This window comes from Nicotiana tabacum, chromosome 22 (genome assembly GCF_000715075.1).
Source record: "Nicotiana tabacum cultivar K326 chromosome 22, ASM71507v2, whole genome shotgun sequence".
In the NCBI taxonomy this organism is placed as follows: domain Eukaryota; kingdom Viridiplantae; phylum Streptophyta; class Magnoliopsida; order Solanales; family Solanaceae; genus Nicotiana; species Nicotiana tabacum.
The window spans coordinates 17,826,575-17,897,807 of record NC_134101.1 but is presented as its reverse complement, the minus strand read 5'-3'; the positions used below and the strand labels follow the sequence as shown (position 1 = coordinate 17,897,807).

Sequence of the window (71,233 nt, the reverse complement as noted above, 5' to 3'; positions counted from 1 at the left end):
TTAGGTCCTTATATTCACTGAGTATGAAGTTATTCTTGATATGATTAAGTGTCTATTTACTAATTTCACCTCTAAATGCTTTAATTAAAATTAATCGCTTCAGGATTCACTCTTACTGCCTATTTGACTCTTATTTGACTTAACTGAAGATTTACCTCCTCTATTGTCCTGCTATATTTTCATAACTTCTTATCTTTATTTGGAATTAATATTATTTCATCCTATAATTGTTCGGTCTTAATTGAGGATATGATTATTTTTCTGCTACTTATCCTTAATTAAATTGTTGAATATCCTTCAAATTTTCCTCAACCTTAAAAGACGTTTAGATATCCTATATCTTAGCCGACTTGTTTTATTTGGAATTATTTGACTCGCGTTAGCTTCCCTGTTGTTGAAGTGTATATTATGGGATCGTTGCTACACATTAGTTTTCACTTGTTGAGCTATTCTCTTTACGCCTAGCATTCCAAACTGTGGTTATTCCTTGTGAATTGGTTCTAATTTTCTTGTGATTTAAAAGTTCTTGAGTTGATTTACTTGTCGTACTTTGTATTATTGCCATTGTTGTTGTTGTATTTGTGGTGGTGATGCACGAGGTTTCTGCCGTGCGGTTGTTATTATGGGGTTGCACTAGGTTTCTGCCGTGCTATTTTTACTATTGATATTTGCACATGCGGCGTGACAATGTGGGATATATATGTGTGGGTTGCGCATGTGGAGAGACAAGGTGGGAACATTGTTATGCATGTGTGGAGAGACAAAGCGGACACTTACTTTATTATTGCACACATGGCGAGACAAGGTGGGCTGTGTCAGGGATTGATTTGTGATGATTTGTGGCCTGGGGCATTCTTGTTGTTGATATTTGTGAAGTGGTATACATACCTGTGTGAGCTTTATCTTATGAAAGCTGTGAGAAAATATTCTACGTGTTGTACATTTTTTTTCCTTATCCTCATTTGCTGATATGGACTATAGTAGGACACTTGCACAAGCATACACGTAGTTAAGCACTCTTATCGGATAAGAGGTGTTCTTGATATTGTTGAGAATAGATGCTCGCCCTTGTTTACTTGCCTTCTATTTGAGAATGGCTCTACTGGAACGTGAGTCGTCATTGCGGTTATGAGGTGCTATTAGGGCACAGGATGCCAAGTGTTAGGATTCAGGTATTGAGACACGTGAGTCGTGATTTGTCCGAGGTTCGGTACCTCGTGGAGTTGTTTGCTAAAACCTGATGTAAAAGCGGTTGTAGTTTCTGAGTTATTACTTGTTCTTGCTGTATTTGTGATTCCGGATTTAGGTTGTATTCCATTCACTTTGTCTGTGTCATTTTCATGATATTCCATTGATACTGGTTGTTTTCTTTCTTACTGCCATTACTGTATTGTGAGCCATATTGCATTGTATTTATGTAGATATCATATTTGTGCTGTTCATATACTTATACTTGTTCAGTTTATTAGACCAATGGGTGTCTTGACTGTTCCTCGTCACTACTCCACCGAGGTTAGTCTTGATACTTACTGGACACCGCTACGGTGTGCTCATGCTACTCTTCTGCACATTTTTTGTACAGATCCGAATATTTGTTCGTTACTTAGTTGTGTGGACTGTTGCTACGGAGACTCAAGGTAAACCTGCCACTGCGTTCGCAGGCTTCGGAGTCACCTTCAAGTTTTTGTTTTGAAGTGTTTATTCTTATTTCTGGACAATTATATTTAAAAGTTTTCTAGCAAACTCTCTGTAGAGCTTATGACTTGTACTACCGGTTTTGGGGATTGTAAATATTAAGAGATTCTATTTCAAATTATTAGATGTTATTTAAATAATGTTGTTTCAATTATTATTAGGCTTACCTAGTCCCTAAGAGTAGGTGCCATCACGATACCAAGCGGAGGGAAAAATTAGGTTGTGACAAGTTCGTATCAGAGCTCTAGGTTCATAGGTGCTATGAGTCATAAGCGAGTTTAGTATATCTTGTCGTTCAGTACGGAGACATATGTCCTTATCTTTGAGAGGCTACAGAACTATTAGGACAATCTCACTTCTTTCATTTCTATCGTGCGAGTTCATTGATCTCGAAGTTTAAACTTTTATCATTCCATTCTCTCACAGATAGTGAAGACACGAGCTGCAGTAGTTGATAACGTTACCCCTGGAGAAGATGTCGCTAGAGGTAGAGGCAGAGGACGATGAGGAGTGCGTGCCGCAGCTAGAGCACCTACCAGAGTAGCAGTTGAGGAGGTGCCAGTAGTTCCAGTTGGGGAGCCGGTACCGGAGGCGCCTATTGTTACCCCTAGAGCTTATGAGACCTTAGCGCAATTCCTGAACATGTTTGGTATATTGGCTCAGGCGGGGTTGATTCCGGTCGCACTAGCTATTTCACAGACCAGGGGAGGAACTCAGACTCTCGCCGCCAATACCCCATAGCAGCGAGTTCATGTTAGTTAGGTTCCAGGTGTCATGGCGACACAACATGTGGTTCTAGTTCAGCCCGTGGTCAAGGCAGCAGTATCTGAGGAAGAGCAACTTAGACTTGCAAGGTTCAAGAAATATGACCCTCATACATTCAGTGGTTTGACTTCAGAGAGTGCATAGGGTTTTCGGGAGGAGTGTCACCGCATTCTCCATACTATGGGTATTGTGGAGACGAGTAGGATTGCTTTTACTACATTCCAGCTTAGGGGAGCAGGGTATCAGTAGTGGCGGGCATATGAGTTGGGTAGCCCAGCCAAGTTAGCTTCACTTACATGGGTTCAGTTTTCAGAGATGTTCCTGAGAGAGTTTGTACCTCAGTCCCTTCGAGATGCATGGCGCGCGGAGTTTGAGCAACTGCGCCAGGGTACTATGTCAGTGTTAGAGTATGCCGTGAGATTCAGTGATTTGTCCAGGCATGCACCTGCTTTGGTCGCCACAGTTAAATGGCATGTGCATAGATTCATTGAGGGACTCAAGTATGATATTCGGTTCAGCATGTCTCGAGAGTTAGAGTCAGATGTTTCGTTTCAGCAGGTGGTAGGGATCGCTCTCCGTGTAGACGGCATGTGGGATCAGGAGAGAGAGGGCATGCGGGGCCATGAAAGAGAGTATAGGCAAAATCAGGAGAGAGAGGAAAGGGAGGTGAGGAGGCCTCATAGACCGAAGAGATCTACTGGTCCTTATTTTGGAGGCAGGGTACGACATGGTAGAGGTTTTGTGGGTCAGCTAGTTCAGTTTTGCACTTCAGGCTTCACACAGTGTTTTAGGTTCTCATGGGTCTCAGAGTACCCGCACTGCATAGTTCCCACAGCCACGTTAGTAGAGAGGTTGCTTCGAGTGTGGAGATACCAGCCACAAGGTGAGAGATTGTCCTAGACTCCGGACATGTGTGTCACAGCGGAGTATTCAGGCAAGTAGAGAGCGCCCAAGAGGGGAAGGCCCGGCCCGTTGATATGTTTCATATAGTAGTTTTGAGTTCACTGCGCCATATGATGTCATACAGGTATGCTTTTGATTTGTTACAGAGGGGCACCATTCATATTTTGATTCGGTTCTGCTTATCTGGGCGAGTTCCCCTATTTGTTGTCCCACCTATGGTGAGTTCATGACTTAGTATCATGTTTATGTGTTTGCCCCTGTTGGGAGATTCTATGAGTGATAGCCGTGTCTATCGTTGTTTTAATTCATTTTTGAAAGTTACGAGACTAGAAGTGAATTCATGTTGTCCATTATGGCAGGTTTGATGTGATTCTTGAGTAATTTGGTTACGATTTGTGATTTGATACTCTACCAGGGTGAGAGTTTAGTAAGTGTTGTGATTTTATTGGCGGAATTGAGTTAGTGGAAGATTTCCATTGGTATGATGTGTATTCGACTTGTGATTCAGAGTTGAGGGTGAGGCCTTCGCGATTCCATGTGATTTGATATGTTGAGCAGGGCTGAGTACCGCGGTGGAAGTTATATCAGGATGAGATCCTTGTGATTTATTCATATACTTTAATTTTTCCTTTTAAATTGATTCGAAGTAGGATACTGTTAGAGAGTTGTGCCTGTCGGGCTTGTTTGATATTTCTCCTATGTGTTTCTCTTTACATATTCAATCATTTTTATTATGTGCTTCTTAAGTTTTGGCTTGCGGGGTGTGTGCCCGGTGGTGTTAGTTGTGAATTATTGATTCGGTGTATAGTTATGAGGTCTTCATGTTTCTTGCATCATTGTCAGCGTTGTGGAGGTTTGAAACGGGTTTCTAACGGATATGGGTCTAATTATCGGTGTTGGTTTTGATTTAGGGCAGCTATTATGATCAGAAATGTTATTATGGGCCTATATGTAGTGTGTCTTGTTGTGTGGTCATACCTTGTGGGTGTAGGCATGAGTTTTTACAGTTGGTTAAGACTTATATCGGTTATGGATTTAGAATCGGGTCTTTTGAAGATAAATGGAAGGTGAGAATTTTGACTCTAAGGCTTATCGATGTTGATAGAAAGGATAAATTACAGTTGGGATGGTGTCGTTAGGCTTATGTGGATTGGGGTGACATGGGGTCCCCCGCGGGTGTATGTTGAATATGTGCTTTCAGTGATTTGAAGACTTCGAGGCGATTCTTAGCACGTTCGAGTAGGTTCGTTTGTTTAAGAAGGGAAGGATGTAACGACCCGGTCGGTTGTTTTGAGAATTTAAATCCCATCCGGTGGCATAAGGCCCTGAGCAGCTTCTTATTATGTGGCTTGACTTGCGTGCGTGGTCGAATTCAATTACCGGGTAATTCGGAATGATTTAGGACACTTAGTCCCTAAAACATAAGCTTAAATCTTAGGATTTTGACCGTAGTCAGAACTGTGTGAAGATGACTCTAGAATGGAATTTCGGAGGTTCCGTTAGCTCCGTTATGTGATTTTGGACTTAGGGGCATGTCCGGATTGTGTTTTGGAGGTCAGTAGCTCATTTAGGCTCGAAATGGTGGAAGTCGAATTTTTGGAGATTTTGAGCGGTAGTGGCCTTTTTGATATCGGGGTCGGAATACGATTCCGGATGTTGGAGTAGGTCTGAAATGTTGAATATGACTTGTGTGCAAAATTTGAGGTCATTCTGACGTGGTTCGATAGGTTTCGGCATCGGTTGTAGGAATTTGAAGTTTCAAGTTCTTTAAGTTTGAATTGGAGGGTGATTCGTGATTTTAGCGTTAGTTGATGTGATTTGAGGGCTCAACTAAGTTTGTATGGTGTTTTGGGATTGGTTGGTATGTTTGGTTGAGGTCCTGAGGGCCTCAGGTAAGTTTCGGATGCTTAACAGATTAAAAGTTGGATTTGTGTTGCTGCTGAAGTCTTCAGACATCTGGTATTTTCGCACTTGCGGTGGAGAGACCGCAGGTGCGGGATCGCACATGCAGAGAGGCAAGCGTAGAAGGACAAAAGTGGAGGAGTGCCAGGGGTCGTAGGTGCGAGGTAAATTCCGCATATGTGATGCCTGCAGATGCGATAGAGCAATCGCATGAGCGGTGAAAGACAGCAGAAGCGGACATGGGTCCGCAGGTGCGACCCTTGGATCGCAGAAGCGAACGCTGAGTTTTGAGTGGAATTTGCACCTGCGATGGAAATTCTGCAGGTGCGGTGACGCATGTTCGAAGGCGGGTCCGCAGGTGCGGTCACGCCTGGGCAAAAAAGAGAAATTCGAGGGTTTGATTTCATTCTTCGCTTTTGGACTTGAGAGCTTGGAATTTGGCGATTCTTCGAGGGATTTTAAGAGGAAGCCTTGGGGTAATGATTCCTAACACATTTTTGGTTGTATTCCATTAATCTATAGTTGTTTTCTCCATTTAGTTTCGGATTTTTGGGGCTGAAATTGGGAAAAGTTGGAAGAACTTCTTCAATAAAGATTTCGTGTTTTGGAAGGGGATTTGAAGTCAGATTTGAGTAATTCTTATATGGTTGGACTCGTGAGTAAATGGGTGTTCGTATTTTGTGACTTTTATCTGATTCCGAGACGTGGGCCTGGGTCAACTTTTTAGGACGGAATTCGGAATTCTTATTAAAAATCTTGTTTTCATTAATTAGATTAGCCTATTATAGTTCTATTTATGATATGTAATTGTTTTGGCTAGATTTGGGCCATTCAGAGTCGGATATTCGTGGGAAAGGCATTGTGACCGATTGATTGAGCTTGGTTCGAGGTAAGTATCTTGCCTAACCTTGTGTGGGGGATTTCCCCTTAGGATTTGAGTCTTCTATGCTGATTGTAGACCAAATACGCGAGGTGACAAGTACGTGCTCAGATTTATTTGTGGAAAGTTGGCCTTTTAGGGTCTTAGGTCCTTATATTCACTGAGTATGAATTTATTCTTGATATGATTAAGTTCCTATTTACTAATTTCACCTCTACATGCTTTAATTAGAATTAATCGCTTCAGGATTCACTCTTACTGCCTATTTGACTCTTATTTGACTAAACTGAAGATTTTACCTCCTCTATTGTCCTGCTATCTTTTCATAACTGCTTATCTTTATTTGGAATTAATATTATTTCATCCTATAATTGTTCAGTCTTAATTGAGGTTTTGATTATTTTTCCGCTGCTTATCCTTAATTGAATTGTTGAATATCCTTCGTAATTTCTTCAACCTTAAAAGAAGTTTAGATATCATATATCTTAGTCGACTTGTTTTATTTGGAATTATTTGACTCGTGTTAGCTTCCCTGTTGTTGAAGTGTAAATTGTGGGATCGTTGCTACACATTAGTTTTCCCTTGTTGAGTTGTTCTCTTTACGCCTAGCATTCCAAACTGTGGCTATTCCTTGTGAATTGGTTCTATATTTTCTTATGATTTAAAAGTTCTTGAGTTGATTTACTTGTCGTACTTTGTATTATTGCCATTGTTGTTGTTGTATTTGTGGTGGCGATGCACGAGGTTTCTGCCGTGCGGTTGTTATCATTGTGATGCACGAGGTTTCTGCCGTGCGGTTGTTGTTATGGGGTTGCACTAGGTTTCTGCCGTGCGGTTGTTGTTATGGGGTTGCACTAGGTTTCTACCGTGCTATGTTTACTATTTATATTTGCACATGCAACATGACAATGTGGGATATATATGTGTGGGTTGCGCATGTGGCGAGACAAGGTAGGAACATTGTTATGTTCGTGTGGCGAGACAAAGCGGACACTTACTTTATTATTGCACACATGGCGAGACAAGGTGGGGTGTGTCAGGGATTGATTTGTGATGATTTGTGGCCTGGGGGCATTCTTGTTGTTGATATTTGTGAAGTAGTATACGTACTTGTGTGAGCTTTATCTTGTGAAAGCTGTGAGAAAATATTCTACGTGTTGTTCGTTCTTTTTCCTTATGCTTATTTGCTGATATGGACTATAGTAGGACACTTGCATAAGCATACACATAGTTAAGCACTCTGATCGGATAAAATGTGTTCTTGATATTGTTGAGCATAGATGCTCACCTTTGTTTACTTGCCTTCTATGTAAGAATGGATCTATTGGCACGTGAATCGCCAGTGCGGTTATAAGGTGTTATGAGGGCACAGGATGCCAAGTGTTAGGGTTCAAGTATTGAGACTCGTGAGTTGTGATTTGTCCGAGGTTCGGTACCTCGTGGAGTTGTTGGCTAAAACCTGATGTAAAAGCGGTTGTAGTTGCTGAGTTATTACTTGTCCTTGCTGTATTTGTGATTCCGGATTTAGGTTGTGTTCCATTCACTTTGTCTGTGTCATTTTCATGATATTCCACTTATACTGGTTGTTTCCTTCCTTAATGCCATTACTGAATTGTGAGCCATATTGCATAGTTCTTATGTAGACATCATACTCATGTTGTTCATATACGTGTACCCATTTAGTTTATTAGACCAGTGGGTGTCTTGACTGTTCCTCGTCACTACTCCACCGAGGTTAGTCTTGATACTTATTGGGCACCGTTGTGCTGTGCTCATGCTACTCTTCTGCACATTTTTGTGCAGATCCAGGTATTTGTTTATTAGCTAGCGAAGACTCAAGGTAAACCTGCACTGGGTTCGCAGGCTTCGGAGTCACCTTCAAGTTTTCATTTTGCACTATTTATTCTTATTTCTAGACAGTTGTATTTAGAAGTTTTCTAGCAAACTCTCTGTAGAGCTTATGACTTGTACTACCGGTTTTGAGAATTGTAAATATTAAGAGATTCTATTTCATATTAGATATTATTTAAATAATGTTGTTTTAATTATTGCTAGGCTTACCTAGTCCCTAAGACTAGGTGCCATCACGATACCAAACGGAGGGAAACATTGGGTCATGACAAGTTCGTATGGGAAGAATTCAAATGGTTAAAATCAGCTGGTATTATCTTTAGCATCACTTAAGATCGGTGTCCTGTATAAGAGGCTTTGTGTACTGATTTGCGGCTTCTTGATTTGCTTTACATCATTTGTGTGGCCGGTTGTATGGATGTGCAGACTTGTTACCTGGTGCGGATGGTCGTGGGAGTGTATCCCAAGGGAAGACAGTATAAGTATGACTTGTAGTCACTTGATTGATTAAAGATTTAAAACCAAGTATGGAGATTGTGGTACTATAGCTAATATGAGAATTTATACCTGAAGGGTGCTCAGTTTATTTGGTTATGGACTATGGAAGTTAATTCCGGATTTGACAGTTGTTCTTGTGTGTCGGGGGAAAAAGGGTTATTGTGGATCCTTGAAAGGTTATTAGCTTGGTACGGTACGATCAGAATTGTCTTGAGGTCCGTGGATGGATCTAAATGTGAATGTGGGCTCTATATCATGCCAGATGTGTTCATTTCAGCAAAGTGTTGTTTTCGGAGGGGTCTTCGGGCCTTGGATGATAATTCTGTTGTCGGACTTTCTGTGTAGTCTCTATTGTGCCATGTAGGTTGTGAGGAAGTTTGATTATTCGCACTCGTATTGAGATCCTATATAGTTTGTGGTATTATATGAGCAGGATGGCTCCCGAGATGCAGGACATTTATTGCACCTTAGTCGTGCTCGAGTTTTGTAGCGTATGGTGCCATCTGTCTCCCCGGGGATGGTATTGTGCACTTGGCATGCTTGTGGTTGACATTCGGATATTTCGTAGGTATAAGCATTTTGGATTGATGGGTACTTCCCTATTTATTATCATGTGTGGATCGGGTGGCACGCCGCCACCGGTATACGGTTGGATCAGGTGCCACGTCGCCACGGGTACGTTGTTTGGATCGGGTGGCACGCCGCCACGTGTATCATGGTTGGATTGGGTTGCACGCCGCAACAGTGTGATGTTGAGTACAGTTCCCTATACCTATTTTTGTGTGTTTTGCTTCTCATTTTCTAAGGAAGGTTCATAACATCATTTCGGTTGTTTAATTAGTCACGTGGGTTGATCAGTTCTTTTCGGAGTTTATTTTTCCTTATGTATCACATGCGAGTTTGTGGATTGTTGGTACATGGTGGCATCATATGAGACCTTTGGTAGTGTTTGTGGTGTCTTATTGCCGGAATAATTTATACTGGGTGAGACGAGATTATTGGACCTGGGATCAGCGATCGGATTATATGAGGCATATTAAAAAAAGCAAATATCGTTATTTGGTTCATAATGGGGTAATGGTCCTTGTCAGGAGGAGGGACTTAATGATTTGTCGACTCGAAAGTTGGTTATGAATTTCTACACATCCCTTCTATTGTGGCAGTATTGCGAGAGTTGAAACTGGACTTATATGCTTCGTGAGGTGTGTTGTGAGCATCGAATTCGTGGGATTTCGGCTGTTGTTATCAGGGGATGTTATTATGGTCAAGTGAATTATACGGTGCATGGTGTGGATTCTGCGAAGGTATGCAAACATGTATCGGTGCATCATGTAGTGATTAATACGACGTTCGTATGTTGGAAACAGGCCTGGCAAAGAATTTCAGATGTTAGAATTTGGCTCTAAAGATAATTTGACTAAATAAAAGGGAGAATCTTCATATTTTCTCCAGCTAATTTGCACAACTGAATTGTTGTAGTACGGGTAGGTGCACGAGGTGGTAAACAATGATTTCTGACAACTCCAGAGCAGTTCTTAGCACGTTCGAGGACAAACGTATGTTTAAGTGGGAGAGAATGTAACGACCCGACCGGTCGTTTTGAGCTCTAGCGCATCATTCAGCGGTTTGAGACCCCGAGCAGCTTCACTTCAGGTATTATGACTTGTACGCATGGTCAGAATTGAATTTCGGGAAGTTCGGAGTTAATTTAGAAAAGGAAATTCTAATTTCGAAAGCTTTAAGTTAGAGGAATTGACTAAAGGGTGATTTTTGAGTAAACGACCTCGGAATAGGGATTTGAAGGTTCCAACAGGTTCGTATGATGATTTTGGACTTGGGCGTATGTTCGGATCGAGTTTTGGATGAACCAGGAGTGTTTCAGCGCCTATTGTAGAAGTTGGCATTTTGGAAGAATTCCATAAATTTGGGTTGAAGTGTATCTCAATGTTATCGCTGTCCGTTTGGGATTTCAAATCTGGGAATAGCTCTGTATGGTGATCCTGGCATTGGGAGCGCATCCGGATGTGGATTTGGAGGTCCGTAGGTCATTTTGGAGTCGTTTGGCGAAAGTTAGAAATTTGAAGGTTTTTGAGAAGTTTGACCGGAAGTGGACCTTTTGATATCAGGATTGGATTTCGATTTTCGAAAGTTGGAGTAGGTTCGTAATGTCGAATGTGATTTGTGCGCAAAATTTGAGGTCAATCGGACGTGATTTAATAGGTTTCGGCACGGAATGTAGAAGTTTGAAGTTCTAAAGTTCATTAAGCCTGAATTGGGATGTGATTCGTATTTTTAGTATTGTGTGATGTGATTTGAAAGCTCGACTAAGTCCGTATGGTGTTTTAGGACTTGTTGTTTGGTTTGAGTGAGGTCACGGGGGCCTCGGGGTGGTTTCGGATGGTTAACGGATCAAGTTGAAGCTTCAAGGATGGTTGAAGTGCACCGGTTCTAATGTAATCGCACTTGCGCAAATTTGACCACAGGTGCGTGACCACAGAACCGAGGAAATGGTCGCAGGTGTGGTTTGGGCGAAGCTGGGAAGTGACCGCAGGTGCGAAGGGTCGTCCGCACCTGCGAGGTCGCAGATGCGGAGGTGAATCGCAAGTGCGAGATTGAGAGAAAGCCTGGGGGCGCAGGTGCGAAAGCATATCCGCATATGCAGATGCGCATGGGAGACCGCATATGCGGAAATAGGCTGGAAGCACTAGATCGCAGAAGTGGTTGGAGATCCGCAGAAGCGGGACCGCAAATGCGGTCAAGTAATCCGCAGAAGCGAAAACTGGCAGAACATAAGGGATCGAACTTGGTCATTTCTCCATTTTCATTTGGGATTTTTGGAGCTCAGTTCTTGGGCAATTTTGAGGAGTCTTCACCGTGTAACACAAGGAAAGTAGTTTCTTACTTGTTGTGAGCTAAATGTAAAGTTTATATGTGGATTTAAGGAGGGAAATTAGGGAAAATTGTGGGATTTTTGAAAGAAACCTAGAAATATATTTTTTTTGGATTTTGACCATGAAATTGGACATGGAATTTGGAATAAATTATATATTTGAGTTTGTGGTGTCATGGGTAAAGTTTATCTTCGAATATTTTCGGAATTCGGGCACGTGGGCCCGAGGGTGATGTTTATCGACTTTTCGAGCAGAGTTAGAAATTGTCGTAAATTGAATTATAATGAGTATTAGAGTATATATTTATGGATTTTCACCTTTATTGACTAGTTTTGGAGCGTTGGGCACCGAATTAAGTCGTTTGAAAGGCTTAGGTGCCGTCTATGGAACTTCGAAGCGAGGTAAGCCTCCTTTCTAACCTTGTAAGAGAGAATTAACCCCATAAGTGAAATAATTCAATATGTGCTTCTATTTATGGGGGCTACATACGCACGAGGTGACGAGAGTCCGTGCGTAGCTACTAATATGCTTATGTCCGGGTAGTCTAGGACCCAGATCATGTTATAATTGTGATGCTTGCATCCTACTTGTTAATTTAAATTACTTAAATCATATCGAAACTTGTTAAAGGAACTTTAAAAGGTTAAACTCCATTCTTCTTGACCCTAAATGAGAATTTGTATTTTTTGAATAGTTGCCTTAATAAATCTTGAATTTGGTTGTTTTAAATTGTATTTTCTCTTTTGTGGAGCGGGCCAAACGCCTCGGCAGGTTAAATAGATGCATCTATGATTCGCGTTGTTCGATCCTCGGCAGTGCACAGTTTAAATATTTATGTTGGAGCGGGCCGTACAACCTCGGCATGATTTGCGCATGATATATCTTTGGAATTGATAATAATTGATATTGCCTTCATTGGCCAAAGGTCCAAAAATGTTAAATGACGAAAATAAATTTGGAAATTTCTTATTAACAAAAGAATTGTTTACTTATTTCATGATATTGAGCTTACAGACATTCCATGTAATCCATGCTTAATTATATCATTGATATTTTATTTATAGCCCATAGTAAGTGTAGAAGTCGACCCCGCGTCACTACTTCTTCGAGATTAGGCGGGATACTTACTAGGTATGCGTTGATTTACGTACTCATACTACACTTGCTGTAAATTTTTATGGTGGTGCATATATGTCTAGTGGCCGTGTGGGCGCAGAGGCGCGGTTAATGTGGGGATTTAGGTGAGCTGCATTCCACATTATGAGTCCGCAGCCAGCAGAGTCTCCTTCAGAGTATTTATATTTTTCATGTACGAATTTGTATTCCGGACAGATGTTGTATTTTATTTTACATTCCTAGTTGAGGCTCATGCACTTGTGCCACCAGAGTTTTGGGTAGTTTTGGGTTGTCCTGTATTGAAATTGTTAAAAATATTATTATTTATTTTGTAAATTTCATCTTTTACTATTTAATTGAAAGAAATATGATTTCAGAAATATTAAAATGAGAACCAAATTAAGTATTTATTTTTGTCTTGCCTAACAGTGGTGTCCGGCGCCATCACGACCTTTAATAGATTTTGGGTCGTGACACATTCAAATTGGGGAGTAGTTTCAAGTTGAAGTTTTAAAATTATTTTAAAATAAAAAATGAAAATAAATAAATAAAATAACTTTTAATTCAAATGAAAAATATAAAAAGTCAAGTGGAATTGTTAAGACAAAATATTTTTCAAGTGGCATTCAAACGGGGGAGTAGTTTCAAGTCGAAGTTTTAAAATTATTTTAAAATTAAAAAAACAAAAATAAGAAAAAATTAAATTAGCTACGGTAAAAAAAAAACTAAAATATTAAAAAAAAAAAAAAAAACTACATATTCAAGTTGGGGAGTAGTTTTGGTTATTCAAAGTACTGACTAATTCAATAATAAAAATAAAAAGGATCAAACAATTTATTTGATTGCTACATGATGTGTATCCTTTAATTTTGTATAGATTGTGTTATATTTCTGCACACTATATTAAATAGTAAAATATAACTAATATTTATAAGATTAATATTCTGTCAAATTATCCGTGCATCGCGCAGGTTCTTATACTAGTATAATAAATAAAGCATAAGGACAAACATCCTAAATATTGAACTATATTTGCCGCAATATATTTTCTTGCACGAACAATTGTATATTGCACGTTCAAAAGGATATCAAGATCGACAAAAAGAGTTGTGGTTAAGGCAGAGCAACCAAAGCATTATGAGGAAACATACACAAAAAAATAATTGTCCACAAAGAAGTGTTTGTTAAGATACCATCACATTAAATATTTTTAAACTATAATACATAATTATCTAACTAACATGATAAAATTGATCATTTGTGTAAGTTTTAATGATGTTATTTTATATTAAATTCATGTATTATGCTAATTTAATAATATTTTTTGGCATTTAGATGATTGTTGTGTTATTAAATATAAAATTTCTCTCATTAATTAAATTTTATTGTTCCTTCATATAAATAAATGTTTAAATGTTTAGACAAGATGGGTTGCTCTGATGGTAAGCACCCTCCACTTCCAACCAAGAGGTTATGAATTTGAGTCACCCCAAGAGCAAGGTGGGGAGTTCTTGGAGGGAAGGATACCGAGGGTTATTTGGAAACAGCCTCTCTACCTCAGGGTAGGGGTAAGGTCTGCGTACACATTACCCTCCCCAGACTCCACTAAGTGGGATTATACTGGGTTGTTGTTGTTGTTGTTGTTGTTGTAAATATGTACGTCGTCAACTGAGCTATGCAAAGATACAAATTTCCATCTTACCTTGATGAAGTATCTGTCCAGAAGAAGTTTTCTAAGTTCAGGCCAGCTGCTGACTATCACACCTCCTTTTTCCCGAGGGATAGGGGATTTTTTTCAATTAAAGTAACATTATTCGAAATGGAATAATTTATTCAATTCAGATTCGCCACTTGGAATAATTATTATGGTATCCCAAGTCACCGGTTTATTTTACAATCCCAAATCGGGGAAATTGACTCTATTTATGGTCCGCGAACACAAAAGATCGGGTAAGAAATTCTGTTAACCCAGGAGAAGGTGTGAGGCACTCCCGAGTTCCGTAGTTTTAGCACGGTCACTTAACAATTAATACTTGGCTTAATTATCTGAATTATTACATGTTTATGAACCTTTTATGCATTGCCGCTTTTTTACCGCTGTTAATGATTTTTAAACAATTATGAAATTTATTTAAACAAGTCGCGGTGTCGTGCACGTGTTATTTTTTGTACACATCGCAAATCACGCCACGTGAAACATACCCATGATTCACAACATGAGTTGGAATTTACGTATCATGACTAAGTCACGGGAACCGTACCCATAGTCATAATGATTTGTTATTAATCGCGCCTAGAGCTGTAACGACCCAACCGATCGTTTTGATAATTTAAGCTCCGTTCGGCGGCATAAGGCCTTGAGAAGCTTCACATTATGTATATCGACCTGCGTGCATGGTTGGACTCAGTTGCCGGATGATTCGAAGTCGAATTGGAAGAAGGATTCTAGTTTTGGAAGCTTAAGCGGTGAGAATTTGACCCAAATTTGACTTTTTGTATAAACAGCTCCGAAATGAGTTATGGATGATGTCATCAATTTTGTATGGTGATTTTGGGCTTAGGAGAACGTCTGGAATGTGTTTTGGAGGTCCGTAGTAGATTTAGGCTTGAATTGGCGAAAGTTGGATTTTTGGCGATTTCGGTCGGTCGTGAAAATTTTGATATCGACCCCAGAATGGAATTCCAGAAGTAGATGTAGCTTCGTAGTGTCATTTGTGACCTGTGTGTGAAATTTGAAGTCATCCGGACTAGGTTTGATATGTTTTGGCGTCATTAGTAGAATTTGGAAAATTCAAAGTTCCTTAGGCTTGAATCCGTGCTCCATTCATGTTTTTGAGGTTGTTCAATGTGGTTTGAAGGCTCGACTAAGATCATATGGTGTTATAGGATTGGTTGGTATGTTTGGTTGACGTCCCGGGGGCCTCGGGTGTGTTTAGGGTGCTTAACGGATGCATTTTTGGACTTAGGCCATTGCTGTAGTATTTCTGGTGTCTGGTGTATCCCACCTGTGGAGTGGGAACCGCAGGTGCGGACTCTCACGTACGGGGATGGAAGAGTAGATGTGAGAATTTAGAGTTGGCCTGCGATCGTAGGTGCGAGGAGGTTCCGCATCTACGATGCCCGCAGATGCGCAGAAGGCTCGCAGGTGCAGAGACTGTGGGAGTTAGTGACTTCCGCATGTGCGACTGGTTAGACCGCATATGCGGTAGGCGCAGGTGCGAGAAATGGTCGCAGGTGCGAGGATCGCTGGGCAGAAAAGGGGTTGGAATCGACGGTAAGTTCATTTTCACTCCATTTCTTAATTTTGAGCTCGGGAGAAGGCGATTCTTTGAGGGATTTTCAGAGGAATCTTGTGGGTAACGATTTCTTACTGGAATTTGGTTTTATTGCATTAATCTATTGTAGTTTTCCTCATTTAATCAAGGTAATTAGGTGAGAAATGTAAGAAATGGGGGGGAAGTTCCCCAATCGAAATTATGAGTTTTGATCTAGTTCTAGGCATTGGATTTAGATGATTTTTGTACGAGTGGTCTCGTGAGTGAATGGATGTTCTAAATTGGTAACTTTTACCCTATTCCGAGTCGTGGGCTCGGGGAGCCTTTTTGGGCAATTTTCCTATTTTCTTGCCTTAGCTTCGAATTCATTAGCTAAAGTAGTTACTTGTAGTATTATTTACATTATGCAATTGATTTGATTAGATTTGAGCCATTCGGAGTTGGATACTCGTGGCAAGAGCGTGGTTTCGGATTGAGTCGAGTGATTCGAGGTAAGTATCTTGCCTAACCTTGTGTGGGGGAACTACCCCTTAGGATTTGAGTCATCTATGTTGATTGTAGTTTGTGTACGCGAGGTGACGAGTGCGTGCTCAGACTTATTTATGGAAAGTTAGAATTTTAGGGTTCTTATGTCCTTATATTCACCGTGTATGATGTTGTTCTTGATACGCTTGAATTCCTATTTGGTAGTTTCACCTCTACATGCTTTGATTAGAGATAATTGCTTTAGGATTCACTCTTACTGTCTATTTGACCCTTATTCGACTTAACCAAAGATTTTATCTCTTCTATCGTCATGCTATATTTTTCATAACTGCTTATCTTTAATTGAAATAATTATTTTCTCATCCTATAATTGTTTAGTTTTAATTGGAGTTACGATTATCTTTCGTTGCTTATCCTTACTTGAATTGTTGAATATTCCTCGTAATTGCTCAACCTCAAAAGGAGTTTAGATAACCTATATCTTAGTTGACTTGCCATTATTTAGAACTATTTGACTCGTGTTGGCTTCTTATTGTTGACTTGAAAAATGTGGAATCGTTGCTACATTTTGTTTTGTTTTCCCTTGTTAAGATGTTCTCCTTGTGCCTAGCATTCTTTAATGTGGTTATTCCTTGTGAATGAGTTCTACCGTTCTTGTGATTTAAGTTCTTGAGTTGATTTGCTCGCCATACTTTGCATCTCTGTCATTGTTGCTTTTATACTTGTTGTGGTGATGTACGAGGTTTCTATCGTATTATAGTTGTTATCTCTGTTATTTGCTCTGCATATTTAAATTGGGACTACGGACGTATTTCAGGAGATCCCCATGTCTTGCATATTTATTTTGGGACTACAGACGTATTCCGGGAGATCCCCCAGCACTGCATATTTAAATTGGGACTACGGACGTATTCCGGGAGATCCCCCTATCTTGCATATTTCTTTTGGGACTACAGACGTATTTCGGAAGATCCCTCAGTACTGCATATTTAAATTGGGACTACATACGTATTCCAGAAGATTCCCTTGTCTTGCATATTTACTTTGGGACTACGGACGTATTCCGGGAGATCCCCCAGCACTGCATATTTAAATTGGGACTACAGACGTATTCCGGGAGATCCCCCTGTCTTGCATATTTATTTTGGGACTACGGACGTATTTCGGGAGATCCCTCAGCACTGTATATTTTTTTTGGGACTACGGACGTATTCCGGGAGATCCTCCTTGTACTGCATATTCATTTGAAACTAGGGACAGTATCCCGGGAGATTTTCCACTGTATTTACCTTGTTTTGAGCCGAGGGCTCCCTTAACTGTTAAATTTTCAAATATCTTTAGCGGTGTTACCATAAATTTTACTTATATCTTTTACTGTTTAATTTATTATATTTACTCCGATAGGGCATTGACCTGACCTCTTAGGTGTCACGGGGTGACTTATACTCGAAGGATAATTATTTGAAAAGTTTATATTTGAAAAGTATTTATCTTGAAGGAACTATGTTTGAAGGATATTTATTTGAAAGGGTTATACTTGAAAAGTATTTATCTTGAAAGAACTATGTTTGAAGGCTAATTATTTGAAAGGTTTTTATCTTGAAAGAACTATATTTGAAAGATATTTATTTGAAGGAAGTATATTTCAAAAATAATTTCTTATTGGAAAGGATTATATTCTAAAGACCTCAATTTAAAAACTCACGGGTAAAAGTTTACACTAGAAGGATTTGACTAATTTATTGGGGTTTATTGGCTGAGACCTGATGTGAAAACTATTGCAGTTGCTAATTTACTACTTGCCTTTACTGTATTGTGATTTTCGGATTTGGGTTGTGTTTCCGTTCATTCTTCTGTGTCTTATTCTGGTGTTCCACTGTTACTTGCTGTTTTTCCTTTCTTATTGCAGTTGTTAGGTCATTAGCCATATCGCGGGGTCCTTAGATAGATGTCATGTTATACCATCCCTATACTTATGCTTGTTCAATTTATTAGACCAGTGAGTGTCTTGACTAGTCCTCGTCACTACTTCACCAAGGTTAGTCTTGATACTTACTGGGCACCGCTGTGGTGTACTCATACTACACTTCTGCACATTTTGTGCAGATCCTTGCTGGGGAGACTCAAGGTAAATCTGCCACTGTATTCGCAGGCTTCGGAGTCACCTTCCTATTTTGTATTTACACTGTTTTTACTTAGTTTCGAACAGTTGTATTAAACTCTATAGAGCTTATGACTTGTACTACCGGTTTTGGGTAATTGTAAATTTTATAAACATTTCTATATCGAGACTGTTAGATTTCCTTTGTTATTATTGTTACTCCGTAAATATTAGGCTTACCTAGTCCCTAAGACTAGGTGCCATCACGATACCCAAAGGAGGGGAATTTGGGTCATGACAAGTTGATATCACAGTGCTAGGTTCATAGGTTCTACGAGTCATAAGCGAGTTTAGTAGAGTCTTGCGGATCGGTATGGAGACGTATGTACTTATCTTCGAGAGGCTACGGAACTATTAGGACAATTTCACTTCCTTCATTCCTATCGTGTGAGTTCATTAATCTTGAAGTTTGAAATTTACCATTCCATTCTCTCACAAATGGTGAGGGCACGAGCTGCGGTTCCTGATGATGTTACCCCCGGAGTAGATGCCGCTATGGTCAGAGGCAGAGGCCGACAAGGAGCACGTGCCGTAGTTAGAGGACCTACTAGAGCAGCAGTTGGGGAGCCGCCAGTAGTTTCAGTTAGGGGGCAAGTACAGGAGGTGCCTGTTGTTGCCCCCGGACTTCAGGAGACTTTAGCACAGTTCCTGAGCATGTTTAGTCTTTTAGCTCAGGCAGGGTAATTTCTAGTTGCACCAGTTACTTCACAGACCGGGGGAGGAGATCAGACTCCCGCCGCCCACACTCCAGAGCAGCGAGTTCACGTTGGTCAGGTTCCAGGTGTCATGGTGACACAGGCTGTGGTTCCAGTTTAGCTTATGGTCAGAGCAGCAGCATCCGAGGAAGGGCAGCTTAGATTTGCAAGGTTCAAGAGATATAACCCTCCTACATTCAGCGATTTGGCTTCAGAGAAATCATAGGGTTTTCTGGAGGAGTGCCATAGCATCCTCCGCACTATGGATATTGTTGAGACGAGTGGGGTTGCTTTTACTACGTTCCAGCTTAAGGGGGCAGCTCACCAGTGGTAGCAGGCATATGAGTTGGGTAGCCCGGCCGATGCAGCTTCACTTACATGGGTTCAGTTTTCACATATGTTTTTGAGAAAGTTTGTAACTTAGTCCCTTCGGGATGCATGGCACGCGGAGTTTGAGTGGTTGTGTCTGGGCACTATGTCAGTATTAGGGTATTCCGTCAGATTCAGTGATTTGGCCAGGCATGCACCTGCCTTGGTCGCTTCAGTTAGAGGGCGAGTCCATAGATTCATTGAGGGGCCCAAGCATGATATTCGGTTCAGTATGGCTAGAGAGTTGGAGTCATATATTTCGTTTCAGCAGGTGATAGGGATCGCTCGCCGGTTAGAGGGCATGTGGGACCGAGAGCGAGAGAACAGACGAGATCAGGAGAGAGAGTCTTTCTTCACTCAAGCACCTTTCTAGGGTGGAAAATTAAATCCCAGATTTGAAAGAATTCAAAAGGGCTTAAACTAAAATACAAAAGAGAATTGGAAGGATTGGTTCGAATTTCGCTGGAATTTGGTGTCGATTTCTCTGGTTTTGCTGAAGAAACTTTGTTGCTGTTGTTCTCTGCTGGGATCTTGAATTTAATCTTCTATTTCCAGACCTTTGCTTGGTCGTTTAGTGTTGTTTTACCGCTTTTAGTTATGTAAATATTCACCTATTTTCCTCTACTTGAGTCTATGGATTAAAATTTGGATTACTCATATTGAGTTTATGATTGTTTACTCAGATTTTGATTGTGGTGATCAGAGGTGGATCCAAGATTTAAATCATGTGGGTTCAATTTTAAGATTTTTAACATTGAACTCATTATATTTTTAAAGTTATGAGTTCATATCTACTATTTTTGCAATTTTAATGAATTTTTACATACAAATTTTTACTCCGCGTCGAAAGTTATGGGTTCAGTTGAACCCGTAGCTAATACCTTACATCCGCCTCTGGTGGTGATTGGTTATGGACTGAATATATTTGAATGTTTGATATACGGTCTGGACTCTGGACGGTCTGTCCAAGGGACTGGAACCCAATTTGTGATGTTATAAAATGTCCTCTTCTGCTGCGCTGATTGGCTGATATCGACTCATATGATGCTTAGATCTAATTTGCCGTTTGTGCAAAATTAGTGTACTTTTTCCTTGTTATTTTGAATTTAGATTGTTAAATCCAAAGGGCCTTCTTTGATTTATGTTCAAATAGCGTTGATATACAGATACTGATGAGGTCTTTGGTCTGTATTCCGCTTCTTTTGTGTAATTTTGGACATGAATTTGAGAGCTAAAGTTGTGAGTAGGGATAAAGTGGCTATTTGATTAGGGAGTATGTAATTTTCCTTCATTTTGTCGTCATTGGCTATAAAATCAGGTAGTTGAATAAAATTTATGGTTATAATATTTCAAGTTCGAATTTCATTTGTGTGCTAATGGACCTCGACCCACATGGAATTTCAGGACGTAATGTTTGATTCAACTGGGTATGAGTTTAGGCTAATAGTTGATGAATTTTGAGCTGCCATCACTTACTTCCAACCCAATACATGGCTCCATTGCTCTCAACTTTAACACACGATCTTGAACTTAGAAAAATAATTAATTCTTTAATATTCGTAGTTTGCTTTTGTCACGACCCAATTTCCCCTCCGTTGGGTATCGTGATGGCACCTAGTCATAGGGATTAGGTAAGCCTAACATTTACTGAGTAACAACAATAACAAAGGAAATCTAACAGTCTCGATATAGAAATCTTTACAAAATTTACAATTTTCCAAAACCGGTAGTACAAGTCATAAGCTCTACAGAGTTTACTACAACTTTTAAATACAATTGTTCGGAAGTAAGTAAAAATAATGTAAATACAAAATAGGAAGGTGACTCCGAAGCCTGTGAACGCAGCGGCAGGTTTACCTTGAGTCTCCTCAGCAAGGATCCACACAGCTACTAACGATCGATACCTGGATCTGCACAAAATGTGCAAAAGTGTAGTATGAGCACACCATAGCGGTGTCCAATAAATATCAAGACTAACATCGATGAAGTAGTATCGAGGACTAGTCAAGACACCCACTAGTCTAATAAACTGAACAAGCATAAGTATAGAGATGACAAAATATGACATATATCTAAGGACCCCGCGATATGGCTAACGACCTAGCAACTGCAATAAGGAAGAAAAAATAGTAAGTAACAGCGGAACACCAGAATAAGACATAGAAGAATGAACAGAAACACAACCCAAATCCGAAAATCACAATACAGTAAAGGCAAGTATTAAATCAGCAACTGCAATAGTTTTCACATCATGTCTCAGCCAATAAACCCCAATAAATTAGTCAAATCCTTCTAGTGTAAACTTTCACCCGTGAGTTTTTAAATTGAGGTCTTTAGAATATAATACTTTCTAATAAGAAATTATTTTTGAAATATACTTCCTTCAAATAAATATCTTTCAAACATAGTTCTTTCAAGATAAAAACCTTTCAAATATAAACTTTTCAAATAATTAGCCTTCAAACATAGTTCTTTCAAGTATAACCCTTTCAAATAAATATCCTTCAAACACAGTTCCTTCAAAATAAATACTTTTCAAATATAAACTTTTCAAATAATTATCCTTCGAGTATAAGTCACCTTGTGACACCTAAGCATGGAAGATTAGCAGCTCTGAACACAGATATAACCACAGGGAAATCTACCGGAATACCGTCCCGTAGTCCCGAATTAATTATGCAGTACGGGGAGGGGGGATCTCCCGGAATATGTCTGTAGTCCCAAAATAAATATGTCGTGCTGGGGGATCTCCCAGAATACGTCCGTAGTCCCAAAGTAAATATGCAAGACAGGAAAATCTTCTGAAATACGTCTGTAGTCCCAATTTAAATATGTAGTGTTGAGGGATCTCCTGGAATACGTCTGTAGTCCCAAAAGAAATATGCAAGACAGGGGGATCTCCCGGAATATGTCCGTAGTCCCAATTTAAATATGCAGTGCTGGGGGATCTCCCGGAATACGTCCGTAGTTCCAAAATAAATATGCAAGACATGGGAATCTCCTGGAATACATCCGTAGTCCCAATTTAAATATGCAGCGCAAACAACAGAGATAACAACTATAACACGACAGAAACCTCGTACATCACCACAAGTACAAAAGCAAAAATGACAGAGATGCACAGTATGGCGAGCAAATCAACTCAAGAACTTAAATCACAAGAACGGTAGAACTCATTCACAAGGAATAAGGGTCAAATAGACAGTAAGAGTGAATCCTAAAGCAATTATCTCTAATCAAAGCATGTAGAGGTGAAACTAGCAAATAGGAATTCAAGCGTATCAAGAACAACATCATACACGGTGAATATAAGGACATAAGAACCCTAAAATTCCAACTTTCCAAAAATAAGTCTGAGCACGCACTCGTCACCTCGCGTACAGAGACTACAATCAACATAGATGGCTCAAATCCTAAGGGGTAGTTTCCCACACAAGGTTAGGCAAGATACTTACCTCGAATCACTCGACTCAATCCGAAACCACGCTCTTGCCACGAGTATCCAACTCCAAATGTCCCAAATCTAATCAAATCAATTGCATAATGTAAATAATACTACAAGTAACGACTTTAGCTAATGAATTCGAAGCTAAGGTAAAAAAAAAGGGAAAACGCCCAAAAAGGCTCCCGGGGCCCACGACTCGAAATCGGGTAAAAGTTACCAATTTAGAACACTCATTCACTCACGAGACCACTCGTACAAAAATCATCTAAATCTGATGCCTAGAACTCGATCAAAACTCAAAATTTCGATTGGGGAACTTTTCCCCCCATTTCTTATATTTCTCACTTAATTACCTTGATTAAATGAGGAAAATTACAATAGATTAATGCAATAAAACAAAATTCGAGTAAGAAATCGTTACCCACAAGATTCCTCTGAATATCCCTCAAAGAATCGCCGTCTCCCGAGCTCAAAATCATAAAATGGAGTGAAAATGAACTAACCCTCGATTCCAACCCCTTTTCTGCCCAGCGATCCTCTCCATTGAGGTTAGTCTTGATACTTACTGGGTACCGACCATGGTGTACTCATACTACACTTCTTCACATTTTTGTGCAGAGCCAGGTATTGGAGATATCAGACTTGAGAAGAGTTAAAGCGTGATCGTAAGGATTCAAGGTAGAGCTGCTTGGTCGTCGCAGTCCCTTGGAGTCTTTTCATTTCATTGTACTGTTAATTTTAATCAAACAGTATTGTATATTCGGTCCTCGTGAGCATTCCATGTATTCAGTTAGAGTTCGTGACTCAGTACTATCAATCTTGGGAGGTTGTATATTGTAACTATTTTTGTTGTTAGTTTCAAAAAAAATAGCTACAAAATGTAATTGAAATCGGCTTACCTAGTCTTACAGACTAGGTGCCATCACGACGCTTGTGGTGGGATTTTGGGTCGTGACAGGTGAGCTGCCTTCCTGAGCTGTTCTGCAGCTACTAGTGTCTCTCCTTGTATTTTTCATTCTGTCTATTTTATTTCAGACAGTATTTGAGGTTTTGTATAATCTACTAGATGTCCATACACTTATGACACCAGGTCTTGGCATACACATTGGTAGAATTTGAGTTTTATTATTTTTCTTGGTTTTAAATTTTATCAATATATGCTTAATTTATTAACTTGGCTTGCCTAGCTGTAGTGTTGGGCGCCATCACGACCTATAGGTGAAATTGGGTCATGACAGATGCGCTAGAGCTCAAAATGATCGGTCGATTCGTTACATTCTCTCCCACTTAAACATACGTTCGTCCGCGAACGTGCTAAGAACTGCTCTGGAGTTATCTGAAATCGTTGTTTAACACCTCGTGCACCTACCCGTGCTACCACAACCTAGTTGAGCACATTTGCTCGAGCAAACCTAAAAATCCTCCCTTTTATCTGGTCAAATAAGCCTTAGAGCCAAATTTTGTAACGACCTGGCCGGTCGTTTTGAGTCCAACATATGAATATTGTATTAATCACTACACGATGCACCAATACATGTTTGCATACCTCCACGGAATCCACACCATGCACCGCATAATTCACATGACCATAATAACATCCCCTGATAACAACAGTCGAAATCTCACAAATCTGATGCTCACAACACACCTCATGACCCATATAAGTTTTGTTCCAACTCTTGCAATACTGCTACGACAGAGAAGATGTGTAGAACACATAACCACCTGCCGAATCACAATTTATGGAGTCTCTCCCCCCGACAAGAACCACTACCTCATTCTGGACTAAATAACAATATTTACTCTATAATATACTTCATATAAATCTAATCGCACTGATCCCAGGTCCAATAATCTCGTCTCACCCAGTATAAGTTGCTCAGGCAATAAGCCACCTCAAACACTGCCAAAAATCTCGTATGTTGCCACAATGTGCCAACCAGCTACAGACTCGAAGGCGATACATAAGGAAAAATGAACTCTAGAAAGAACTACTCAACCCACGTAACTAAGTAAACAACTGAAAGGATGTTATGAACCTTCCTCGGGAAATGAGAAGCAAAACACGCAATAATAGATATGGGAAACTGTACTCAATAACACATTGTTCTGGCGTGCAACCCGATCCACACATGATACCATTGGGCGTGCAACCCGATCCAACCATGTTACCCGTGGCGGCGTGTTACCCGATCTAATCAACATATTTGTGGCGGCATGCCACCCAATCCAACCTCCGTGGAGGCGTGCCACCTGATCCACACATAATAATCTAAAGAAAACACATATCGGGCCGTAACGCTCATACACACGAAATGCCCGAATATCAACCATAAGCACGCCAAGTGCATAATACAAATCCTGGGGAGACGGGTAGCGTCATACGCTATAAAACTCAAGCACGACTAAGGTACGATATATGATCTGCATCTCAAGAGCCATCTTGCTCACACCATAACACAAACTATACGGGATCTCAATAAGAGTGCGAATAATCAAACTGTCTCACAGGCCACATGGCACAATAGAGTATTACATGAAATAACTGATGATAGAAATAACATCCAAGGCCCGAAAACCCTTCCGAAAACAACGCTATGCTGATATGAGCACATCTGGCCTGATATAGATCCCACATTCACATTTAGATTCATTCACGGACCTCAAACCGATTCTAATCATATCGTGCTTGGCTATATAGCCTCTCAAGGACCCATAATGACCTATTCATGATACATAAAATCAGCCGTCAAATCCGGAACAAACTTCCATATTCCACAACCAAATGAACTGAGCGCCTTTCAGGCATAAATTCTCACATTAGCGATAGTACCACAATCTCTATACTTGGTTTTAAATATTTAATCAATCAAGTGACTACATATCGTACTTATAAAATCTTTATGTGGGATACACTCCCACGACCCTCCGCATCAGGTGACAAGTCTGCACATCTATACCACCGGTCACACTAATGTTGTAAAGCAAATCAAGAAGCCGCAAATCAGTACACAAAGCCTCTTACACAGGACACGGATCTCAGGTGATGCTAAAGACAATACCAGCTTACACTAAACATTTGAATTCTTCCCTGATTATCCAAGCTCGTGACATTTTTTGTCAACACCGAACCGCAACCTTGATCCTCAGCTTTCAATTTCTCATGCCGCTCGCTGCACCTAACATGTCAATACGGTGTGAGTACCAGAATTCCATAATAACCCCTGATCCACTAATAGGATAAACACTTTATCATATAGAAACCTTTTACTCAACTCATTTTAGGAGGACCATTGCCACACGTGACTGAATTCCTATAACCGCAGAAAATACAAATCTAGAATGGTGGTCTAAACCACCATAATTCTGTCGGGATCCATCTACACATAATAGGACATAATACTCGAATGCCTCCAAATAAAATCAATTACGGCGGCTTTCAAACCTCGCATGTACCGCCACAAATCATATGTATAACTCAACACGCTGAAAGAACTGATCATTGCCACCATCATGCCGATTCAACCATAGCTAACCGAATCCGACTTCTTCTAATTTACTCTGGACTTGCCTTAGGAATAATAATAGCCCCATTCAAAACATCATGAACCCAAATCCACACTCATCCTGAGTGACCTTATTTCGCGAGATCATGTTGTCTCCAAAACCCACGAACCATCTCATACCCTCCTTATGCGCATATTTGCATCTTCAACTGGTACACTCATTCTGAAAATCCCTCTATGAATCCGAAGTTATTTTCTCCCATTCCTCAAATGCCACATCGCAGACCAACCATAATGTAGAACATTCTAAGCCACCTTTCATAATCCACTGCAAAAGCTCAAATTCTTAACCATACTACTGGCTCGAAATTCTTAGGCACCGCACTTTAATAAAAAATAATTTTAAACCTACTAGGACCGTTGTTGAGAGTCACTCACTCTGACTTGTTCCCAATTATGATGAAACTCCAAGGCCCTGCTAGCACATGGACACTTTCTCAAAGAAGCAATCGGCTGAATTCCTTTCCTTGTACATCACATCTACATGAAGCATAAACTCTGAGTCTTTCCAAAGCCTGAACACGAATCGACAAGGACAAATATAGCATACATTCCCCCAAATCCTTTGCTCCAATTCACCACTGATGTTTTCTTTCCTTAGTCGTAATAACCCACCAATACACTGATAACCAGAAACCGCACAAGTTGATAACTATGCAATCCAATCATAGATGGTGGGGCTCTCCCACTTATCTTGAAGCTATAATTACATAACCTTGGGACCTGCCAAGGTTCCTTCTTCCCTATTAACATCAGCTAAAAGTCTAACAACGCATTCCAAACTCGAAGTCATGTTGCATCCAAATAAAATCCATGGTCCTAGTCACTGCCCATCACGATTCCTAAATTGCTATAAGCTTCCCTCAAGGCGTGTGGCCATCCTACCACGGAACCCATATGCTACTCTCCCACTTTGGTCAAACCCTCTCCCCTAGGCAACTCCTCGACTTCTATTTTTCACACTTGACCTCCTAACAATTCAACCACCACAAGACACCTCCCACATGTCCTTCCTCGTTCTTCGCTGCCCAATTGTTGCTCCAGACCAGAATCCATTTCTGTAACATTCGATCACATGAGTCACCACCAACTCTAAACATTTTAGAAGATCATCTTTCTCGAGCCATCAATACTAGAAGTACCAGTTCGATTCCGAAATCGCTACACTCTGTTATCTCTGACAACCGCATCTCAGGCACCATTTCACAACGCCCTGCCCTGAAGGCAAATTGAAGAAGACCATAACATCGGTGAACCTTAACGCGTTCAACACAAACGATGACACCACATCACAGATGAAAATTTCACCACGCTCGAAAATACCAAGTCTCGTCACTCCATCAACCCAAACTTAAACATTCTCGGTCTGATTGCCTTTCCTCTACCGAAAACAAAATACTGAACCTCTGAATCATGTACTGAGTAAATCCTCCTTTCAAGTCACTCACTGCCTCTACGCATATACAGACATCCTACCATTACACAAACACAGTGCGATCACAATGCACGAATCGTCATAACAATTAATGTCAAATCTCAAAATAATAGGAAATACTGATGCTGAGCTGAAACGATAGGACGAACTTCCGCAAGGCGACGGTAATAGCCCAATCAAATATGCAGGGAGAAACATCATGCACCACATCTGTAGTACCATTACAATTCCTCGATTCCAAATTTATAACAAGTACTTCTTGTCGCATAAGATTGAATAGGAATGAAATGAAGGCATAAGCCTCAAAGGAATCAAATCGCACGATGAGGAATCAAGAAGGGAAGTGCTCCTAACAGTCTTGTAGCCTCTCGAAGATAAGTACAGACGTGTCCGTACCGATACGCAAGACTCTACTAGACTCGCTCATGACTCGTGAGACCTAAGTGAACCTAGGGCTCTGATACCAAGCTGTCACGACCCAAAATCCATAAAGTTCGTGATGGCGCCGGACACCACTATCAGGCAAGCCAGCAATAATTACTTAATTGGGTTCTTATTTTATTATTTTTGAAATCATAGTTTTCTTCAATTTAAATAGTAAAGAATAGGGGTTTACACAGTAAATAATACTATTCTTAACAAATTCAATATATAACAACACATAATCATCCCAAAACCCGGTGTCACAAGTGCATGAGTATTAACTAGGAATATAAAATAAAATACAGCAGTTGTCCGGAATAAAAATAGGACAGGAAAAATGTAAATACTCTAAAGGAGACTCTGCCGGCTGCGGGTCATAATATGGAATGCAGCTCACGTAAGTCCCTGCATGCATACACGCCTCTGCTCTCACAAGACCACTAGTCACATATGTACCTGCACAAAAATGTGCAGCAAGTATAGTATGAATACGTAATCAACGTGTACCTAGTAAGTATCTAGCCTAACCCCGGTGGAGTAGTGGCGAGGGGTCGACATCGACACTTATTAGTGGTCCAATAATATCATGTACAGTAAAGAGGTAAGTAAATATGAGGCACAGTAAGTAAGTGAAATAGACAAATATAGATCATGTGGTACAAATCCCCTCTCTTTACAAGGAACTCAAGCTCTTCATTAGAAATTTCCTCCTTAACCGGAGCATATATATAGGTATAGTGAATCTCATCATGTAGCTTACCATAATTCAAATCCGGGAATTTCACCGATACATAGGCTTCTTGCCAAGTCTTACGCATGATTTCATAGAGATATGATATAGGAAATGCCGAGGCGTACGGCCCAATCCAACATAAAAATAAAAATGTGCACTGCCGAGGGTTGAACGGCACGAACCATAGATGTATCTATTAACCTACCGAGGTGAACAGCCCGCTTCCATGAGAGTGTGGTATATAAATCCTACCGAGGAGAACAGCCCGGTCCCATAAGAAGTGAAATACATAATCCTGCCAAGGCGAACTGCCCGATCCCATAAGAAATGAAATACATAATCCTGCCGAGGCGAACGGCCCGATCCCATTAGAATAATAAGCTTTGATGGATCCTTGACCCCACTCACGAATAAACGTGTGAATTGTAATTTATTTAATGAAAATCCTTTCGATGAAACATATATATATATATATATATATATCGGAGCCATGCCGTAAGAGGAGGAATATTATCTGATGGCTAATCGTGAACTCGTGAAGTCTCTATAATAGCAAGTCTAGTCTCAAATAGAATGTAAAGCAAGGGAATTAATAAGCGAGAGACTACTCAAATAGTACAACTATAGCATGATATAAACCTAAGCCTACCCGGACAATAACATGAATGTAGCTACGTACGGGCTCTCGTCACCTCGCGCGTACGTAGCCCCCACAACAAGTAACACACATCCATATACAACACCTAGGGGTAATTTCCCCCTTACAGAGTTAGACAGGAGACTTACCTCGCTCCAAAATTCCATAACCGGCTCCAAAGCCTCTCTAACACCTCAAATTGGTGCTCGTCGCTCCAAACTAGTCAATTAAGATGCAACCCAATCAAAATGTACTCTAATATTCATAATTAATCAATTCATAATAATTTCCAACTCCGCTCGAAAAATCGATAAAGCAACCCTCGGCCCCACATGCCCGAATTCTAAAAAATTTCGAAGATAACTATTATCCATAACCTCACGAATTCAACTATATAATTTATCCCCAATTCCATGTCCAAATTCGTGGTCAAAATCTAAAAATACCAATTTCTAGATTTTCTATCAAAATCCCACAATTTCTACCAACTTTCATGTTAAAATCAACCCATAATCTATGTATTAAATTCACATTAAGTAGAAAGTACTTACTTCACAAAGCTAGGTCGAAATTCCCTCCTTGAAAGCTCTCATATCGCCCAAGAGTGAATGAAAATATGTTAAAAATGGCCTAAGTCCCGTATTAAAAGAACCCTCACTACCCAGCTACTTTCGCACATGTGGTGCTTTGGGCCGCATCTGCGATCACGCACCTGCGGCAAATGCCTCGCAGGTGCGCCTTTCCCTCACCTGGCAGGGCTCTGCATCTGCGGACAAGGAGGGCCGCTTCTGCGAGCCTAGCCGCACCTGCGAGCCCGCACCTGCGGCCCTTTTCACGCAGTTGAAATTGCACCATGTATCAGCTGCCTCAGCATTTTTCTTAGTCCAAAAATCGATCCGTTAAGCATCTAAAACTCACCTAAGGGCCCCCGGGATCCCGTCCAATAACATAACACGGACCTGCTCGAGGCCTCAAATCACATCAAACAACATCGAAATCCTGAATAACACCCCAATTCGAGCTTAATGAACTTTGAAACTTCAAACTTCTATAATCGATGCTGAAACCTATCAAATCACGTCCGATTGACCTCAAATTTCGCACACAAGTCACATTCGACATTACAGACCTATTCCAACTTCCGGAATCAGAATCCGACCCTAATATCAAAAGGTCCACTCAGGATCAAACTTCTTAAAATTATCCAAATTTCCAACTTTCGCCCAAATGACCTACGGACCTCCAAATCCACATCCGGGCATGCTCCTAAGACCGGAATCATCATACGGAGCTATTCCCATACTCGGAATCCCAAACGGACGTCGATATCATTGAAATGCACTTCAACTCAAATTTATAAAAATTTTCCAAAACGCCAACCTTCCACAATAGGCTCTGAAACGTTCCCGGGTCATCCAAAACCCGATCCGGACATACGCCTAAGTCTAAAATCATCATACGAACCTGTTGGAACCTTCAAATTCCGATTCCGAGGTCATCTACTCAAAATCACACTTTAGTCAATTTCTCCAACTTAATGCTTCCGAAATTAGAATTTTTCTTTCCAAATCAACTCCGAACTTCCCGAAATTAAAGTCCGACCACGCGTACGAGTCATAATACCTGAAGTGAAGTTGCTCAGGGTCTCAAACCGCTGAATGACGCGCTAGAGCTCAAAACGACCGGTCGGGTCATTACACAAACCCTTCCTCCCACCCTACCCCCTCCACCCTAAATAAAAATATTATTAAGAGTACTTTCTTTTCATGTTGTAGATAAAGTACTTTCTTTTTTCATTTCAACAAAATGAGTAATTTTTTTTTCATGATGCATAAAAATATTTTCTTTCATTTCAACAAAAAAGTACTTTCTTTTTATGATGTAGAAAAAGTATTTTCTTTTATTTTAACAAAATGATGTAGTAAAAAATATTTTTTTTTATTTCAACAAAATACGTTTTTTTTTTTCATGATGCAAAAAAAGTATTCTTTCATTTCAACAAAAAAGTACTTTCTTTTCGTGATGTAGAAAAAGTATTTTCTTTTATTTTAACAAAATAATGTAGTAAAAAGTATTTTTTTCATTTCAATAAAATGGATTTTTTTTCATGAAATCTCGTGTTTACAGGGCTCTAAAATCGAACCGTCAGTGGAGGAAGATTAGCCTATTGAAAGTGTGAAAATTTGAAAGACGACGTTGCTACAATGAGAAATTTCCACTGGATTTATTGTTCTAAAAGCGTAAGTCAGATTTTTGAGAAAATACCTTTGCTAAGATGATTCCCATTCAAGCATTCTCATTCAATGTCAATGCTGCCTTATTTATTTATTTTTTAATTCCTTATGCGCCCATTGTTTCCTCTACCTCTTTCCGGCAATTATCTGAGCGTGAAACGACCACCATCACCGAAAAAGCCACAGATCCTCCATCATTTCCGATCAAAAATCGACCCTGTCTAGCCCCACTTTCTCGTCTACTCCCCTTCACAGCCCCCAAAACCACACAAGATGAGGGAAACGACTATCGCTAATCATCGGAGAAATCTCAGAGCATAGGTGTCCAACGCTTTTGTCTTTTTTTCTTTTTTTTTTTCGGGTCAAAGAATTCTTTAATGTGGTACTTTGGTCGTGGGTTTTAAGCGGGTACGAGGCTTTTTAAGTTGTGGGTCGAGTGTTGTGCTTAAAGGGTGCCACGTGTTATGTCATCAATATACAACTTTGTTGGACGGAAGGGGCATATATTATGTTGTCACCTTTCTTAAATACAGACAACTCGAAAACAGCCTTGTCAAATATGCACTTGCATGACTATTCTAAAGTATTTTATAACTTTTTGATATCTTAGTTCAAATAGATTAGAAAAAGCAAGGGCAGATTTAAGCGCGAAAGCCTTCCACGGTAAATTACATTGAATATATAAGATAAAATTTAATTTATACCTTTATATTTTAATTTTAAGAAAAATGACATTGTATATCCGCTCTCAAAGTAATAGCCGAAAAATATATATATTTTGTATAGATATATATTTTGTATGTTATACACAAAAATTATACAAATTTTATATACTTTTTCGGCTATCGAATGTAAATAATTTCTGGGGAGGGCTAAAAGTAAAAAAAATCCAATATTTTATATTTTAAATCCTGACATAATCTAAAAACATAACTCAATAGTCAAGAAAATTTAACCAGCTCCACTGTATAGGAGTATTATTGAAGTAGTCATTAGAAAATGAAATAGATAGAATATTTTTCATTATTGTAAAATTGAAAATTTCATTGAATTCTGACGGAAGAAAAAACAGAAAAGATAAAAGGGGAGGAAAGACTCCTTCCAAAAGAATCCTACCACCCATTCATTAATTCATTTCAAGCTTTTACTAACTTTTATCCAATTCATGTCAAATGCATCACGACTTCTTAAAAACCTCAGTTTTCCATCACTCTACAGATCTCCACATTCCGCCATTTCCACAGCTCCTAATAATAAACCCATAACCTCCATGGAAGTAGAAGTCAAGCTCCGTTTACCAAACGCCGTTTCCCACCAACGCGTCTCCTCAATTCTTTCACCTTACCACCTCAAAACCCACGCCCAGGAAAACATCTTCTTCGACGGAGCCAACTCTGAACTCTCCTCCAAACTCGCCGTCCTCCGCCTCCGCTTCTACGATCTCGACGCCCAATGCATTGTCTCCCTCAAGGCTAAAGCCGTCATTTCAAACGGTATAAGTCGTATTGAAGAAGATGAAGAACCTATTGACCCTTCTATTGGCCGCGCGTGTGTTTCAGACCCCTGGCGGCTTTTATTGATTGATTCTTCGCGGGTGATTCAAAGGGTGAAAGATGAGTATGGAATTGGGGAAAAGCAGGGTTTGATTTGTTTGGATGGGTTTCGGAATGTGAGAGCGGTGTATGAGTGGAAAGGATTGAAATTGGAGCTTGACGAAACGCATTATGAATTTGGAATGAATTATGAGATTGAATGTGAGAGTTCGGACCCGGAAAGAGCCAAGGATTTGCTAGAGAAGCTTTTGAAGAGTCATGGTATTGAGTATTCCTACTCTACTGTTTCTAAATTTGCCATTTTTCGCTCTGGAAAATTGCCTCAGTAAGTCATACTAGTACAATGTTATGTTAGCTTCTTTAGAAACACTATATTGCGATTGTTGTACTTCAATTTATTGGAAGCAAAATTTAGACTTCTCAAAAGCTAATGGGTTCAGAGTTCAGTTCTGGAAAGATTATTCAGTCTTTTTTAATGGAGAACGTTGACCATGATTAGCACATGAATTAGGACTCTCGTAGTGAGATTATATTTAGATGGCTTTAAGAGATATTGTGCAAAAGCTGATAATATGCTATAATCTGGTAGTCTTAACAGATAGAGTTATCCGGTAGGAGATAGCAAGTCTGGTGCATCGGTTTGGACACTAAAAAGAAAATTCTTAAGCTTCAGTACTTTCTCCTTTTCATTTACTTGTTAGCTAGTATCCATTTTTAATGTAGATTCTGTAGTAATTAAGAATTCTGCAGCTCCTAACGCATACTAGGTGATGATACAAATTTTGTTGTACTGATTATATATGTGATCTTTACCAGTGAAACTAAGATTTCTAGTGCATCTCAAATGGTATAACCAGCCACAGGTGGACACGAGTTTCCTGCCCTATTAGGTCAGAAATGTGGAATGAAGATGAATATGTTCAAAACAACATGAATAGAAAGGATAGAAGTTATAGGCATTCAAAACCAGTCTTAAACTAAAGGAACTCCTTATGCAGCAACTTGGACCTTTTGTTGTAAGTTGTAACCCATTGTATGTCATTCTTATCGACAGAGCATAGTTCTTTTTCTGGGGTTACCCGAGAACTAAGTTGGAAATTAGGTCAATTTCCAAGAGCTAGAACTTTGCAATTGAATAGCATCGAAACAGATAAGAACCATTGACATTGACTTAATGGTAAAGATTTCACTAGAATCTTTTACCCTACCAAATTAATCTCGGAATCATATAAAATGTAGTATGATCTCACTTTTTCTTCTTATATGGTGGTTGATTCTCTTCTTCCTCGTCATCCTCATCATCATCCTCTTCATCGTCCTCATCGTCATTTTCATCATCTGAATCATCATCATGCCCTCCATTCCCATTTGCCCCAGCATCATCTCCATCTGAAGCATCTTCATCATCATCATCACTTCCTTCATCAGAATACTCATCATCATCGTCATCATCATCAGTGTTCTCATCATCTTCGTCTTCATCATCATCATCCTCAGTTTCACTTGAATCCTTGGTTTCATTATCTGGTGCCATAGCTCTTTTAAGCTCACCAAAAGGAAACCTATAATGTGATTGAGCATCAAATGAACACTTCTCAAACTCTCAAACAGACAGACAAAAAGAAACATAAATTGAGCAGGGAAGATCAGAATTTTTCAGTACCTCCTCTCCACTCCAAGAAGGTCCGAGTACAAACATAGAAACTCACTCTGAAAAATGGCATCTGATTTAGCACTTATTTATCTATGAAAGGAAGCAAAACAGTAATAACAAGAAACACCAGGACAAGATCATACATTATATATTGACAAGGGTGGAGCTAGAGTATCAGGTACGTATTCGGATGAACCCTGTAGTTTTGTTTAGACCCTATATTTGTGTTAAGAAATCTATTAATATGTATAAATATTTGATTGTGAATCCAATGACTAAGACAGGCTATGAATTCGGTGGCAAGTCGGAACCCATAAACTTTAAATTCTAGCTCTACTTGGTGTTACAAACTAGTCATGGAGCAGCAACTACCAAAAACATAAAGCAAGTTGACTCCAAACATTTATATCCCCAGAGATATCCAAAGCAGAACATCATTAGACAACAACATATAGTACCATTTTTCTAAAGAAAGTGTTGTAACATCATATTTGAAACAAAAGCAGGCAGTGTAATGTGGACAGATAACAGCTCCAACGACACAATCCAAGAAAAGAAATTCAAGATTCCATCACTGAAACTTGTATTAAGAGAAATAGTCTATGACTAAAGGGCTAACAATGTACCATGAAGAGAAGAGAAAGAAGAGATTTTTGAGCAGCTAAAGCAGTTTCAAGCACCACAGAGCAAATCATTCTGTGCAAAGCCACATTGGTGGTGATGGGAAGTCTCTGCACCTCCATTGAATAGCTGAAGTAGGAGTGGTTGCCAGTACAGAAGGGTTCCTCAATTGGGTCAGTGGTAGTTGAGGAGGTAGGGTTTTAGGTATTTAAGGCGTATATCTGGTTTTGTGTCCAAAACTAAACAACACAACACGTGACCAAATCTTGCCCGGCCCTGTCAACCGTCCAAGCCCCAAGGGATCCCAAAAAATAAATATATTCCACTTTTTGTCTTTTTATAATTGTACTTATTAAAAGAAAATTGTACTACTTGTTAGCTGGTTAAATGGTAAGTTCACATAACTAATGAGTATGTTTAGTTAGTTCGTACAAAAGTCAGCATAACTAATGATATGTTTTGGTTGCTTTTTCCATTGGTTGATATAAGTAATAAATGAATAAGTTATACAACAAATCTATGTATTATTTATGCAAGGTAGAATGTGGAATAAACATGTACTTAGTATACATGTATTAAATAATCAAATGATCAAAAAAACTCATATTTATTTTAAATTACACAAAGTATAATTGAAATAAAATAAACATTTAACAAAAAATAATTTATATATTAATTCACGCATTACTAATCCTTACATAACTAACTCCTTCCTGAATATAGCTAAACTTTGCATAACTAATTCATGTATAACTAATCCCTACATAACTAATCTTTATATTACTAATACTTGTAGATCTCTAACCAGCAACCAAACAAGCCCTTAGTGGTAGGTTTTTTTGTTCCTAATTTTTTTTTAGATGTGCACAAAGTACTTTAACTTCACAAAATGGAACCTCCTCTTTAGTGACATTAATTTTGGATTGAAAAGTCACGTGTCTCGTACATCAGCGATTCTCAGCCTTTAAGGGCTGAATCTCGTTTTCATTAATAAAATTCATTTTTTAAAAAGAAATATAACAAATGATTGCATAACAATTGATTTCGAGATCCACCTCTAACCTCTAATCTACCCATAATTGCATGATCATTTTTACTTGTCTTCTTGAGAGCTCAAAAGTCGTTTTCATTCCTCTTTGTTCTACTTTAACTGTGTTCTCATGCTAGCCATTTGTTATATTGGAAATAACATCTTTATCTCTGCAAGTTATGTGTAAGGTCTGCGCATACACTACTCTTTTCAAATTATACTGAATATATTGTTTTTGTTGTTAGCCATTTTGATAATTCTTTACTTCAATTTCCCTCACTAATAAGTTCCTTTACTTTGGCTTATGAGTAAACCCTGGGCCATCGTGGAAATTAAGGTTGTCGTATGAATAAGAGGATTAAGAAATAAGATTTTCTTTTCGCCAAAAAAATTCAAATTGAAGGTTGCTTTTTTCACATGGGTAACAGTAACTTGAGTCCAGTTTTTGCGGGTCCGTGAGCTATTTTCTCAAATTCCAAGCTCAAATAACAAGGATGAGGGGCTTGCAGATGTTGTATACTTTAGGAACAAACCATTGCAAAATCATTACTTTGTGCACTCTGAAAAGCATAGTTGTTTGTTGGGATCTTTCAAGAAATCACATGATAAGAGTAATAGTAAGTTCTAATTAAGTTCGAAAGGGGTACGTTATTATGTGTGTCAACACATTGTCATTCCATTTGAGAAATAGGTCATCAACTGACCTTCTTGTTTACAAGCTTTTCTCTTATCGTGCTACCCCTCCCCCCCACACACACAATAAGTAACATAATAAGACAATCAATTAGAATTTGAAATTAACTAACAATGATCTGCCCTTTCCGGATAGAAGTAGGGTCTGTCCTTCCAATACCTTACTTGTGATAATTCACTGAATTTGTTGTGGTTGAGTGTAGAGTGTCATTATACTCGCATACTATAAATATATAGCAAATTAAAATTAGTTGATGGAGTTTTGTTTAGGCATGTATTGTAGACATCCACATTGATATTAGTAACATATTGGAAATTGGTAAGGACGATGGCACGCAAAACCTGATTTTGCAAATTAATTTGAGTCAAACCTCATTAACAATAATATATGATTAATCAAACCTACACTTTTGTACCTTCTGGACAAAGCAGATTCTCAGTCAAAGATCCGGAAAAGCTTTTTCCATATACCCACACTGTATTCCAAGCACACAAATTAGTGGAGAGCGAGATAAAAGAAGAAATCAAAGTCTTTAAACAAGAAAATTGATGCACATGTTTGGCTTAGAGGTTTGCACACACCGACCTTGGGATGAAAATCATAGATAAGAGTTTAAATTTCAGCAACGGCAAAAACGCTAAATATTTTTTTCTCATATACTTAAGTCTCGATAGGTATAGTTATCTATACTTGCTTAAGTAAAAAATAGCATATACTGAACCTGATTCGGACGCCATATTTAAAAAGAATATTGTTGCTTAGAGGTTTAGGTTTCTCTCTGATGCTATTAGAAAAGCTACTCCTTGCATTTTGGAGTGACTAATCACTAATCCCTAGAGCAAAGGCAAAAGAGAAGCAAAAGCCGAGTAGGGCTAATGGCCCCAATATATACCCAAGCTTTTTCCACGCCGTGATTGATGGCAATATAACTCTCCAACATTTCTTATTTCTCACTCTTTGAAAAAGTCCCAATTCACACTTGCCATATTTTGGAGGGAACATGGCCTTGAAATAGTGAATACCCCACAAATCATATTCAACATCTCCATCTTTCTCTTTTAGTCATTCTCAAGTTTCAACTACCACCCCAACAAAGTAATAGCCACACACTAACGAAAAAGCAAAGTCCAAATGTCCAATTTCTCATCATTTCTTTAGCCTTTATCTTTTCTTTTCCTTCAATGTCTTAACTTTCAGCTTTATAAATATTTCCAAAACACATTTATTTTCCTTTCAAACAACACAACAAATTAGCCATGGATTGGTTTTCTTGGCTGTCCAAAACAGAACTAGAGCCATCACTTGTTTATGAATATGGCCTAGCATTTGCTCATAACGAGCTTGAACAAGACGACATCCCTTACTTCAACCACGAATTTCTCCAAAGCATGGGAATTTCTATAGCCAAACACAGGCTAGAAATTCTCAAACTTGCCAAGAAAGAGAGAGGAGCTGTTCCAAATTCCATGTCAAAGTTTCTCCTTGTAATGAAACGTACCAAGAAACGTTTTTCCAAGTATTTTAGGACATGGGTTCTTCGTAGCGACGAATCAGCTCTTGCTCTTGTGCCTAGAAGAAGTTACAGTTCAAGAGGGAAGAGAACAATGCTTAAGATGAAGAGAAACAAGAGTAGTGTTGTGGCACCTAAGCAAAATACTTTATTGCTTACAAATGGTAGTCCTATTTTCATGCCTAGTTCAAGAATTAATAGTTTTTCGAGTCCTATGGTTCATGATCTTCGTGGTGATGAGAAGACGGAGCTAGATTATAGTGATTATTGGACTTCCTCAATCAGGTGGGATTCAATGTTTCAGAATCTGAAACCTACTTAAATTTTCTTGTTTTGTTTTATGGACTTAAAACTTGATTGGTGAGAGATGGATTTTTTATTCTCCCACCAATCTTTTTTTGGTTTTGGAGTTTCTCGGGCTTTGGTTTGGGTGTTTTAATTAGGAATTTTATTGTCAGTGTTTTTTGTATTAGTGGTGGGGGTAAGCATAATTCCACTGATTGTGTTGATTGATGAGGATCTGTATCATTAATTAGATCGTCACCATATGGTTGTATGGAAATATGCAGATTGCTTAATTTTGAAAATATCATTTTATCGATTAGTTTATTGTAAGCATAGTGATTACACTATACAATTACGGAATCAGTTTTTACATACCCCATAAAATAACGAACTTAAATTATTTTAAAGTATCATAAGATACGATGATCGATCTCTTTAACCTTTTTACAAAATGTTTTCCTACTTTTGTCTTTATCAATAGTTTCAAAATCTAGATTGTGATAACATATACTCCTACTAGCATTTTTTTTTCCTCTGGCTTGCCTTTTGCATCGTTATCGGTCTGTATTTTTAACTAATACTCTCCCAATGCAAATATTTTACAAATAAGTGCAGTTCAGAATTCAGGTTATTGCAACAAATTTATTTACTTTATTTGCCAGGTTACTAATCTTCTGGATGCAGAAGATTAAAGGCTCTCTCACCATATTCTAATTACCTTTGCTTACTTTAGATATAGATAAGACATTGCTGCAATGAGAATGAACGAACCCTGAATACTACGGTGATAAGATAGCCATTTGGTGTATACCATGTTTTAAAGTAAATCATAAGTTAGAAAAAAGACGAGGGGCAAATATTTAAGAGCATCTTATAAAATTCAATATAAGATCGGAAAAAGGGGGAAACAAAAGACAAAGTGAATTATCCAGCACAAAACATGTTAAGAAAGAAACTATGGTTACAACTAGCAATTCGGAATACAATTTCTAAATCGCCCGAACTCAGAAAAATGGAATAGAGATCAATATGAATCATCAATAGCTGCGGCCCCAGTATGTCCATTTCTTAGCAGGTTTACCCGAGGCAAAGCACAATGTACCTACGACGTAGCAGGAGAAAATGATAATATCAGATTATGGTAAAATTCAATTTTCAATAAGCAGTACCACCAAAACAGCAGTAAAATTAACAAGTCTACGATTGGCAACGCTTATTTTAACTTCGCTGTGTTTTAGGCAATAGTTATACATACTGCAAGGATAAATAGTACCTTCAGGCAGCTCAGGCTGGTCAAATGGAGAACAAAGAGTCTTCGCTGCACCCATTTCCCCTTTTGTCCGTGCCTTCACATCTTTCTCGACATCCTATTAGAAAGTATCAGAGTTCATGTGAAACATATGCAAACAGGAAATGATGATCTAGCTGGGAATAAATTGATCACCTCAATATAAGGAATCTGTATTAGGAATAACAAACTCACTAAGCAAATTAATGTTATTATTACAAGAAAGAGAGAGAGAGCCTGCACTCACCATGAAACAAAGTGCTATAGAAAGATTTGTTAGTTTAAGTTCGTTCTCAGTTTCATCATCTTTGGGCTGGGAAAAGCAGGCGGCATTTGTAACAGTGTAGCCAAAATAGTCTATTCACCAGCTCAGGGAAAACACTAACTGCAACTAGGACACAATCTTTTCCTGTTTCATAAAAGTGAGCACATGATTTGTCCAACCGGACAAACCAGACATAGGAGCATCCATGCTTCATTTCTGGATGATGGAAGTGAGTTTCTTAAGATGGTTAAGGTGTGCCTAGTTAGAGCTTAATGAGTTTTAAACCCCTTCACACAAAAGAGAAGAATATATGACCATCTGCATAAGGAAAACTAGTGATCAGATTCACTTGAGCCTTGGGGTTTGCTCCCTTTCAAGGTCTCAAGTTCGAAACCCACAGGATGCAAACAATTTCTGAGGGCCATCGGACTGGGTAAAACCTGAATTAACCGTGGTGCACTTGCGGGAAACTCCTTGCCGAGGGCCTATGCACCCCCGGGATTAGTCGGGACTCAAAGAGACTCGGACACCCGGTGCAAAATATAAAAAAAAAAAGGAAAACTAGTGATCAGATCTGACAAATAAAGCATTGGTTCTGAGTCTGTTTATTACCATATCTCTTAGACAGGGACCATGAATCTCAAGTTATTTCTAGATTTAATTTGATATAATCAGTAGATATTGAGTAGCTAATTGACCATGATCGCAATCCATTGAATTTGTAGATAAACTAAATCAACCCTGCCAATATGTGGCATTTCAAGATCAAACTTGCCTGATGCAGAGACTGACTCCGTGAAATTCCCTCTATTTTCCCAGCCCAACATTAAAAAATTCATCTCATATGCAACAAGTTTGATAGAACTTTACCTCCTCATCACACCAAGGAGCCAAGATCAATTTCTTTTGGCTTACTGCTTCAGCAAATTCATCCCAGGTCTTTACAACCTGAACACAAGCATCCCGCTTTTGTTTTGCGACATCAAATAGATTTTGTTGGATAGAGGCAAGCACATCGTTTACTTGTTCGACTAAATTTGCCACAGTAATATCAGTTTTGGCTCCATTGTCACGTCGAACAGCTCGTACCTGAGAAAGTTATTTCAGAGTTTTGGATCAAAAAACATAAAACAGATACCACACTTTATTTGAATGCTTTCAGAAAACAAACAATTAACACCATAGCACACAACATTTCTACTTTTCATGAACAACTGAATCAGTAGAGAGTAACTATAATTCGTACCTGATTATTTGCAAGATCTTTTGGTCCTATTTCAATCCTAAGAGGAACCCCCTTCATTTCCCAGTGAGAATATTTCCAGCCAGGTGAGTAGTTGTCTCTGTAATCTGCCTCAGCACGAATACCTGATTCGTTCAAGTTTTTGACAGTGGCAGCACAGGCGTCAAAGATCCCTTGATTATTAGCATCCTTGTATAGCACGGGAATAACAATTACTTGTGTTGCTGCAACTTTAGGAGGTAAGACCAGGCCTTTATCATCTCCATGAACCATGATCATCACACCAATCTGTCACAGTACCAGATAAAAGAAGGGTGAGTTAGATTGACATCTGAATTACCAACTGCACAATACAGAGTTTCTCAATGGGGAATATCCACCGTTCTGGTTGTAAAGCCCCAGGAATTCTGCCAGACCATAGCCTTCTCTCCCTTCTCGTTTTCAAAATTTATCTCAAACATTGTTGCAAAATTCTGGCCCAAACAATGTGAAGTCGCACCTTGGATACCACGGCCAGTATTAGGGATAAAAGCCTAGCAAACAAAACCGTGAACAATGTAAAAGAATGGAGATAAGAACAATTTCACCAGCAGTAAAAAGACTGCCAAATAATGTCTACCTCTACTGTAGTCGTATAGAGTCCACCAGCAAACTTCTCAAGCTCGCTTTTCTTTCCCTTACTCACTGGAACAGCTAAGAAGTCTTCATATATACGTCTATACAACTCCAAGATTTCAAGAACCTGAAAAAATCGACAGAACATGTATTTATTAATAAGTAGTAAAGATAGAAGCTGACACATCAAATTCTTAATTCTTGTCTAGGATAAATCAGGGCACCTCAGTATCAAGCAACTAGTTCTCTCAAAAGACGGGTAATACTAATGAATTTGCTTTTGATTAGACAAATATTGACAAGATTAAAAGACAATCACCGCATACAGAAGATGCACAAGTCAGAGATTAGAATTGTCTGTCTGCCATGAAGCAAAGCCTAAAACAGCCCAGATTTTGACAGAAAGTGGGACAATTACAAACACATGAAAATGGCTTATTTGCATTTTGTAATATTCGTCCCTGATTTTACGATGATGATTCGTATACATAGCGACAAATTCCCATAGTACAATTTAAGTTAAATCTGTTTTCTCCAGATCTTGTCTGCTCATATTTCCCTTTTGGATTATCCCAAAATAGCCTTCTCAAAAAGTTAAAACTTTAAGGGGGTCCACTCTTCCCTCCAGCACAATTGTTCCTCCAATTTAAACCTGAATGAGAAGGGTAATATATAACCCACATTTGAAATTTAACAGAGCAAAATTTTTACATCCTGGCTTCAGCATCACTATCCATCTTCCTTCGAAGACAGGTTAGCAGGCACTGACATCATCCCATGTCAAGACAGCTTAGCAGGCTGGTCCATGTAACTCGAAATAATTGTTCACAAAAATAGGATTTGCTTGTCCTATAAAGTAAAGTGGTATCATGGTGCCGCCTTGAGCTTAAACAAAACTATAGTTCTCCTACTTCTCTGCACCATCCCAAACAGAATAATCAAATACCAGGTTTTAATGAATAATATTAACTGGAAAGGATAGCTTATTCAGCACTTCCAAACATGATACAATCATAAGCCTCATGGCCTGATGCAAACAGCTCCAGAAAGCTTAATTTTGCATCATATAGCAAATGCAAGCATAGGGCAAAGGACGGGGTAGGCATAAAAAGAAAAAGAATTTTATAAATTACTAAATTTCAGTTAACATCCAATATTTCAAGCTATATACTACCCAATGTTGTTTGAAGCACGCACTTCGTCGCTTAAAGCGAGGCGCATGTTCACCGCTTTTCAGGCGAAGCGAGCGGTTTTCACAACATTGGACTTGATACACATTGATATGTAATATAATTTATATTTAATAGAGAAATACCTGCTTATATTTATTTATAATTATAAATAAAGCTTCATTTGTTAAATATTTATTTTTGTTGAGTTATTGTTTATTTAGTTATTTTATTTATCTTTGCATTGCTTATTTTAGTTTAATTTTAAAATTGCGCTTCACTGAAGTGAAGCGCGCGCTTCGCTTCGAGCTTCGCGCTTTGGGTGAGGCGAGCCCTCGTCGCTTTTTTGCGCTTCGTGCTCTCCAAAACACTGATACTACCTGTATAGAATTTTTAATGATCAATTGCATACTGTAACATATAACCGAAATACATCTGCATCTGCCTCCTCCTTAGTTGCAAAAGCAGTGTGTCCTTCTTGCCAAAGAAACTCACGGCTCCTGAGTAAGGAACACAGGCAAGGAGTGTTACACACAGCTTGATGATCTCAAATGAATAGAAGGTTGATGTTTATAACGAATAAGCTAAATATACATGCGGAGCAGGTAGAAGAAAGGAGATAACAATTAGGTCCATCCTCCCCAGAAAGATGAACGTAGGATTTGATTAGCTTAAACAAGTTGCAAAACAAAGTTGCAGATAGAGCACATCAACTTTCTGATGTGAGACAGGTAAAAGAATTAACTCAAAAAGCAAACCTGATGAAGGGGGTTGGGTTGCTAAACTCCCACCGCACAACGTTGCACCACTGGTTAAGTCTCAAGGGCAAGTCACGGTGTCCCCTTATCCACTTAGAGAAATAAGGATACATCACTGTTTCACTTGTTGGTCGAATCGCAATGGGGACTTCCAGATCAGATTCTCCAGATTTTGTAACCCAAGCAACCTAAAGAATGATGACAACCGGTTATAGAGCATAGTAGATGAACAAATGCTATACAGTTTTAGATTGCTTAAGAGGATGCTACAAACTGAAGACCATGATAGAAGTTACCGTTATTGAAATTAACAATACAACTGAACAAAGTATCTTACATCTAGGAATCATACATCACCCAAATATGTGGTAACTTTCTATACTATATGATGCCTTTGAAGGAAATTTAAGAGAGTAGAAAGTGGGAAGTCCTTTTCACATTTTACTATTATCCCTTGAAGAAAGAAGAATAAAAGCAGCAGCAACAGCTTATATACATATTTTGGAAGATAAAATCCAGTTTCACAAATCAAGGTGTCATAAAACGAAAAGACAGAAAATGGAAAGGAAACAAAGAGGTGTAAAAAAAAACACAAAGCCTTCCCAGTGCTTCACAGAGTGAAAAAATAACTCGAGTTTGCCAACAAGAGCCTCACCTCACCTCAGGAGCAAATCCTTCTATGTGGTCCTTTTCCTTTTGTAGAACACCAGGGGACACAAAAAGAGGGAAGTAGGAGTTCTTTATCTTCATCTTCTTAATTTCAGCATCAAAAAAGGCCTGGAAACAGAATTAAGAATGCATTGTAAATGTAATGAAGAAAGGGGTGAAAAATTGTCAGTCATGTAGATAACATCTCCTTTTCAAAAGAATTGTCAACTTAGCTGACATAAAAAAGAATTCAATCCTGAATAAGGCCCACACAAAACAATCAGTTTGAGGGACATACTTACTTGCAATATCTCCCAGATGGACATTGCCCATGGCCGTAAGATATAGCAGCCAGAAATATCATAGTACTCAATCATTTCACCACTAACAACCACCTACAATTATTAGTCAAGGAGGAGTAAAAATCATGATATGTGATAAAAAGGAACTTGTAAATGCAATATGACAGGAAGTACATAAAAAGAGCAGGAATCTTAAGAAATGCATCACACAAGTAAGCAGATATATACCAAAGTCAATTGTTGTTGAAAACGTACATGACATTGAGCTATTCACTTATAGTACTTGTCTGATAGAGTGCATTAAACTTACTAACAAACTGGAGATACAGGCAGGTTTAAAACACCAGTAAGGGAAGAAGGTTGGTAACAAAAGGGAAGCTTTCTTTTTCGGTTATGTTTGCACATGAATGATCTACTTGCCGCCAGGGACATTGATTCTATGAAATAATAGAACAGCTTATAGAGGTCTTTGCCAAGGAATTTCAGGTTGGCCTATGTTATCCAAAGATTCTTTTGATGCATATTAGGGATCAAGGAAAATCAATTCCGGCTCTGTTGAAAGTTAATAAAGACAAAAGACTTGCACCGCCAAAACAATACAGGAACAAAGAAGATGGAGAAATGTGCAGAAAATGGACTAGAAATAAAAAGAGATGAGTAGAAACTAATCTTGCCCTGCCCAACATGGCGCCAAGAAATCCTCAATTAGGTACCTCCATGTCATGCACTAACTAGTTTTGTAATGCCAAGTGAAAGACATTAAATAAATAAGCTTTTGGGGAAGAGGGGGGGGATGTAACTTTAGAAAAATTGGATTGCTTGAAGCATCTGGAAGCTCATATTCCAACTCTTTTTTTTCACAAAGCAAAATAACCTCAGAAGCACCCATGAATATCACATTTAGCATCTCTAATAGTTGAACATTCCAATCTTACCTCAGAATACCACTCCCCAAAGTTCTCATCTTTCTTGGAAGAGAGACCAAGACCTGTCTCTTTCTTGACTTCTTTCTTTTTTCCCTCTAAACAAAAGGCAAGACGAAAATATTACAAAGTGCAGACTGAAAACTTTGAAGAGTGAGAACAGGAAATTTGCATAAGCAGTCAACTAATGAGAATTACATACTATTTGAATCTTTACCAGCCATGGAAGCAAACACCTCAAACAAAAGCTAAATATGTTCCCTCCCAATAGCCAGGGTACTGTTTAACAGCAAAACAAGGCCAACAATTAATCAAGTTCAACAACGATCAGCTTGCGCAAGCAGCCAATTATCATCTATTTTCTTTTTCTTCTTAATTTCATTGATCAATCAATTCAAGAATACGAAAGTTTTGCACCCTTTTTTCCTATGATAGATGCATCAAGATTTTCATCCGGATCTGCTTTCCATCAATTTTAACACTATCAAATTTCTGAATTACTCAATTACAATAGAACTCGCATACACATATGAAAAACAGAAGCTACTAGCTGCAATAATCTAAATTGTAATAATGCCCGAAAAGTAGTTTCAAGAAGGTGCTACTTCATCAGGTTTCTCCCGTTTGGCCATAGACTTTGGCTTCATTTTTTCAAAAAACAATTGAAAACATTGTTTGTTTATGAAATATGATAATGTTTTGGGAAAAAAAAATCAAAAATTTTCAAGTTCCTAAATTCTAGTTTAGAGCAGTTTTTGGGTGAAAATTTTCTTTCCACTCACAAAACTTCAACTTTTCTTCAAAATAAAATGCATGACCAAACACAACTTCAACTTTCAAAAATTATTTTTCAACAACTACAAAAACTCTTTTTTCAAGTTTCAATCAGATTTATGTCTAGCTTAAACTTTTGCCCATCTAAAACAGGTACGAGACTTACAAAAATCATGACAAGAACGAAAAATATGCACTTTGGTATACCAGTGTTTAAAAAAGCGCCCGCTTCCTCGCTTTAAGCGAGAAGCGAGGCGAAGCGTGAAGGGCAGCGCTTCAGCAAGGTGAAGCGACTCAGGTCAGTAAAAGCGACCGCTTCTCTGTAAAAAGCGAGAAGCGGGGAAAGCGAAGCGAAGTCGAAGAAGCGTCCGCTTCTCTGTTTTAAAATACCCAACCCTATTTTATTAAAAACGAGTTTTTGGATTAAACACTGGTCTGGACTTCTTCAACAACAGCGACTAGGGTTCTTCTTCTTCTTCTTCAACTTCAAGTTCAAGACTTCAAGACTTCAACAGGTATGTTCTGAACTTCTGATTTTCATTCTCCTTCTTCTTCTTCTTCTTCTTCTTTTACTTTTTCTTTTTCTTTCTAAATGCTAGCAAATTTTTTTCAGAAAATTACTGCCCAATTTTTTCAGTTTTTAACAGAGAATTCCTCTAATTTTTTATATCCTTTATTCTTAGTTCTTATTGCCTTTCTTATGTGTTATGTAGTTGTTCTTTTAATGGCGCCAAAAGAAGATAGGAAAGACCCGGCTTGGGCTTACTCTGAAAGTGTTTGCGAGACCAACAAGATGGCAATTAGATGTCTTTTTTGTGACAAGATTTCAAATGGGGGAATCTATCGTCAAAAAGTGCCTCTTGTCCTAAAGTTCCGTCGCATGTGAAGGAAGATTTGAAAGCATTCCTTCAAAAAAAAAAAAAGAGTTAAAGACTCAAATGATTCACGAACAAGAACTGCATAATCTTGATGACGATGATGAAACAGAAGAAGAAGTTGAAGAAGATGACAAGCAATATAATAATGATAGCGGAATACAAGAATTTGACAATCTTGTAGAAGAATAGGATGCTCATTTTGTGCTTTAATTGATGCTACTATTTAATTTTTACATTGAAGTATTGAACATTTGCTTACAATTACATGTGTTGTCTATGCAGTATTTATTTTAAAATTTTTTTAAAATTCCGCTTCACTTCAAAAAAGCGAGCGCTTCGCTTCTCGCTTCTCGCTTTAAGCGAAATGGGGGTTGTCGCTTTTTCTCGCTTCACGCTCTTCACAACACTGTGGTATACTCAATAAGAATAGCTATAATGGGACATAAAATAAGGCCTAATATAATGTAACACAACACCCATTAACATCAAATTGAAATAAGTTAAACGGAAAAGGGTCATATTTGCTCCTGTACTCTTTAAAAAGGTTATATTTGTACTTCGTTATACTTTTTAGATATATTTATCCTTATCGTTATACTTTAAGATCATATTTGCTCTTGTACTCTTAAAAAGGATTATATTTGCCCTTCATTATACTTTTTTGACATATTTATCCTTACAATTATACTTAGGATCATATTTGTCCCTCATCCGTTAGATCGCCATGTCCCACCTTTGTTTTCCTACATGGCGCCTATGTGAATTTCTTTTTCTTCCAATTTAAATATGATCACACCCAATTTAAATATGGTCAACACTTACCTCACTAACTGTGGTGACCTAGTTAGTGTGTCTTATTTAAATTGGGTGGGCAGGTTAAATTATCTTAAATAGGTGAACATATTTAAATTGAAAGAAAAAGAAATCCACGTAGGCGCCATGTAGTAAAACAAAGGTGGGTCATGGCGATCTAACGGAGGAGGGACAAATATGATCCTAAAGCATAATTGTAAAAATAAATATGTCAACAAAGTATAACGAAGGCAAATATAACCGTACCATTTTTAAAAAGTACCAGGTACAAATATGACCCTTTTTAATCGAAAAAAGAGATAGGGGCAACAATTTTAGACTGACCTTGGCTACAAAGAGAGGCGAAAACGACGTCGAAAAGAGGAGAGTTTGAGGATGATGAAGCGGCGCAGCAGTGGAAGCCCGAAGGAGAAGGAAAGTGTCAACGCAAGGAAAGAGTATGGGAAAACGACACGCTGCTCTTTATCCTGTTTGAATTGTGAGTAAATTCAGATTCACCCCTCTATTGGAATTACACAATGAATTCACCCTACCAGAGGGTAAACATGTTGATAAGCGTTATTTTCCTTTTAATTTGCTCCAAAATACTTTTTCATATTTTAAAATCTTTGAAGTCTAATATTTTTTAGATTTCCTTTTGCATCGTTATATAGGAGTAGTAGTTATTGATCTATAGTTTTAATTTTTATGCGTTGCCGATGCAAATATATTTTACAAGTGCAGTTCAGCATTCAGATTATTGTAAGAAAATTACTTACTTTATTTACCAGGTTACTAATCTTCTGGATGCACAAGATTAAAGGCTTTCTGGCCGTATTCTAATTATCTTTATTTTCTTTAGAAATATAAGAAGCATTGCAGCAATGAGAATGAACGAACCTTGAATACTACGGTGATAAGATAGCCATTTGGTGTATACTATTTTTGAAAGTAAATCATAAGTTACAAGAAAGACAAAGGGCAAATATTTAGGAGCATCTCTTTGATTTGTGAACTATAAATTTCAATTTAAGATTGGAAAAAGGGGGAAACAAAAGACAGAGTGAATTATCCAGCACAAAACATGGATGCAATTAGCAATTCTGGAATACAATTTCTAAATCGCCCGAACTCAGAAAAATGTAATAGAGATCAATATGAAATTATGAATCATCAATAGCTGCGGCCCCAGTATGTCCATTTCTTAGCAGGTTTACCAGAGGCAAAGCACAATGTACCTATGACGTAGCAGGAGAAAATGATAATATTAGATTATGGCAGTAAAATTCAATTTTCAATTAATAGTACCACCAAAACAGCAGTAAAACTGACAAGTCTACAAGTATACATTGGCAACGCTTAACTTCGCTGCGTTTTAGGCAATAGTTATACATACTGCAAGGATAAATAGTACCTTCAGGCAGCTCAGGCTGGTCAAATGGAGAACAAAGAGTCTTCGCTGCACCCATTTCCCCTTTTGTGCGTGCCTTCACATCTTTCTCGACATCCTATTAGAAAGTATCAGAGTTCATGTGAAACGAATGCGAACAAGAAATGATGAACTAGCTGGAAACACCTCAATTTCAGATGAATGTGCATCAGGAATAACAAACTCACTATGCAAATTAATATTATTATCATAAGAGAAGGATAAGCTGCACTCACCAGAAACAAAGTGCTATGGAAGGATTTCTTAGTTTAAGTTCGTTCCCATTTTCATTATCTTTTGGCTGGGAAAAGGAGGTGGCATTTTTAGCAGTGTAGCCAAAATAGTCTATTCACCAGGGAAAACATTAACTACAACTGATACAATCTTTCCCTGCTTCGTAAAAGTGAACGCATGATTTGTCCAAACCGGACAAACCAGACATAGGAGCATCCATACTTCATTTCTGGATGATGGAAGCGAGTTTCTTTAAGATGGTTAAGGTGTGACTCTAGTTAGAGCTTAGTGAGTTTTAAACCCCTTCACGTAAAAGAGAAGAATATGTGACCATCTGCATAAGGAACACTTGTTTGTTATCAGATCTGACCAATGCATTAGTTCTGAGTCCGTCTATTACCATATCTTTTAGAAGGGTTCATGAATCTCAAGTGAATTCTAGATTTAATTTGATATAATCAGTAGATATTGAGTGCTAATTGACCATGATCGCAATCCATTGAATTTCAAGATTGACTAAATCAACCCTGCCAATATGCAGATTTCAAGATCAAACTTGCCTGATGTCTGACTCTGTGAAACTCCCTCTGTTATCGCGGCCCAACACATTGAAGAGGAAAATAAAAAATTCATCTCATTTGATAGGATTTTACCTCCTCATCACACCAAGGAGCCAAGATCAACTTCTTTTGGCTTAGTGCTTCAGCAAATTCATCCCAGGTCTTTACAACCTGAACACAAGCATCTCGCTTTTGTTTTGCAACATCAAACAGATTTTGTTGGATAGAGGCGAGCACATCTTTTACTTGTTCGACTAAATTTGCCACAGGAATATCTGTTTTCGCTCCGTTGTCACGCCGAACAGCTCGTACCTGGGAAAGTTATTTCAGAGTTTTGGATCGAAAAACTATTAAATTAAAAAACAGCATGTTATTTGGCTGCTCTCAGAAAACAAACAATTAACACCATAGAACACAACATTTCTACTTTTTGTTTTCATGAACAACGGACTCAGTAGGGAGTAACTATAATTGGTACCTGATTATTGGCAAGATCTTTTGGTCCTATTTCAATCCTAAGAGGAACCCCCTTCATTTCCCAGTGAGAATATTTCCAGCCAGGTGAGTAGTTGTCTCTGTAGTCTGCCTCAGCACGAATACCTGATTCGTTCAAGTTTTTGACAGTGGCAGCACAGGCATCAAAGATCCCTAGAGTATTAGCGTCCTTGTATGGCACAGGAATAACAATTACTTGTGTCGCTGCAACTTTAGGAGGTAAGACCAGGCCTTTATCATCTCCATGAACCATGATCATCACACCAATCTGTCACAGTACCATAGAAAAGAAGGGAGAATTAGTCTGAAATCTGAGCTATTAACTGCACAATACAGAGTTGCTCAATGGCATGGAATACCCACCGTTCTGGTAGTATAGGCCCAGGAATTCTGCCAGACCATAGCCTTCTCTCCCTTCTCGTTTTCAAAATTTATCTCAAACATTTTTGCAAAATTCTGACCTAAACAGTGTGAAGTTGCACCTTGGATACCACGGCCGGTATTAGGGATAAAAGCCTAGCAAAAAGCCATGAACCATGTTAAAGACTGACAGATAAGAACAAGTTCACCAGCAGTAAAAGGAACTGCTAATGTCTCTGACAGAAGTGTCTTTGGTACCTCTACTGTAGTCGTATAGAGTCCACCAGCAAACTTTTCAAGCTCGCTTTTCTTTCCCTTACTCACTGGAACAGCTAAGAATTCTTCATATATACGTCTATACAACTCCAAGATTTCAAGAACCTGAAAAAATCGTTAGAAATCAGTATTTATTAAAGAGTAGTAAAGATAGAAGCTGACACATCAATTCTTGATTCTTTTCTAGGATAAATCAAGGCACCTCAGTTTCGAGCAACTAGTTCTCTCAAAAGCCCTTTAACACTATGAAGTTTGCTTAGCAAGAATTTGACGAGATTATAAGAAATCACAGCACGCAAAGGATGCATAAGTCAGAGACAACAACTAAGACTTTTCACTGATGCTGGGAGCACGATAGGTGAAAACAATCTCCAACTACTTTTCAATTGCTGTAGTAGCTTTCTAGCAACACCAAATTTCAAAGTTATGCCATGCTTAATAAGGAGAACGATCCAGGAAGCTAAAGAACCGTACAACTATGCACCAACAAAAATGCATCTTTCTCTAGTGGTTGAACTCACATTTCCAAAGTTTCAGCCATGACAAGGCCAGCAGTCAAAATTCACACATGCCCAATTTTGGCCATGAAACAAAGCCTATAACAGCCCAAATTTTGAGAGACAGAGGAGCCATACAGATACATGAAAATGGGCTTATTTGCATGTTGTGATATTCATACCTAATTCTACAATGATAATTTGTATACACTACACATGGGAACAAATTTCCATATCACACATAAGGTAAATCTGTTTTCTCCACAACTTGTCTGCTCACATTTCCCTTTTTGGATTATTCCAACATAGCGTCCATCTTCTCAAAAAGTTAAAAGGGTCCACTCTTCATTGTTCCTCCAATTCAAACCTGAATGAAAAGGGTAATGTATAACCCTCATTTGAAACTGAAGCAAAAGCAAAAAGTTTACATCCTTGCTTTGGCATCATTATCTTCTTCATTTCAAGACAGGTTAGCAGGCACCAACGTCATCTCATGTCAAGACAGGTTAGCAGACATCATCTCATGTAAAGACCGGTTAGCAGGGTGGTCCATGTAACTCGGATTAATTGTTCACTAAAATTTGATTTGCTTGTGCTCGAAGTAAAGTATCTCGTGGTGCTGCCTTGAGCTTAAAAAAACTATAGTTCTCATACTTCTGCGCACCATCCCAAAGAGAATATGCAAATACCAAGTTTTAATGATTAGCATTAACTGGAAAGAACAGATGAAACCTCATACCACAATATATCCAAACATGATACAACCATAAGCCTCATGGTTGATGCAAACAGCTCCAGAAAGCTTAGTTTTGCATAAATGCATCATAAAGCAAGCATAGGACAAAGGACAGAGTAGGAATAAACAGAAAAAAATTTACAATTACTAAATTTCAGTTAACATCCACTGCTTTCAAGCTGTGTACTACTCTGTATAGCCATTTTAATGAAGCTTAAGAAACGGTTCAGTTTTTTTCTGAAAATGATAAACGACTCAATTGCACACTCTAATATATAACCAAATACCTCTGCATCTGCCTCCTCCTTAGTTGCAAAAGCAGTGTGTCCTTCTTGCCAAAGAAACTCACGACTCCTGAGTAAGGAACACGTGCAAAAATTGTTATACACGGCTTGAAGATCTCAAAAGAATGAATAGATGGTTGATGTTAATAACGTATAAGAAATACATGAGGAGCAGTAAAAGAAAGGAGATAACAATTAGGTCCATCCTCCCAGAAAGATACAATGTTGGATTCTTTTTTAGCTTAAACAAGATGCAAAACAAATGTTTGCAGTCAGAGCTCATCAACTTTCTGATGAGAGACAGGTGAAAAACATAAACTCAAAAAGTGAACCTGATAAAGGGGGTTGGGTTGCTAAACTCCCATCGCACAACGTTGCACCACTGGTTAAGTCTCAAGGGCAAGTCACGATGTCCCCTTATCCACTTAGAGAAATACGGATACATCACTGTTTCACTTGTTGGCCGAATCGCAATGGGCACTTCCAGATCAGACTCTCCAGATTTTGTAACCCAAGCAACCTGTAGAATGATGACAATTGGTTATAACGCATGGTTACTGAACAAATGCTATACAGTTTTAGATTGCTTAAGAGGATCCTACTAACTGAAGAACATGACTGAAGTTTCTGTAATTGAAACTAACAACGCGACTGAAGGAAGTATCTTACATCTAGGAATCATATATCGCACAAATTTGTGATAACTTTCTCAACTATTTGATGGGTTTGAAGGAGATTTAAAAGAATATAAAATGGAAAATCCCTTCACTTTTTACTATTATCCCTTGAAGAAAGAAGAATAGGAGCAGCAGGGACAACTTATATACATATTTGGAAGATATAATCCAGATTCACAAATCAAGGTGTCATAAAACAGAAGGACAGAAAATGGAAAGGAAACACAGAGTATAAAAAAAACACTAAAAGCCTTCCCAGTGCTTCACAGACTGGAAGAACACAAGAGTTTGCCAACAAGAGCCAAGCCTCACCTCAGGAGCAAATCCTTCTATGTGGTCCTTTTCCTTTTGTAGAACACCAGGGGACACAAAAAGAGGGAAGTAGGAGTTCTTTATCTTCATCTTCTTAATTTCAGCATCAAAAAAGGCCTGGAAACAGAATTGTGGATGCATTGTAAATATAATGAAAAAAGGGGTAAAAAATGATCCAAAATGTCCAAAATAAGACGCCAGTCATGTAGATAACATCTCCTTTTCAAAAGAATTGTCAACATAGTTGACATAAAAAAAGAATTCAATCCTGAATAAGGCCCACACCAAACAATCATTTTGAGGGACAAACTTACTTGCAATATCTCCCAGATGGACATGGCCCAAGGCCGTAAGATATAACAGCCCGAAATGTCATAGTACTCAATCATTTCACCACTAACAACCACCTACAGTTATTAGTCAAGGAGAATCAAAATCATGATATGTGATAAAAAGGAACTTGCAAATGCAATAAGACAGGAAGTACATAGAAAGAGCAGGAATCTTAATAAATGCATCATACAAGTAAGCAGACAAATAACAAAGTCAATGGCCGTTGAAGACATACATGGCATTGAGCTATTCACTTATAGTACTTGTCTGATAGAGTGCATTAAACTTACTAACAAACTGGAGATACATGCAGGTTAAAACATCAGTAAGGAGAAGAAGATTGGTAACAAAAGGGAAGCTTTCTTTTTCAGTTACGTTTGCACATGAATGATCCACTTGCCGCGGACATATATATCTATGGAATAATAGAACGTATTATAGAAGTCTTTGCCAAGGAATTTCAGGTTGCCCTACATTATCCAAAGATCCTTTCATGCATGTTAAGAATCAAGAAAATCAATTCCGGCTTTGTTGAAAGTGAATAAAGAAGAATTGCAACCCAAAAAAATATAGGAAGAAGAAGATGGAGAAATGTGCGGAAATGGACAAGAAATAAAAGAAATGAGTAGATAGTAATCTCGCCCTGCCCAACATGGCACCATGAGATCCCCTATTAGGTACCTCCATGTCATGCACTAACTAGTTTTATGATGCCAAGCGAAAGACATTAAATAAAATAAAGGGGGACAATGTATTTTTAAAGAAAGAAATAGATTGCTAAAAGCAACTAGAACCCCATGCTGAAACTCTTCTTTTGCACAAAGCAAAATGACCTCAGAAGAACCCATGATTATCACATCTAACATCTCTAATAGTTGAATATCCCAAGCTTACCTCAGAATACCACTCCCCGAAGTTCTCATCTTTCTTGGAAGAGAGACCAAGACCTGTCTCTTTCTTGACTTCTTTCTTTTTTCCCTCTAAACAACGGAAAACACGGATATATTATACAAAGTGCAGACTGAAAAATTGAAGAGTCAGAAAATTTACGTTAAGAGCAATCAACTAGTGAGAATTACTTACTATTTGAATCTTTACCAGCCATGGCAGCAAACACCTCAAACGACAGCTAAGAATGTTCCCTCCCAATTGCCGGGGGTACTGTTTAACAGCAAAACAAGGGCAACAACTGATCAAGTTCAACAAATATCAGCTTCTGAAAGGGGTTAATTATCATTTATTTTCTTTTTCTTCTTAATTTGACGGATCAATCAATTTAAAAATATGAAGGTTTTGCACCCTTTTTTCCTCCGATAGATGCATCAAAATTTTCATCCAGATCTGCCTTCCAACTATTTCAACACTATCAGTTACTGAACTACTCAGTTACATTTCGCATACACATATGAGAAAACATGAGTTGCTAGCTGCAATAATCTGCACCTAAGGGTGAGGCCTAGTGGTCAATGAAGTGGGTTGAGAATCATGAGATCTCAGGTTCAAATCCTAGCGGAGGCAAAAACACTAGGTGATTTCTTCCAATCTGTCCAAACCTTGGTAGACAGAGTTACCTGGTACCTATTGCTGGTGGGAGGTAGCAATAATGCCGTGGAATTAGTTGAGATGCGCGATAAAAAAATAATCTGAATTATCATAAAATCCGAAAATTAGTTTCAAGAAGATACTGCATCAAAATGTTTAAACCTTCGCCCATTTAAACAGGTATGAGACTGACAAAATCATGACAAGAATGAAAGATATGCAATTTGGTATACTCAATAAGAACAGCTATATAACCGTGCATCACGCATCATGGGACATATAATAAGGCTTCATATAATGTAACACAACACCCATTAACATGAAACTGAAAAAAAAAAACTTTAAATCTAATATAATGCATCCATAACAGAGAAAAAAGAAATTGAAAAAAAAAATAATAAAGAAGTTCCGGTATTAGCAATTGCAAAAGGATATGGTCAACAATTTTAGACTGACCTTGGCAACAAAGAGAGGCGAAAACGACGCCGGACTGGGGAGGGTTTGAGGATGATGAAGCGGCGCAGCAGTGGAAGGAGAAGGAAAGTGTCAACGCTAGGAAAGAGTATGGGAAAACGACACGCTGCTCTTTATCCTGTTTGACTTGTGAGTAGAATTCAGATTCACCACTCTATTGAAATTACAAAACGAATTCACTCTACCAGACAGTAAACATGTTACATTTTCCTCTTTTTGTTTTCTGCTACTGTTCTATTTTATATAAGCATTATTTCCTCCCCCTTGTTTTTCTCCAAGCATTCTCCTTTAAATCCTTTTTAATATTTTAAGAATTTTGAAGTTAAATTTTTTTACTTTATCTTTAATAACATATTTTTTCAATATTAATAACATAAGTATTTTTATAACACACTCTTTGATAGGAAGGCGTGGAGTTCGAGAATTAGGTTTAAGGTTAGTAGATAGTCGAGTGTGTGACTCTTCCCTACCAGTATTATTAGTAGTAGTTCGTTGAGTATTCGGTTATTGATAATCTCTAATACTACATATTTTTTATTATCTTGTTATTGATATTGCTTGTTCTTTTACTATCTTGTTGTTATTACTGCTTGTTTTCTCATTATCTTGTTGTTGTTATGGTTGGTTGTTACTGCTTTCTTTTTTCTTTCTTTGAGCCGGGAGTTTATCAAAAACAGTGTCTCTACGCTCAAGGTAGGGGTAAGGTCTGTGTACACGCTACCTCCCCATACTCCACTCGTGAAATTATACTAGATTTGTTATTATTGTTATTGTTATTATATTTTTATAATACAAAAATATTAAGCATATTTAATACTATAAATTCATGGATACTTTTTATACGATCAAAAATCTTTTTTTTCTTAAACTTCATATCATGATAAACATCTCGGGAATCACATGAACAAAAGAATCTAAGTGTCTTTTCCATGGAAAGTCATTAAGAGAAGACAAAGGACACATTTTCTATTATACTTAGTGACTTTTTATGATACTTCAAATAAAATTGACTTATTTTTTTGTTACAAAAAATAATTTAATAGCTTTGATATTGTATTAGTAAAAAAATAAATATTACACGTGGAATTATATGAGGATGACATGGCAAGATACGTGGATCACTAAAAAGATGACAACTGGAGTATCATATTAAAATATTCACAATTTACAACAAGTACGAGCAAATCACTCACGAGACGAAAGGGTTCGGTTGCTCGAGCCTAAATTACTCATTAAAGAGAAACAGGCAGGATGAATCAAGACAGTAAAGAGGGAAGATTCATGAACCTCTAATTAATGTGGAAGAAGAATCGGAACCGTTACAGAATTTTCATAAACAGTTACGGTTGCCAATTATAACGTTTTATTAATGTCATTAATGCTCATAATGATTCGGTCATAAAAGGGAAGAAACGTTATATTTGTAAATTCCTATATAAGGGGAGGAAATTTCACTTGTAAAGACATACTCTGATTATTATCAGAATATAACTACTTTCTTGTACTTTCAATTGATTATTTTGTCATTTCTTGTTCTAATTTCCTTTCTTATTTCTCAGAGAATATTGAATTTCTTGATTATCAGTAACTCGAGTACTTTTAAAAATAGGCTTTGACTGAGAATCAAATTCTTTGATTAAACAAATTGGTTCTGTTACCGGGAATCTGATAATCTTCTCTTACTTTTCAAATCACTCTCTCTCAACTGAATCATGTCGAATGTCAATGACAACAACCAGCAGGTGGAAGGAACTCCAGTTCCATCTCCTCAGGGAACCCCACGCAATTCAAGAGAAGCATCACCAAAAAGATCCACTACTCATAACAATGACCAACATGGAAATGAACAAATTGTCGAGCAGGATGCTGTGAAGCAGTTAATTATTGAGTACGTGAATGATGCTCTCCAGGCTTTCGTTAGGGGACTACCAGCTGTGCCACCCACACCTCCACCAAACAATACTGCAACTGTGGAACTTCCATGGTCAGGGTTGGTTAATTGTGTAAGCGGAGGAACTCCCAACAAGTCACGTGATGGGAGACCAGGTACGCCTAATAATTCTGATTTACAAACTTTAACACTAACCTTGCAGAAACAGGTGAAAGAACAAAACGACCATATTGAACAAATACCCGGCGTACCACCTGTGATCAAAGGAGTTGATTTCAACAAATATTCACAACAACCATGAAAACCAAGCACAGCTCTATTACCAATTCCCAAAAAAATCAAAATGCCTGACATCCCAAAATACGATGGAACAACCGATCCATGTGACCACGTCACTGCATTCACCACGGGAGTAAAAGGCAATGATTTAACCAAGCAGGAGATTGAATCTGTGCTGATCAAAAAATTTGGGGAAACACTTACTAAAGGAGCGTTAACATGGTACTCTCTTTTACCTGAAAATTATATCGACTCTTTTGCTGAGCTTGCAGATCTATTTATAAAAGCACACTCAGGTGCACAAAAAGTTAAAAAGAGAATGGAGGATATATTCAAAGTAAAGCAAGGAGATACAGAATTGCTTCGTGAATTCGTAGACAGATTCCAATGTGAAAGAATGTTGCTACCAAGAGTATCCGATAATTGGGCAGCCATGGCATTTGCAAGCAATTTAAACGAAAAAAGTCCAAAAGCTACGATGAGGCTTAAAGAGAGCCTACGAGAATTCCCTGCCATGACATGAAATGATGTCTATAATAGGTACAGTACCAAATTACGAATCGAAGAAGATATCGTAGCTCAGTCAAGGGTTGAAGAAAAAACAGGTTCGAGGCGGTCGGAATCTGAGAAGAGGTCCGGTAAGAATAGGTACGAGCCTTATATGGGACCTTCGGGGAGAGAAGCTCGTTCCAAATTCAAAAACGTGTGGGCTGATCACAGGTTCGCAAATAGAGATTCAGGTTCGTCATTGTCGAGATTCAGCAAAGATCGAGGTGAACGCAATAGAGATGCTAATACAAACGCAAGGATTGGGGACTACAATTTAAACGTAAGTACCTCCGAGTTGGTCGTTGTTTTAAGAAGCATGGGGGATAAGGTACGATGGCCTAAAGAGATGAGATCAAATCCAAATAGAAGAAACCCAGACTTTTGGTGCGAGTTCCATAATGACCATGGCCATAGAACATCAGACTGCAGATTATTACAAGGTGAGGTGGAACATTTATTGAAGCAGGGCTATCTGACGGAATTATTCAGCGAGAAAGGCAAACAAGCTTACATGAAAAATAGGCAAGAGCCCCCAAAACCTCTATCTCCAAAGAGAACAGTAAATGTGATAAACGGCGGAGAAGAAGTCAACAGCGTAACCTATACAGCTGCGAGAAAAACAACAAAGTTTACAATAACTCACGGGAAGCGAACTCGCCAAACTCTGGAAGACGGCAACATAACCTTTGATGATGCAGATGCCGATGGATTAATGATTCCTCACAATGATGCACTTGTAATATCTTTACTTATACATGATACTAATGTAAAATGAGTTTTGATTGACCCAGGTAGCTCCGTGAACATCATTCTATTACGAGTGGTGAACGAAATGCTGATGGGCGATCGTGTAGTTCCAAATGCACGTTCCTTATCTGGGTTTGATAACTCAACCGTTATTACAAAGGGCGAGATTGAACTAAGCACATACGCAGAAGGGGTCATCAAAGAAATAAAATTTCAAGTGATAGACATGGATATGGCCTATAATGTGATTCTTGGGAAGCCGTGGATTCATGATATGGATGTTGTGCCATCCACATTACATCAGGTTATCAAATTCCCTTCAAAATGGGGAATTCAACAAATTCGAGGAGATCAACAAACTTCAAGGAGCATCAATTCGGTGATGCAGCCAAGTAAAAAAGATACGAGTGCAAGTCAAAATGATGCGGGTGTAAGTGATAAAGATGCGGTAAATCAAATTTCAATAGAAACTGTATCAAAACAAACAGACGTGGACTCCAGACCAGATGTAATTCAAGAGCCAGTGGAGAACGAAAACATTAAAACAACGATTGAGGAGCTTGAAGCTGTTCCACTTTTCGAACAATGGCCAGATCGAAGAATTCATATCGGAGCAAGGTTAAACCCAGAAAGGAGAGGTAAGTTAATTGAATATTTAAAAGCTAACGCGGATTGTTTTGTATGGTCCTATTCAGATATGACAGGTATACCTCCAAAGGTGATGGCTCATAAATTAAATGAAGATCCATCATTCATACCTGTCAAATAAAAGAAGAGGAATAAAGGATCATTCAAAAATCAAGTGATCGATGAAGAAGTACAGAAACTCTTAAAGATTGGTTCAATACGCGAGGTAAAATATCCTAATTGGTTAGCTAATACTGTGGTAGTTCTGAAAAAGAACGGTAAACTGAGAGTTTGTATAGATTACACTGACTTAAATAAATCATGCTCGAAGGATTCATTCCATTTACCACATATAGATCAACTGATTGATGCTACCACGGGCCACAAATTATTAAGCTTTCTAGATGCGTATTCTGGATATAATCAAATAAAAATAGACCCCTTAGACGAAGAAAAAACTTCATTTATTACAAACATGGGGACTTATTGTTACAAAGTCATGCCTTTTGGCTTGAAAAATGCTGGAGCCACGTATCAGAGGTTGGCGACCAAGATGTTCCAAGAACACCTGGGGAAGACGATGGAAGTGTACATTGACGATATGTTGGTCAAATCTACACAAGCGGAAGATCATTTTCAAGATCTTTCAACTACCTTCGAGATCCTCCGCAGATATAATATGAAACTGAACCCAGAAAAGTGCGCTTTTGGCGTAGCTTCAAGTAAGTTTCTAGGCTTTCTCGTATCTAATAGAGGAATTGAAGTAAATCCTGCATAGATTAAAGCTATTGAAGAAATACCTGATATACTCACAAGCAAAAAAGAGGTACAAAGATTGACAGGTAGGATTGCAACTCTGGGAAGATTCATTTCAAGATCTTCAGAGAAAAGCTTTAAATTTTTTTCAGTATTAAAGAAGCAAAATCAGTTTGAATGGACTGAGGAATGCCGACAAACCCTCAAAGATTTGAAGGCATACTTAACAAATCCTCCCCTACTGTCTAAACCAAGGGATGGAGAAAGACTATTTGTATATCTTGCAGTTGCAGAAGTAGCTGTAAATGCAGTTTTAGTAAGGGAGGACAAAGGTAAACAATCTCTTATTTATTATGGTAGTAAATCTTTATTAGATGCTGAAACTAGATATCCTCATCTAGAGAAACTAGCTTTAGCATTAGTCATGGCAGCTAGGAAATTGAGACCATATTTTTAATGCCATCCTATCTCCGTAGTAATTGCATATCCATCAAGGAATATTTTACATAAACAAGAATTGTCAGGAAGACTAGCCAAGTGGGCAATAGAACTAAGTGAATATGACATTATTTATCAACCTAGAACAGTAATAAAATCTCAAGTTTTAGCAGATTTCGTCGCTGATTTTAATACAAAAATAATTTCAGGAGTAGAAAAGGAGTTACAAATTTTTACTAGAGCTAATCCATGTACGTGGAATTTATTTATTGATGGCTCTTCAAATGTCAAAGGAGCCAGTTTGGGTATTGTCTTAATCCCACCCTCAGGTGAAAGTATAAGACAAGCAATTAAATGTTACCTTATTACTAACAATGAAGCAGAGTATGAAGCTGTAATTGCAGGTTTGGAACTAGCACGAGAACTCTCTATAGAGCAAATCATGATTAAAAGTGACTCTCAACTGGTAGTCAATCAGATGCAGGGGACTTACACTGCTAGAGAGCCACGAATACAACAATACTTGGAAAAGGCACGAGAACTGGTCAGGCAATTCCAATCATGGAAGATCGTGCAAATACCAGGGAAGAAAATGCAGAAGTAGACGTGTTGGCTAACCTTGCTTCAGTTGCAGAAGTAACGAGTGAAGAAAATGCTATTGTAATACATTTATTTCATTCAGCACTTGACCAGGATAAACATGAGATAAGCTTTAACAATTTAACCTGGGACTGGAGAAACGAAATTGTTAATTTTTTGCAGTACGGGATCGTACCTGAAGGCAAGAAAGAATCTCAAGTGCTTCGACGAAAAGCTGCTCGTTACTGCCTAATTCGAGATAATTTATATCGAAAAATGGTTGGCGGTTCTTTAGCAAGGTGTCTTGGACCCTATCAAATGGAGTACGTGATGAGGGAAGTACATGAAGGACATTGCAGAAATCACGCAGGTGGAAGATCTTTAGTTAAAACTCTAATCAGGGCAGGATACTACTGGCCTAAAATGGAAGAAGATGCGAAAAATTTTGTAGCCAAATGTGATAAGTGTCAACGATATGCCAACAATATGCATCGACCTGCAGAGTTATTACATACAGTTATTTCCCCATGGCCATTTATGAAATGGGGAATGGATATAGTAGGGCCTTTACCACAAGCTAAAGGAAAGGTACGGTTCTTATTAGTATTAACAGATTACTTTTCAAAATGGGTAGAGGCAGGAGCTTTCAAACATGTACGAGAAAAGGAGGTGAAAGACTTCATTTGGCGAAACATTATATGCCGGTTTGGAGTTCCAAAAGAAATCGTATGTGATAATGGCCCATAATTTATAGGCTCGAAAATCACGGAGTTCTTTCAAAGTTGGCAAATCAAATGAATAACCTCTTCACCTTACCATCCCGTGGCAAATGGACAAGCTGAGTCAACAAATAAGATTATCACCAATAATTTGAAGAAGAGACTAGAAAAATCGAAAGGGAATTGGCCTGAAGAATTACCATGAGTGTTATGGGCTTATAAAACCGCAGCAAAAACAGCCACGAGAGAAACTCCATTTTCACTTGTGTAGGGTTCAGAAGCTTTAATCCCATTTGAAATAGGAGAACCAAGCACGAGATTCACATTGGCAGCCGAAGAGTCGAACGATGAGGAATTAAGGATAAACATGGATTTACTCGAACAAAGAAGAGAAGCAGCTTTAATACGGATGGCAGCACAAAAGTAAATCATAGAACGATATTACAACAGAAAGGCTCACCTCAGGTACTTCAAAATTGGGGACTTCACTCTTAAAAAGGTTTTCCAATCAACGAAAACAACCGGAGCAGGAAAGTTAAATCCAAATTAGGAAGGACCCTATAAAGTTCGAGGTATCACTGGAAAAGGTGCCTACGAGTTAGAAACCATGGATGGCAAGGTTTTACCCTCGAGTTGGAATGTTGTTCATTTAAAGAAATACTATTTGTGAGCAAAAGAAATACCCACGGTCAGGTATCGTTCAGTTACGATTTTTGTTTTGTACAGTTAAAATTATACTAATAATTTTAGATGATAGAAAAAAGCTAGCCCACGCCAAATGATGATATTAGACCTGAAGGACATGCGAAAGCAACATTATTCCCGGTCGAGGGTTGCAACCTTTCTGATGGAAATATAAAGGGTTAAGCAGTCATCATCTAAATTATATATACCTCCGAGTCCCGTATGTTTTTCCTTTTCAGGAAATGGACCACATGGAAGGAATAATCAAGTGCTCGAGATTTCATACTTCAAAACTCAAATACTTGGGGGACTATATATATATAAGGAAGGCAAAGAAGACTGGAAAAATTAGAATTCAGGTCAAGCCTATGGTCTACCCAACAAATCGAAAGTTAAGAGCAAAGTCAAGAGCCAACAACGCAAGCCTGATTCAAAAACTTATGAAGAATACACTCGTGGATGTAAATTTCAAAATCTTACGAATGTTTAGGTTAAAGGCAATATTTAATCATGGGTTGCAAGATATACCCTTGAATCTTGTAAAATATGTTGTAAAGAAAACAGTTACGAAAGAGTTATAGATGATACTTGAATACGTGTAAAGTATTATACAATTTGAAAGTTCGAATGATACAAAACTTCGTCAAAGTTATTCAAAGAAATGTATGTGTTCCTATTTCTTTTTTCGTATGTTTACACCATTATGAAGTTGAGACGTCTTCTTCATTAAGTGTCATTTATAAAAGGGCCCTCTTTTATAATTCGTGCATGTTCAAAAAGTCACGAAGTATTGAAGCATTTATTATAAGAGTAGAACAGAAACTCAAAATGAAATATTATATAAACCCGGTTAAAACTAAGTGTAAACTTAGTTCAAACCAAAGTATTTGATATTGAACCCCAAAACGGATTAGGGGTAAAACTTGCCAACCATTCCACAAATAAAAAAAATACAAATATAATAAACTTTCCAAACACAAGTTCATTACGGGGTAGATTCTAAAGTAGTACTATCAGTAGTGGGAGAAGTCAAGATGGTATCATCAGCAGCAGCAAAAGGTTCGACTTGAGCAGAAGAGATTTGAACACTAACTTCACCAGGAGTAAGTTTATCACCCTCGGGAATGCCGACCTCAGATGAAGAAAAGTTTTGACTTTGCTGAGTTTTTTTAATGGTTTCCTTAGTTTTTGCAATCTCAGCAGTCAAGTCAAAACCTTCCTGGTTAGCCTCCATCAAAGTCTCGAGGCGCGTGTTCAAGAAAGCCCAGCTTACATCAAGAGTTGATTTATCCTTAAGGGCCTCGTAATCCCTCTCCCATTGCTCAATTTCGGCCTCCAACTCTTCTTTTTCAGTCAAAGCAGCATCATAAGAAGTTTGTAAAGGGGCGAGTGATCTCTCTAAGAACTGAACTTGGTTAGAAGACGCACATAGATCTTCTTGAGTTTGGGTGAGCATTTGAACAAGATCCCTGGCGTAAACTTCTTTTTGGTTCAGTAGTTCCTTCAAGCCCCTAATTTCTTCAGTGGCTTTGGAAAGTTGCTCAGCAAATGAAGACTCGAGAAGGTCTTTATCTTTGCCCGCTTGACTGGATAAGGCTTTCTCAACTGCCAACTCTACTGACGTTATCTTCACCTGCTGCTCCAAGGTACACTTTTCTTCCTCTAAGACTTCTTTCTCAAGTTGAAGACCTTCGAACTGTTCCTTCCAGTTGTTCGCTTCGGTGCGATAGTCGTTCATTAACTTCTCAGTATGGACGATCCTCTTCATCATCTCCGTACCAAACAGGTAGATGAAAAGGAAATCACATGCAAAATAAAAATCTAAGGCTTATACCTTTAAAGATGAATGTACAATATCATTCATCCACGTTAAAGAACTGTGATTTTCCAATTTGGACTTCTCAACTGGGCCAATCAATGGTTTCAGCCATACATCAGCTTGGCCAGATTTCTTCAGAAGATTACCATCCTCAGGAACCTCGATGGTAACTCTTTTCATTACCTTACTGTTACTGGAAGAACCAACTTCAACATGAGAAGTTGTAATAGTATGGGCAGTTGAGGGAGTCAAAATAGCCACAAGCGAAGCAGTGGTAGCAGCAACAGGTGCGGGGAACTGAGGATCAACTGGAACAGATACAGAAAAAGAGGCAAGAGGCGTTTCCTCAGAAACAAAGCCGAAGTCTTCATTATCAAACCCACGAGAAAAGAGTTGTTTAGTAGAGTCACGGGGTACATCAGACATCTCTTCATCAGAGCTCACTAAGGTAGTACCTTTGGGCTCGTGCATGGGAACAGAACTGGAAGGAGGAGTAGCTTTGTCATCCGAAATGACACGTCTCCTAGCTCGAGGCTTACGAACTAACGAGCCTTTATCATGTTCCTCTTCACCCTCGGAACTGTGTGCTCTATCAGCTTTTCTTTTTGATGAAGAACTCAAGATCATCTCTTGAGCCATCGATAGAGAGAGTCTCGAAGCGGCAATAGATGCGGCACTCACACATCGAATGGGAAATCCTAGTAAAGAGAGGAGTTAGTAAATTTTTTATGGAAGTAAGTTAGAAAGTAGAAGAGAAAGATACCATGAGTTTTCACTTTCCAACCAAACCTATTAGAAAGGTACTTGCAGGACCTTTCTTCCATATGAGCAACAATTAACAATGTTTCTACCTAACCACAGAAGTTTGGAATCTCCTCAACAGTTTCCATGGTTGCTAAAAAAAGAGGAAAAGAAAAACAGTCACGAGTTTGCAGGTTCTTCACACAAAAAAAGAAGAAGAGAAGGAACAAATCTGAAAAGAAACTTACGTGCAAAGTTTCATTTTTCTGGAAAAGGCAGGTTCTCTTCACCCACTAACCCACTTGTGGGAGCGGTAATGAATAGGGCATACCAACCACGATCCTTGTCATCTTCAGGGCTCACTAAAACTCTCTTACTCCTGGCCACGAGAGTAAAAACCCCAGAACGAAATAACTTTGGGGAATAAAGATGAATCAAATGATAGAAGGTAAAGGGTAAAAAGGCCATGTTTGGCAAGTATCTCAAGCATGCCACAACTTTCCATACAATAGGGCTAATCTGTCCTAAGCAAACGTTGAAAAAATGACAAAATTCTATGATGACTGGGTCGATAGGTGGTCTGAAGCCTAATATAAAGGGATATGTATAAATAAAAGAATAACTAGCTTTGTATGAAGTGATCCTTTGATTTGCATTAGGGACTAAAATTGGGAAATCGAATTTCCAATGACATTCTTTTCGCACAAGAGAAATCAAGCCCTCAGAAATCTGGGAAGGGTAAACATCGACACGATCATGAGAAGTCATGGAAGTAACTTGATTTCTAATCGATTCTCTCTTAGTAAAGAAAGAAAGTTCAACGGGAATAATCTCATCAACAGTGGGTTCACGAAGCAGTTCACTAGACTCTCTATTTCCGGCAGAAGATCTATGAGTTGAAGAAGCTCTAGTTCTAGAAGAAGGAGGGGTAGAAACGTTAGGTTGAGAAGTAGAACTACGAACAGATAAAGATCCTAAGCTACACAACCTACCGCCTCTTCTATTCCTAACAGGAGAAATTGTAGGGGGAAGTTCATCTACAATTACTACTCTGCGAGGATCAGGGTTCGATGAAGACATGGTTGTATTGTAAAATAATACGTGTTGATGTATAAGAACGATTATGGAAGAAGAATACTGTAGATTAAAGGTTTTTGTGAAAGAAAATGCACAAGAGGTATTTATAAGAAGAATCAACCATCATGTAAAGGGAGTCATGGTGGAAACATCATAATGAAACAGTCACTTCGTGACTGACGCGGCCGCAAGAAAGCCCTAAAAATCGATGAAGAATCGCAGATCCAATCGATAAATGCCACATGGCACATGCATTAAATAGAAGTGACATACGATGCGTTAGTTCTGAAAAAGACATAATGATACATAGAAACGGCGGCAAAAAATTCCCGCCATAAATGTGTGCCACTTCCCAAATATTCAATTGCTAAATATTTGGCAAGTGGGGGGACTATCTGTATTAGTAAAAAAAATAAATATTACGCGTGAAATTATTTGAGGATGATAGAGCAAGATACGTGGATCACTAAAAAGATGACAACTGGAGTGTCGCATTAAAAGATTCACAATTTACAACAGGTACGAGCAAATCACTCATGAGACGAAAGGGTACGGTTGCTCGAGCCTAAATTACTCAGTGAAGAGAAACAGGCCGGATGAATCAAGACAGTAAAAAGAAAAGATTCATGAACCTTTAATTAATGTGGAGGAAGAATCGGAACCATTGCAGAATCTTCATAAACAGTTACGGTTGCCAATTATAACGTTTCATTAATGTCATTAATGCTCATAATGATTCGGTCATAAAAGGGAAGAAACGTTATATTTGTAAATTTCTATATAAGGAAAGGGAATTTTATTTGTAAAGACATGCTCTGATTATTATCGGAATATAACTACTTTCTTGTGCTTTCAATCGATTATTTTGTCATTTCTTGTTCTAATTTTCTTTCTTATTTATGAGAGATTATTGAATTTCTTGATTATCTGTAACCCGAGTACTTCTAAAAATAGAATTTGACTGAGAATCAAATTCTTTGGTTAAACAGATATAATAAAATAAAAGTTAAGTAACCATTCATTAAATTATTCATCGAAAAAAAAAAGAATGATCAACAATATAAAAGTAAACAAAATCCAGCAACCCTGCGAGCTAATGAGTTTCCTAAGTTGTTAGGAATCCTATAGGAAAGCTCTTCCAAACAAAACAGGACTTTAAATTAATCATACAATTATCTTATAAACATCTCGTGAATTTGTTTAGCTCACACAAATTGTCAAGCATTGGTTTAACAAATAGAAGTTATGGTTGTTGACTAATAATCAACTTCCATTAATCCTTTTATCCTCTTTCTCATTCTTTTCCTTTTTGTTTTATTTGGAAAAGGACAACAGTTATTAAAGAAATTTTCTGAAGTCCATAACAGACCCTCTTCTAAGCCGTGACTTATGGCAAAAGAAATTTTCTTTAGGCCTCACTTGTGTAAGTATCAAAAGTCTGATCAAACCTCTGGTCTATTCTTGCAAAGAATAAATTGGAGTCTTAACTATCTTACGAATCCTTCCTCTTTTGTCGCTGTCAAAGTTCAACTACCGTACCATTTAAACCAAGATTTAATAATACATGCCTTTTAATTTAGCAAACTTCACCATCCCTTTCTTTAAAATGTGCCTCCCCAACATTTATCACTAGCTGCTAGCACATTCAAACCTCAGCAACATATTACGTGGTCATGGACTGGTTTTCATGGCTCTCCAAAACCAGCCTCGACCCTTCACTTGTTTATGAGTATGCCCTTATTTTTGCACACAATGAGCTTGTACAAGACGACATAGCTTACTTCAACCATGAATTTCTGCAAAGTATGTGCATTTGTGTAGCAAAACATAGGCTAGAAATACTTAAGCTTGCTAGGAAAGAGAAGAGTAAAAGCTCAAGAAATCATATGTTATGGCTAATATTAGCCATCAAGCAGGCAAAGAAACTTTTAGCTAAGCGCATGAAAATGTGGACTCGTCGACCAAATTCAAGTACTTTTGCCTTAGTGTGGTTGAGAAATTACAGTTCGAGATGGAAGGCAGCCATGTTGAAGAGGAATAAGAGGCGTTCGACAACAGCTAAAGAGGAAACTCCTATTTTTGTACCAGATAAAAGAATATTGATGCTCACAAATGGTAGTCCTTTTTTGGTTCAAGATTTTTCTGATGCCTTAATTAGCAGTTCTTTTAGCTCTCCTTTTGAGGGGTTTTGTAATGAAGAGATATTGGATGACATTGATGACGAGATTAAGTGGGATGCATTGTTTCAAGACTTGAAACCGACTTGAGTATATATAAATTTAACTCTTTACCCTATATCTACTTGAACTGAAATGATGAACGATTAATCAATTAAAATTTGATCTTGGATTAACTGCTTGTCCTAATTAATGCTTTCAAATTCCTTACTATTAAGACTAATATGATCTCTCTGTGGTTTCACAGAGGCATACTTAGGAGTAAATACAACATATTTTAATTGTAGAGCCAATTGGAGGCGTACGCTACTAATTCTATAGGAGTCTCTTACATGTGTTAGTCTTGTTTCCCTTGGTTCATGCCCACCTTTTCTTACCAAAAAAGTTTTTTTTAAAAAAGTATGACAAAATCTGCAGGATCCCATACAAATTAGGTGCCAAAAATGCATCTATGGCCTTTATTTTTGCACCTATATAAACATTGGAAAACCAAGCTTCATGTCGTGCGATGAGAGGTAGCAGGAAAGGGAAATGACAATCATTTTAATTTTTAAACAACTTTTCCTTGTTACATTGAAGTTATTTTTTGGGTTTCACCAGTGAGGTCCTCTTGGGAAAATGGGTAATTACATGTTTAACAAGTCTGCTCAAGTCAAAAATTAGGCGAAGTACACCAATAGCCACTTTTAACCCCTCTATTTAAAATATATTCACAATTTACATTGTCTTTAAAGATTAGCCAATTCATCCAAACTTCTGGATTAAGTATCCTGAATTTGAAAATTCAGGACCGTGTCCTAAATTTTTGAGCTGTTAATTTGAAATTCAGGACTAAGTATCCTGAATTTCCGAAATACTAATTTAAAATTCAGGACATAAGATTCGAACTTCAGGACACAATTTTCGAACTTTAGAACACGGTGTCCTGAAGTTTGAAGTTTGAGGTTTAAACTCTAGGACGTCATGCCCTGAAATTTGG

At 38.3% G+C, this 71,233-nt stretch overlaps 6 protein-coding genes across 12 annotated transcripts; 3 read left to right on the top strand and 3 right to left on the bottom strand.

Moving 5' to 3' along the window:
• Positions 1–33,056: 33,056 nt before the first annotated feature.
• LOC107795813 (triphosphate tunnel metalloenzyme 3-like) lies at positions 33,057–33,939 on the top strand. Its single transcript, XM_016618522.2, has one exon. It carries the CDS (start codon positions 33,126–33,128, stop codon positions 33,840–33,842), a length of 717 nt encoding a protein of 238 aa, XP_016474008.1. The 5' UTR covers positions 33,057–33,125; the 3' UTR covers positions 33,843–33,939.
• Positions 33,940–34,617: 678 nt separating this feature from the next.
• LOC107795814 (uncharacterized) lies at positions 34,618–36,091 on the bottom strand. The gene is made up of 3 exons (XM_016618523.2): positions 35,794–36,091; positions 35,177–35,223; positions 34,618–35,075 (listed from the first exon to the last, which is right to left on the bottom strand). Exons 1-3 carry the CDS (start codon positions 35,908–35,910, stop codon positions 34,760–34,762), a joined length of 480 nt encoding a protein of 159 aa, XP_016474009.1. The 5' UTR covers positions 35,911–36,091; the 3' UTR covers positions 34,618–34,759.
• A 2,458-nt stretch (positions 36,092–38,549) lies between these two features.
• Positions 38,550–39,626, top strand: LOC107795815 (uncharacterized). The gene has a single exon (XM_016618524.2). The coding sequence runs from the start codon at positions 38,769–38,771 to the stop codon at positions 39,342–39,344; it is 576 nt and encodes a 191-aa protein (XP_016474010.1). The 5' UTR covers positions 38,550–38,768; the 3' UTR covers positions 39,345–39,626.
• Positions 39,627–40,166: 540 nt separating this feature from the next.
• On the bottom strand, positions 40,167–49,448 carry LOC107795810 (proline--tRNA ligase, cytoplasmic-like). Of its 6 annotated transcripts, none has more exons than XM_016618514.2 (14): positions 49,308–49,442; positions 48,059–48,198; positions 46,721–46,797; positions 46,531–46,616; positions 45,596–45,688; positions 45,306–45,422; positions 44,646–44,833; positions 44,300–44,387; positions 42,723–42,845; positions 42,484–42,636; positions 42,107–42,391; positions 41,731–41,949; positions 40,581–40,674; positions 40,167–40,409 (listed from the first exon to the last, which is right to left on the bottom strand). In XM_016618514.2, the coding sequence occupies exons 3-14, from the start codon at positions 46,740–46,742 to the stop codon at positions 40,345–40,347; spliced, it is 1,533 nt and encodes a 510-aa protein (XP_016474000.1). In that variant the 5' UTR covers positions 46,743–46,797; positions 48,059–48,198; positions 49,308–49,442; the 3' UTR covers positions 40,167–40,344. The 6 variants fall into 6 exon arrangements, with proteins under 6 accessions (XP_016474000.1, XP_016474002.1, XP_016474001.1 ...); XM_016618516.2 differs by having other exon boundaries at positions 46,736–46,797; XM_016618515.2 differs by lacking the exon at positions 48,059–48,198 and having other exon boundaries at positions 46,736–46,797; positions 49,308–49,448.
• On the bottom strand, positions 49,308–57,447 carry LOC107795811 (proline--tRNA ligase, cytoplasmic). 2 transcript variants are annotated; one of them, XM_016618521.2, is made up of 13 exons: positions 57,154–57,447; positions 56,239–56,316; positions 56,050–56,135; positions 55,137–55,229; positions 54,823–54,939; positions 54,166–54,353; positions 53,837–53,903; positions 52,299–52,421; positions 52,044–52,196; positions 51,664–51,948; positions 51,279–51,497; positions 50,377–50,470; positions 49,308–49,450 (listed from the first exon to the last, which is right to left on the bottom strand). In XM_016618521.2, exons 2-13 carry the CDS (start codon positions 56,258–56,260, stop codon positions 49,446–49,448), a joined length of 1,452 nt encoding a protein of 483 aa, XP_016474007.1. In that variant the 5' UTR covers positions 56,261–56,316; positions 57,154–57,447; the 3' UTR covers positions 49,308–49,445. The 2 variants fall into 2 exon arrangements, with proteins under 2 accessions (XP_016474007.1, XP_016474005.1); XM_016618519.2 differs by lacking the exon at positions 49,308–49,450 and adding an exon at positions 49,951–50,200.
• A 12,303-nt stretch (positions 57,448–69,750) lies between these two features.
• Positions 69,751–70,344, top strand: LOC107829659 (uncharacterized). The gene has a single exon (XM_016657115.2). The coding sequence runs from the start codon at positions 69,751–69,753 to the stop codon at positions 70,342–70,344; it is 594 nt and encodes a 197-aa protein (XP_016512601.1).
• The last annotated feature ends 889 nt before the right edge of the window (positions 70,345–71,233 follow it).

Excerpts from the sequence above, each read along its gene's own strand:
- LOC107795813 (XM_016618522.2), top strand. The coding sequence starts at position 33,126 with ATGTCAAATGCATCACGACTTCTTAAAAACCTCAGTTTTCCATCACTC.
- LOC107795814 (XM_016618523.2), bottom strand. The coding sequence starts at position 35,910 with ATGGAGGTGCAGAGACTTCCCATCACCACCAATGTGGCTTTGCACAGA. Across the intron at positions 35,224-35,793 it reads TTCTTTCTCTTCTCTTCATG|AGTGAGTTTCTATGTTTGTA; the intron begins GTACATTGTTAG and ends GCCATTTTTCAG. Across the intron at positions 35,076-35,176 it reads CTTCTTGGAGTGGAGAGGAG|GTTTCCTTTTGGTGAGCTTA; the intron begins GTACTGAAAAAT and ends ATCACATTATAG.
- LOC107795815 (XM_016618524.2), top strand. The coding sequence starts at position 38,769 with ATGGATTGGTTTTCTTGGCTGTCCAAAACAGAACTAGAGCCATCACTT.
- LOC107795810 (XM_016618514.2), bottom strand. The coding sequence starts at position 46,742 with ATGGCTGGTAAAGATTCAAATA. Across the intron at positions 45,689-46,530 it reads TTGGGGAGTGGTATTCTGAG|GTGGTTGTTAGTGGTGAAAT; the intron begins GTAAGATTGGAA and ends TAATAATTGTAG. Across the intron at positions 41,950-42,106 it reads AAGATCTTGCAAATAATCAG|GTACGAGCTGTTCGACGTGA; the intron begins GTACGAATTATA and ends TAACTTTCTCAG.
- LOC107795811 (XM_016618519.2), bottom strand. The coding sequence starts at position 56,260 with ATGGCTGGTAAAGATTCAAATA. Across the intron at positions 55,230-56,049 it reads TCGGGGAGTGGTATTCTGAG|GTGGTTGTTAGTGGTGAAAT; the intron begins GTAAGCTTGGGA and ends TAATAACTGTAG. Across the intron at positions 51,949-52,043 it reads GGGCCTATACTACCAGAACG|ATTGGTGTGATGATCATGGT; the intron begins GTGGGTATTCCA and ends GTACTGTGACAG.
- LOC107829659 (XM_016657115.2), top strand. The coding sequence starts at position 69,751 with ATGGACTGGTTTTCATGGCTCTCCAAAACCAGCCTCGACCCTTCACTT.